Raw genomic sequence first — 72,089 nt, forward strand, 5'->3', positions numbered from 1 at the left:
CTTCCCTGAAATTATCTTAGTGGGACAGCAAAAACTAATGAATGGCAACTGTCATTGAAGACTTACAGCTGCTGAATATAATTAGTTTTTGTCGTTCCTTCCACTATAATATTATTCTCTTTCATTATGAGGAAAGAAATTAAAAACATTAAACATTTCTCCCAAACTAATTGCACATATCACCCTGAAATTAACATATATCATTATAGTAAATTGTTCTTTTAAAGAATTAATTTCTAGAGCTTGTTTGAAATCACTTACTTCATGATTTTTCAAATGCTACACGATTCATAAAAATTGTCAGCTGCTTTGGAAGTTCATGGAGACTGAGATTGTGAAGATACAGAATTAATAGCTATGTTTTTTAAATGCAGATATCATAAATTCTCTGAGCTATAAACTGCCTTAAGGTTCATCTTTCTAATCCCTTCATATGGCAGATGAGGAAACTGAGACCCAGAAAGATGAAATGACTTGCCTAATGTCAAATGTGCTCTAATAAACATTTTATTAGGTGCCTATTGTACAAAAAAGCACTTCACTGATGGAGATACAAAGTTAAGATCAGACTCTTACAGTATAATAGGAAAATGTGATAGAAACAACAATTTATATCAATATGTAACTATAATGTAAACTATGGAATGAAAATCTCATAGTTAAAGTAGCAGGACCAGGATTAAAACCTACACATCATCTGATTTTTAGTTCCATAATTTTCATTTTGAAATGCTGCCCTCAATCTTTAACCAATCATTTATTGTCTATATGTATTCAGCAGTATGTAGGTGCTGTGTGAAATATAAACAAATTTTAAAATGTGTTCCTGGCATTGTTGGTGAAATGGTAAATAGACTCAACCATTCTGTAAAGCAAGTTGGAATTATGTGAATGAATGAATTAAAATATTCATATTCTTTGACTTAGAACTTCCAGTCCTACAGAGATCAAAGACAGAAAGGAAGTTCTCATACACCCTAAAATATTTAGAGCAGCATATTTTTTTTAAGCAGAAAAGGACTAGAAACAAAGTAGATGTCCATCAATTAGGAAATGGCTAATCATACTGTGGTATATGAATGTAATTGAATATCACTGTGCTATAAGAAATGATGACTATGATAAATTCAGAGATACATAGGAAGATATACGTGAATTTGTATAGAATGAAGTAGACAGAACCAGGCCAACAATGTCATGATGATATACACGAAAATAAAAACAAAATGATGGAAAGTGAATGCTACTTAATCATGTGACCAAGCTTGCTCCTAAAGGATAATTTTAAAATACACTTTCCTTTATTCTTTGTAGAGGTAGGTGGAGACAGGAGTCTAACACTAAATGTAATTTGGATTTGGTGGAAGTATTGCTTAGCTTTGCTGAGTTGTTTTTTTTCCTCTGTTTTTCTATTCCATGTTGTAAAGGATGATTCTCAGGTAGGGGAGGGGGAAATGATATATTGGGAAATTCAGGTAATATAAAGTCAAGAGATAACAATTTTTCAATTAAGAAGAGAAAAAAGCATTGTTTCTGACATCAGGAATTTGAGGATGGCTTCCTAATGATCTAGGATGTTTTTTTTTCTAGACTCTCCTTCTTTCATATATCAAAAGAAATTGTAAATCCAAAAAGCAATGTCCAAGACTCTTCACTATTTAAGCTATTTCTATATAGGGTCACCCAACCTACTTGTAAAGGAACAATTATATAATTAAGTTTAAACATTTTTCATGTTTTCTATGTTCAAAATATTCTTAAAGGAAGTCAGAATTTTTTAATGTATATTTCAAGCAGAGGACTACAGAAATTTAAACAAGATAGGTTCTTCAAATTTCACTGCATTTAATATTAGAAAATGAGAGGAGCAAGAAATAAAGGGAAAAAAATAACAGAAAATCTCTACATTTACAAGTTAGTGACCCAGATAGACATGTCTTAATTGGAAAAAAGATACCACAAAGGTTAAAGCAGATGGAGATTTAAAAGTCAAATGATTATTTGGTTCCTTTTGTAGTTTGGTTCTAAGTTAGGAAAGACTGAGTAAGGGGGAAAGACACATTTTGAGACATGACTTGAAACAGGATATTTCTTAAGTGATGAGAATTAACTAATAGATCATGACTCTATGACATCAATGGCTGTCTATTGCCACAAGACAAAGTAGATAGTAGCTGAGAAATTGGAAGTAAAAATAAAAAGCCAAACAGTTTTCCTTCCTTGTGAGATAATTATAATATCTGAAAGCAATTTAAGTGAAAAAATTTATATTATTTTTAAAAAGTGAAATTGTGATATAAGCCAAAATCTCATTAGGTAAAGTTGATAACACATTATAAAGGTGTCAACATTTTTTGACATTAAATTTCTTCATACATATATTGTCAAATAGAACTTTCTCTTAATATTGGTATTTAAATGTAGGCAATCAATTTTAAGTCAATGTGTATATCAGTATTTTAAAAGAAAAAACAAAATCAATTCATACATCAATAGCTAGAAGTTAGATGAAAGGCAGAGAAATACATGTTGGGTCACACACTATGAATGAGTTTCACAGGTGAAATAATATTTGCAAAGTGTTTATTACTGTGTCTAGAACATAGTGGGTACATGATGAGGATGATGATGATTGTCACTATTGTTGTTATTATTCAAAGTATTTACCCATATCTCATGAGGAGAAGATGCAGTATTTAAGACAAGTTCAGACTGTATTCAACACTAATATAAAATTATCAGATAACTAATCTTTCATGAGTATATATATATATATATATATATATATATATATATATATGTATGTATATGTAGGTGTGTGTGTCTGTGTGTCTGTGTATAAAACAGAATGTGGGAGTATAATCCAGGTAAGGTCCTAGGAAGTGTAAAGCAGCTCCATCATGGTGACTTGGTATATTTTCCCACTTCCCTCTCTTTGTTTTGTTTGCCCCTGGATATTAACCCTCTGGGAGATTATTCAGAAGATGGTGTTGTACATCTCTGCAATTACCCCCACCTCTATCATCACTTTAAATCTGAAATTTCAGTCTGGGCTGCTCTGGAACCGGGACACAGACTAGGCCAAAGAGAATACATGACCAATAATGACAATATGTTCTGCAGATTCGGGAACCACAAATCAAATCCTTTGTGATGAATTCATTCTCCATTATTTAGGAATGATGCTCTCAGAGTAAGTACTGTATATGATAAATCCCTAGGGAATGAGCTAACCATTGAGGAAGAGTCCCCCTAAACTTACTATCAATTTCCTCTTGCCACAGTTACTTGGATTTCAGGCAAAGTGTTTCCGAGGAATTTACCAGTTTCTTGAGGGGAGAAGGGAATTGGGAGTTCATCTCATAAATCAATCCCATTTCATTGATGACAAATATCAGGCAACCAGAGAGCACTCTGAATTTTACTTCTGCACTTCTATTCAACACCTACCATTACAAAATTCAATTCCATTGAATAAGAATTTATTAAGCCATGTGCAAATCAATTGAATCTATCAGACAACATATTCTAATCTGCTGCTCTTGCCTCAAATGATTGGCCTAGTCATTTTTTTTTTTGGAGGGGAAGGGTATTGTATGTATACATCCTTTGAATGTGTCCAAAGAACAAAATATTTTTCAATTCTCTGTCATATTTGCTCCATTAGCAGAAAAGAGAAGATATTACATCTACTATTTCTTTTTGTATCTCCCATTAGATACTAATAGGGTGAACATAATGAATATCCAATCAATGTCATTAATCGATTTGAGTCATCTTGACCACTGAGCCCCAATTTTTTCTCTGCATGTGTTTGTTCATCCATCCTCCTAACTCCAACAAATCAATCAACAAGCATGTATTAAATACCTACTGTGTGCTAGGCAATGAGACTACAAATACAGTGAATGAAATAAGTGCTTATATTCTAAAAAGGCAGACAAACAGATATAGTTACAATAAACCTATAGCTATATTATATTCTAAGGTTCTGATTCCACTATGGCTCCATATTAATAGGCAGACACATACATGTAATGCTTCTCTAGCTTTCTAATATAATAGTTTACAACCTTTGAATTGCAAAATTGAGATAAGAAATTCTTGGATGTGTTTAAAATCCTCTGAAATGTCTCAGCCTACTAATTGGAATAGAAACCTGGACTTAAATATTCATTCCAGAGTTTTTGCAATACCCTACAAATGCATCATTCACTATCTTGAAAATCAAGCCATTTTCTTAATTCCATCTTAGAAAAAAAAAACTAACACCATAAAAATATAGGACATTTTCAAGGTACTATTTACAGTGGGACAAGTGTGGCAGCAAAGAATATTTGAATAGCAGAGGACCTTGATGAGATGATATATATATATATATGTATATATATATATATATATATACATATATATGTATATATATATATGTATATATACATACATATATATATACATATATATGTATATATATACATATATATACACACACATATATATATGTATATATATACATGTATATATGTGTGCATGTATGTATGTATATATAAAGCACTATATAAATATCAGCTGTTATTGCTATGGCTATAAGTCTGACTAGGCAGGAGGTGTTAGACCCCAGAGCTTCTAGTATGAGTGAAAAAGACTGTGCTCAAGACCTCAGGAACAGGCAAACCACTAACAGTTATCAGTTATTCCCTTAGCTATTAAGGAAGTGTTACATTAGTGTACATTAGCTACATTAGCACTCTTAGTGATATTGTCAGATGACATGGTGGTGAAGACTACCCCACTCCTGTGGTGAAGGGGCAAGGATGAATGGAAAAGGAGTGTGATTGGAGCTAGCATTATGTGAAGTGAGTTAGCAGTTATTCAGCATGATTAAAGAGTTAGGGAATAAGGAAGCTAGTCCGGTTGGGTAGTTCAATTTGTCTACAGGAGACGAAAGAAGAGGGAAGAGAAAAATTCAGTAGTGTCTATTGAAGACTGCAAGATCTTAGATTTAGAACTAAATGGATGAAAAAGCATTTATTAAAAGTGTACTCAGTACAAAATGCTTTATTAAAGTACAGGGGACACAAACAGAAGGATAAGACAGTCCGTGCTCACAATGAATTCACATTCTAATGCAGGAGACAGTGCATAAAAACTTTCAGATGCGAGTCAAATGGAAAGTTCACATAGTCCTTAGAGTACAGCAGCAAAGCAGATGGTAATGCATCTTTTAAAATGTCATTTCCTCTGATAAAATCATACCAGTGAATGAATGAATGAAAAAGGATTTATGAAGTGTTTACTATATGCCAATGACTAGACCAAATGCTGGAAATACAAATACAGCAATACAGATGTTCCCCTTCAAGGATCTTATATTCTAATGGAGGTGATAATACATATCAAGGCGTGATGGTGAGGAAAGGGAATTTGGGCCTGGGAAGTCATAGTTGGTGAATAGAACGATAGCGCTGTCCACTGATGCACTGTGTCCAGAGGCAGTGCTGGTTTTATCATCAATACATTTCTCAGAGTAAGGTGCGGAACACAGTGGAAGGGGCACTGAGGCACGACATAGTGTGGCAGGGTGGCAAGGTATACATGCTGAAGCAGAGAAATAAATGGTTGGGGGGAAGATGAGTTCACATGATCTTGGTCAAGTGCCTTAGCTCCTCTCGGGCATGAACTGACTGGTCACTTAGTGGCCATCAAATACAACCCCTTATTTTACAAACAGAGAAGTGAAATCCCTACAAAGTTAAGGAACTTGCCCATGGTCACTATGTGGCAGACAAAGGATTCAGACCTTGGTTCCCCTGAGGTTCTATGTCTTGCATTCATTAAGTGAATGGATGTCAGGTCAAGTGTGAAGTTAGTTCGCTTGGCTCTTCATTGCTCCCTGAGCTGAAAAGGATGCTTGTAATTTAGAGCTTAAGGAAGCCTCAGAAGACAGCTGGTCTTCATTTTACAGGTGAGGCATCTGAGGCCTAGAGAGGTTCACTTGTCCAAGCCCATAATAGTTCCCTAAAAGGAAGATTCTAGTTCATACCATGGATTTAAAAATACAAAAACAATTGTTTGAATTTCAAAGGAGATCACATGCCTGAGTGAATTTTGGTGGGTACTATTGGTTTAGGTAAACAAGAGGCTTTATGTAAAGCAGCCCACTTAGGAGCAGGTACAAGTAGGTGGAGGCAGTCAGGATTCAGAGTTTGAGAAGTGAGAGTTAACAATACTGCCGCCCAACAAATAAGAGACTGCAAAGTGAGTTCTGACACCGGAACTTCTCTTTTCCTTCTTCATGCAGGCTGACAGGCAAGGATTCCCAAATGGTTATTTGCAGCCAGAGATGAAAACCTGAAAAAGCAGCTGGCACCTTACAATTTCATACATTAAAGTACCAGTTGCATATATGACCAAATTGCAAAAAAGCCTGATATGCTCATTTCTACATCCTTTTCTATATTCATATATTCAATGTTTTCCTAACTGATTTAATACTCCCTATTCACATCAGTCATGGCTGCTGTTCAGGCTTTGGAGACTCAATTTTAGAATTGAAATCAGCTCTGGTATTAGGAATATGTGATCACAAGCCTTCATAACAAGGTTTGAGCTCTTTAGAAAAGTCATGGTTCTTCCATCTTTTTCTACTTTATATAATACTTCTAAAGAAAAAGTATTCAAGAGAAAGAAAATAAACTTACCTTCACTGTGGTTGAATGATCTCTCTCCTTTATCCATGCCCTTATGTTATAAAAGCAAAGGTAACAAAAAGTAGAGGAGGATAAAGGAAATTTCCTTCCTTCCTTCCTTCCTGCCTCCCTCCCTTGCTCCCTGTCTCTATCGCTTCCTCCCTCTCTCCCGTCCTTCTTTCCTTCCTTTCTTTGTTCCTTCCTCTCTCCTTTCCTTCCTTCTTTCTTTCTTATTTGTTCTTTTTGTCTTATTTCCTCATGTACAAAGTTTATGTATTTAAATAATATTGATATCCAGCTACATATTGCTTTCTTTTGTCAAACATAGTCTTTCCCTTTGCAACTACATGAATCTGTTAACATAATAGTTATCAAAGTTTGATCATTTATCTCTATCATTTTGTACTCCCAGTTCTTTCTCTTCTTTCCTATAGTATCATTGTTTCCATGCCTCTGAATCTAAGCCAATGCCCTTTTGAAGTTCAGTGATTTTTGTATCATGGAGGCTATTATTGCTGTCTATTCAGTTTTCTTCTAGCTTACAATGAGTTCCCTTTTCCTTTAAAGAATGAGATTGGAATTTGGGGAAAGAATCTTCCATTGACAGAAACAGTGTAACTCCATGGCTAGATATGAGATTAAAAATTAGTAACCATTTCTTTGAATTGGTTTTGGCTAGCTCTAAGTGGACCGTTTGGTTTGTTGCTGTTGTTTTGTGAGCTCCTTGAGGGCAATCTGTATTTTGCCTTTCTTTATATGCCATATGTGCTTCACATATAGTAAGTATCTAATAAATGCTTATAGACTTGGCTACCTTTGGAGGAAAGACATGAGCTTGGTTAATTCTTGTTTTGGCATTTTTTTGTAGTCATACCTTTTAGAGGATATAGGCTTATATTTAGCAATTCTCCCTACTTTCCCAAAATGGCAGTTCAAGTGATTGATCCTAAGATACAACTAGAGCAAGTGGTGATGGTGATGGGAAGCTGAAGAGGCCAGTTTTATGAATAGCTATTAGCTAATGATTATTAGAAGGTTAAGCTCCCATTGAAGAATGGAGCACATGGGTAGTGTTGATGTGATGCCAATGTTGTGATCCAGTTGTTACACCTCACTTTTGTGGGGAGTAGGTAGTAGCAGGAAGAAACACCACATTCGAAGGATGAGAGTAAGTACTGATGCTAAACAGAAGCAATTCCCTTTTGGAGAAGAGCAATCTGATCCAAATCAAGATCACAGATCACATATACGCACACCACACAATACAGCACGTATCCTCAGACAAAAAAAATTCCAATATTTCTCATTACTTGCAGAGATCAATGTAACTAAACAATCATTTATCATAAGTAATAACACTTGAAGGGAATTATTAATAAGACAGGACCTTTCTAGGGCTGCTATATATGCTCAATGATATCCATTTCTTTTTCCCTTTTATACCTCTTTTCCCTAGAGGCCTAGGGCCCCCAAGATACCTTCTGGAGAGTTAATGTCTTTCCTTGTTATGTTCCACCAGGCTCTGCCCCATCAGGACAGTGCTCAGTGCCCTCCAGACCTTTCCCTTCTGCCTGCTCCCAACCAGACTTGCCTGCCTGGAGTTCCTTCTATCTAATCTGATTAATGTCTCGATTCTGACCAAGCTGTTAATTCTTGATAATGACATTAACCAAGCTAACCAAGTTTCATGCTAACAAGTAGCTCCAAAAGCACCAATGTCTCTAATAAAGAGGAATAAACCATTTGCTAATGTGGAAATTTCATATGCCCAGGACAAGTTACAGAGAAATTGATTTAGATCCAGTGCAGAAATGAGCAGAACCAGGAAAGCATTGTATACAATAACACCAACATTGTGAGGACAAACAACTTAGAATGCTCTAAAAACTATGAGCAATATAATGATCACTCATAATGCCAGAGTACTGATGAGAAAACATATTATTCACCTCCTGGCAGAGAGTTAAGGAATTTTCAGAGTAAGAAATTTCAGACTGTATCTACATAGAGACAGATTAGATAGATAGTGTGTGTGTCTGTGTGTGTGTGTGTGTGTGTGTATCTCCATTGAGGGAAGGTGTATGGCTTGACTGTGAGTATTTATTACAAGGACTTTGTTTTTCTTTTCTCTTTTTTTATCAGTGGGGTGGGGCAAGGGTGGGAGGGGTAGAAAATACATTTATTTTCATTTTTAAAACCACTTAAAAATAGAGATGTGGGGAGGCACTACAGATGTGGAATGCCATATACACTTTCAGATGAGGTCATCATTTTGTTTAGTTTTGCCTAACTGTGTTATTGTGTTACAAGAAAACTCTCACGGAGTGAAGTAATCTGTAAATGTTTATAATGTAAAAAACAACATACATAAATAATTTTTTTAATCCAATACATTCTTAGATGTCATTTAGTTCAAACACCTTATTTTACAGATGAAGAAACTGAGATCCATAGAGGACAAGTGACATCCTCAATGTCATGTGGGTAGTAAGTGGCAGAGCACGAATTTAAACTCAGACCCCTGAGCCAAGTCTATGGTGTGTGGAGTAGGAGAGGGGGGAAGGGGGAGCAAAGCTACATTGCACTGCCATTAGACAGTCTGTACGCCTCTTCAACTGTCTCCACCTCCAGTAGGGTTAGTGGTGGAGGGGAGGGGAGGCTTATCCCCGCCTCCTAGGAGCTCCAAGGGGAGGATCAAACTGACCACATTTTTCCTCTCTGCAGGGTTCAGACTCTCACATTTCTTTGAGTCATGATTTGGGCCTAGTTTCTTTTTTGCTGTTGTGGTTTTGGCACATTCCCTTACCATGCCCTATTTATTCGATCCATATGGTAGTTCTCATTGTGTTTGATGCCACACAGTTAGCAATCTTGGGGAACAGCTGATGTTTGCTTTCGGCTTCTCCCTGAAAGTTGAGGTGGGGTCTCTGATGTTTGCTGCACAGCTCTCTGGGCTTGGGAATAGTCTCGCAATGGGGCATAGGAGAAACAGAGGTTTCACTGATGGCTTCTGTGGACTTGGCTAAGTGACAGCCAGCAGCTTTGAGAAGATGGAGCCTGAGCCGGATAAGAAAGAGCCTTCTTTGTGTCCTGTCATTATTTATGCCACATCTGCCTCTCAGCAATTGTGTCAATGAGTCACCATAATTACAGCCCCTTGGATAATTTCCTTGGTTTTACAACACATATTCAACTGTCTAAGTGCCTCATTGGGGAAGTACAACATTCAAATCTTCACAGAGCTGTTAGGCACCAGGTTCCAGCTTTCTTTAGACATGGTTATTAGGAAAGTCAAGAAAAACCAGGCCCCTTGGCTTCCTGTTTCCCCTAAAGATTAGCAGAATATCTCTTCCCTATGGAAGGGCAGCATATTCCTCCATGATGATAATGTGTCTTTTTCTTTTTTAAAATACATAAAATCTATGTAAAAATCAACTATCTAGGCATTACCCACCTTGGAAAGGATACAGGCACAGTGTTTCCCATAAAGATTAGCAGAATATCTCTCCCCTATGGAAGGGCAACATATTCCTCCATGATGATAATTTTTTTTCTTTTTCAAAATACATAAAATCTACGTAAAAATCAACTATCTAGGCATTACCCACCTTGGAAAGGATACAAGGCACAGGACTAATCCTAGAGAGAGCTGACTGGATCAAATTGCCTGGTATACTTATCTCTGACTTTTTTTTTCTAATATATAATAGAAATGAGTTTAAAATGCACATCAAGGGCAGCCTAAAAGTGAAAAGAAGATACAAAGGTCAGTTGGTTGTATAGAAAGGGGAAAGGGCATTTGGGGGCTGCTTTGCCTTTAGGAATCCAGATAAAAAGATGTCTACATAAGCCTGTATGCCTGTGCAAAAGTCTGAAGTGCTTTTTTAATGATCAGCTTAGTGGGGTCACTGTGACTTCCTTCTCCCTTAATAATTGCCCAGCTGCCTCTTTTCCCCCAACTTCTGCTCTCAAACATATATATTTTGGTCCTAGGTCAACTGACCAGATTTGCAATACCTTAGAGACAATTTTAATCACAGTGAAGGAAAGGAGAGAAGTTTTTGCATTTCAGAAGACGACTTGGTTAGGCCTATGGAAGTTCATGGGCTGAGGTGCTATATACAGGTTAACAACTTCTTACCCAGAAGAGGTCTGAGCTTTTGCTTGAATAAGTTTTTTAGTTCATGGAGGACAACGAAGGGCTTGTTGGATTGTTTGAGGGTGTTGTCTTGACTTGCCAGCGAATTGGATTTAAGTGAGGCAGAGCTGCACAAAGTCATCAGCCTCACTCTCTTGGTATTTGAATGCTGAGGGCTCCAAATTTAAATGCAGCGACTATGTGGTACCCAAAATTTAGTCCTAAACACTAGAGGAGATAAAATTTAGAGCTTATCTGTCTGTCTATCTATCTATCGTCTATTTATCTATCTAGCTATGTTAAGGAAAGATTTGTACGGGTTCCTAAGTCCCAGGCTGACAACTCCCAGGCAGAGTAAGAGGCAGTGGCAGAATTTGATGTGTGTTGAAAGGACAGCCTGCCCTATAATCCCTCTCTCACAATCTTGTGTAAATATATTGCTTGGGACAGGTACTACTTTTGTTCACCATTAATCCATTCTCATAATTTTCTCAGATTAAAGAACAGAGACAGGTTAATTAATTTCTCAGATTAAAGAACAGCGCCATGTTCTAAAAACTAGGAATTAAGAACTAGGGAACAAGGCTGGTGACTTGAATGAGAGTAAGTGACAGAAAAATCTCAAGCATGGGTAAATGCCAGAGAAGATAAGCAGCATAAAACGTAACTGGAAAACCACAAAGCAGCAAGATGGGGCTGAATATTTGGTGGGATGAGAATAGGGATAGGACCTACAGAAAGGTTCACAGTATCATAGATTTATAGTTGGAAAGGACCTAAGAGGCCACTGAGTGTGTGTTTGTGTGTGTGTGTGTGTGTGTGTGTGTGTGTGTGTGTGTGTGTGTGTATATGTGTGTGTTGGAGGGGAGGGGATGCCACACACCTAGTGCCACACAGCCAGATATTTGGGGAGCTATGCCATACCTCATTTTATAGTTGAGGAAATGGAGGCACAGAAAAGTAAAGTGATTTGCCTAAGGTCACAGCTAGTAAGTATCTGAGGTGAGATTTGAACCCATGTCTTTCTGACTCCAAGACCATTGTTCTTTCTGCTAAGCCATTCATCCCCTCAGTTCCTTTAAATAATTTCATTGCTGAGGAAATGATAAATGCCTAGGAACTTTTCTTTGCAGTCGCAAATGTGAAACTGAGCTCCATGCACAAAACTAATACCATAGAATGCCCTCCCTAAATAACCCAAATTCTTAATAATAAATAAGTCAAGTATAAGTAGAGCTTCAACTTGTTCAGTGTAAGAGTACCAGCTTAGAGTATATTAATGTGGCTTAAGTATGTAATGTGGCTCAGCCTTATTGCCTACAATCTGTTGAAATTTGTCTCAGGAGAAGTGTTTTAAGTAGTTTTACTTGGTATCCTTCTGTTGTCAAGAGAGCAAAAGCAGGATTCCTAGTGTGTGGGCGGATCCCCAGAATATATGCAGGGAGGACATAGACCAGAGCAAGATGGGCTTTAGACACACATCTTTGGAGGAAATTCACACATTGATAAGATCAAAGGTCAACTGGAGTATTGGATTATGCATTTAATCATCAAAAACTGTCTTTAATAGGGATACCCGCAGGGGGGAATAATACAGCCCAGAGTAATTATACACAAGAGAGTTCCAGAGAAGAAAGTTAACTACAAATCCTTGATCCAGTCTATTATGTTTCCCAATATTATAGTTCCATTATTGGAAAGGAAGATTGGAAAGGAAGGTTTGCTATTCAAGAATGCAAAAATGCATTTCAGAATCCAGACTTCTTTTCATCCCTCATGGGATAGTTTTCTTTATCAGAGTGTTCTTGGAGGATAGATATGTAAATTTTTATGCAAAACAGGGTACAGTAATTCAAATTGACAGTTGCCCTATTTGAAAAAAAATACAGAATGTGAAAACCATGAAAATGTGTGTGCTGAAAACAAAGAGAGTCCTTGTTAAGAGCAGAATTATTTGGTATAATTTCATTTTTTTCTCCATGCATATAATTTTTCTTTGCTTTATTTATCCATTGTGTGATTGAGTTTTTTCAACTAGGGTCTTAGGTGGAGACAGTTGTCCCTTTCAAAGGGAAAATGTAAATCCAGCTAATATACACATCACAGAAATACAGATGATTCCTTTTATTATTCTGCTGATTCCTGCAAAGCTCCAATATTACACCTTCCATCCTGACTATTCTGTAGCTGGTAATTATTTTCCCTGGAACTAATCACTGCAGTTGAGAGAGCACACCATTACCACTCTGGAATAAATCTTATCATTCAGCCCAGATGCTGTCTCTGTTGTTGCATCTGTGTGAGGGAGTGAAGTTTAAGAAGTTTGGTTTAATTAAAGATGGTCATCAACTGTTCTTCATTTTCATTCAAGAGAGGGTTAGAAAAAGGGATTTAAGATGATACCAAGAGGGCTTTAGGGACAATGTAAGGACATCTTTGTATCATACCTAGGTTCTTTGAATGAGAGGGAAGGATAAGGCTAATGAATGAAGGTGAAATGAATGAATCAATCAATGGGTGATTGAATTATTTCCCATCAGTCTTGAGCAGTGAGAAGTCTAGAAGATAACTAGACCAGTTTCCTTTTATAATGTATATTTTTGTCACCTGCATCAGATCTTATTAGGTTGTAAGCTTCTTGTTGTCAGGTATACTATCTTAATTCTTAGTACACATAGTAGGTGATTAATCAGTATTAAATGTATGACAATTATTGATTAATAGATTTCAATGTGTAGCACATAAGAGGTACTTGAAGAATACATTTGATTGATGTATGCCAATGGTCTCTTTTCCCTGAACAAATTGCCTCACCCCAGACCCCAGAAGGTACTTACTGTACCTTCCCCTGACTCAATGACTCACTTTTTTTCCAGAATGTGTCTGTGTGGGAGGGTGGAGATTTTCCCTAGGTGTCACTCCTAAAGGGTGCCAGCCATACAATTGCAGCTCAATAGTGCTACAGTCCCATCCCTTAATGTACTGGGAGAGCTTCATGCCCTCTAATCAGGCCCCCTAAAGCACAGTTATTTAATGTTTGCAGCTACAAAAAGATAGGCTCGTTCTTTGCCTTAGACTGTTCAGCTTCACTTCCTAGAACATGATAATGGAGTGGGCTGCCTGCCTATCATAGTGATCTGTGAGGTTTATATTTATTTATTTTTTGATGTCCTTTTTTTTTAAAATCAAAACAGGCTCCCCTGTGGCACCATTGACAGTAGACAAATCTTACAAGGTGTTTACTATTTCCAGAAGAAACAAAGTGTTTTAGAGAGTGAAGAATGGATTTCCAATGTTACTTGAGCCAGGATTCAGGGATAAAATTGAAACCATTTGTCCACATTAAGTACAGATACCAACTTCTGTTAGATTTTTCTTTTAGCATTTATCTTTTTGCTCTCTCTTCTGTCAATACTGCTGACTAATCCTCTCTTTTTTATGGAACAAGTTTCTAATTGAAATGGGGGAACATGTAGAAAAAAATAAAGCAGCCTTAGGAAATCTGATTGAGGACTCAATCTCATTAAACACAAGAAAAGTGTTAAAATTCACATGATTATTTTTATGAGTCAGCAGAAGAAAAAATCAAGCATGGATTGTACACCTAAGCAAATAATTACTGTCATTTAATATCCATTAGACAGTGTAATCTGAATAAATCTTCATCATTCTAAAATGATTCTTTCTTCAACATTTTCCATATGGGGAAACTAAGTCAGAGAAAGGAGTACCTCCTGGAATATCAGAATTGATTCCTAGGATGCCTCTGAGCCTGCTTGCCAGAATCATCTGTTAGAGGATGACAATAGTATATGGTAATTTGAATGACTGAGAGGGAAATGCTGTAAATGTATTCATTTAAAAATAATATTGGCTAATACGTATACTGTGCTCTAAAGTTTACAGAATTTTTTTCATTATTTCTCCATTTAATCCTGGAAATAAGGAAACAAATGACCCTGTTAGCTAGGCAAGATGTGTATCATCAACCTCATTTTACAGATGTAAAAATTAAGCCTCAGAATATTTAAGGGACTTGCCCCTGGTCACAGCTAATAAGAGTCAGCAGAGGGAAATAAACCTAGATCTCTCCTGACTCCAAAATAGAGCCCTTTCCACTATGCCAGAGTGCTGCAATTATATATAATATGAGTAAACAGTATTATAAAGTTGCCAAAGAGACATGATTGGTGCAATCTGAGAAACTAAGCTCAGATTCTCAGGTCCTTCAGGCTAATCAATGAGTTTAGTTGTGTCCACTTTATTTTAAGAAGGACATTAACAAAATACAATATATCCAGAGGAAAATTATCAGGATATGGAAAGGTCAAAAATAGGGAAGCAAATTTTTTCAACAATGGGATAAATTGATCTTTAGCTACTGGAAATATTCAAAGCAGAGAGGCTATATGACTTTCATGTGTTTTGGAGGTGGGATTCCTGCATTGAGTATCACCTGGCTAACTAACAGCACAACTTCACAGTCCCCCCCCCCAGCCTCCTCCCATACACAAAGTAGGCCTAACTTATTCCTAAAAAGCAGAGGTCACAGCCATTTATATGAGCAACTTAACAAGAACATTTAAGATATATTTGGTATTTGGCCATAACTGAGTCGCTAAATTCCAGTTTTCAGGTCTTTCCTCCTCTAGCTCTTCTCAACCCCATTACCACAATGATTAGAACTCCCAGTTAGAATCTGGCTTGCTGGAATCACTCCATGCTCACCCTGGTTCTAGGTATCATTTGTCTATGCCATTGTATCTCTGGATCATACTTTCCAGCAGCTTCTTCAAGAGAAACTTATACTTGGCTACCATATTTACTACTGTATACTAAAAATTATATCTTTTACCTGTCTATGTAAGAAGGACTTCCAATTTGCTGCCATCTTGTCAGCTTAGACTACATCTCCTAAAAACCCATTTGGGATAGATTTCTGGTCATCTTGTCCCAATGATAAGGATGTAGCTTTTTGGACTAAGAGGTCCCTTCCAATTCTAAGAATCTAGATGCTACCCTCTTAGAGAAAAGAAAAGGAAAGATTCCATTATAATATGGAATCTCAATGGACCTACCAAGTATTTTCTCTTTCTAAAATCAATTTTGTTTTATTTCTAGGCTTGCATTCTCTATTTCCAACCTTCCTTTTTTCTATTAGGAAAGCAAGAAAAACAAAACCTGCTACAAACATGTATGACCAAGCAAAAAAAAATTATTGTATTGGCCAACATATGTATACATATGTATGTATATCCTATCTTTAGGATTAAGTTATTTAGTATCAAATTAATTTTAATCTTTAATTCAAAGGCTCTTTTTTGAATGTAACTTAATTTCAATATGGTCCATAAAAAAATAAGGATAAGTTTAATATTTCTGCTTTTCTGAATTTATTAGTAAGCTTTAGCCCTAATAAAAAGTTAACTGTTGTGAAGGTGCCATGCATAACACAGATACAAACATACAACTTTATCTTCCATTTCAATATTCTCCAGAATTCTATCACATCTAACTTTCCTAAAATTCTGTTCAGATCCTTCATTTCTTTTTTGTTAGATTTTTCTAGGTCCAATGAGGTTCTCACTATTGTAGTTTTTTTGCTTTGTTTTGTTTTGTTTTAGTTATTTTTCTCTGTACATTGTTTAACTCATAAGAATTTAGATGCTAGCATTTCAGACATGTTTAGTAATTTAGTAATTCAGTGTCAATGGTACCTTTCTGAGAAATGTAGTTCATCTCTTTTATTAGGTCTATTTTTGCTGTTGCTTTTCATGATTGCTGCCCCTGCCTTACATCATTGGATTCTGATTTCTAGTCCATTCTGCTATCTTTCTTCATCGTATGAGTTCATCCCATTCATATTCATAAGTATGATCATTAAATGCGTATTTCCTCCATCTTCTTCTCTTATACTTTTCCTTCTCTTTTACCCTCTCTTAAAGTTTTTGTTTTGCTTCTGACTAATTCCTTCCTTAATCTACTCTCCTTTTTATTTCTCTCCTTTCCTTTAATTCCTTTCCTTTCTATTTACTTGTTGGGTGAAATGTATTTCTGCACCCAACTCTATTTTTCCCTGTGTTTTCCTTCTTTCTTTGACCAGTTCAGTTGACAGTGAGGTTCAATTGTCTCCTGGACTCTCCCAGCCCCTCATCCTTGTTCCATAGACTTCTACTTGTGTTTGCGCAAACCAACTATGTGAGATAATTTTACTCATTCTTCACATTCTCCCAGTTCCTCTCTGGTATATTCCTTTTTTCCAATTCCATTTGTCTTAATAATAATAAAACTTAGGGGCAGCTAGGTGACATAGTGGATAGAGCACTGGCCCTGGACCTGAGTTCAAATCCAGCCTCAGACATATAACACTTACTAACTGTGTGACCCTGGCAAGTCACTTAACCCCATTGCCTAGCAAAAAAAAAAAACCAACAAAAAACATAATGAAATTACCCCCATATCTTCTGTTTAATTAAACTCTCTCTATTATCTCTGATGTTAGTAGAGTTCAGAAGAGATACATGTATACCTGTCCCATATAGGAATGTAAACAGTTTATCCTTATTTATTTCCTTGATTGCTTGCCCATGTTTTTATGCTTCTCTTGATATTTGTGTTTGTATGTAAAGGTTTCTACACAGCTCTAGTTTTTTCCATCAAGAAATGTCTAGAAGTCTTCTACTTCATTAAAAATTAATTTTTCCCCCTGTAGGACTATACTCAGTTTTGCTGGGTAAGTTACTCTTGGTCATAAGTTTAGATCTCTTGCTTTCTGGAATATCATATTTCAAGTTCTCTACTCATTTGTCTCCCCAGTACTTGGATTATTTCTTTCTGGCTGCTTGTATTATCTTTTCTTCGACCTTTAGGAACTCTGGATTTTGGCTATATTACACCTAGGAGTTTTCATTTTGGTGTTTGTTTTACAAGATGACTGACTAGTCAATTCTTTCTCTTCTTAACCCTCTGGTTCTAATAATTCTGGAAATTTTTCTTGTATGATATCTTGAAATATGATGTTTAAGCTCTTTTATTATTACTATTATCATGGCTTTCAGGTAGCACAATAATATTTGAATTGTCTCTTCTTGATATGTTTTCTGGATCAGTTGTTTTGTCATAAAATACCTTCCATTTTCTTCTATTTTTGAAAACTCCTTTGACTTTGTTTTAACATTTCTTGATGTCTTTTGGAATCACTAGCTTTCATTTGGTCAATTCTAATAATCAAGGAGTTTGGTTTTTTTTTTGGAGGGGGCAGTTAAGATTTTGTACTTCTTGTTCCAGGATGTGCATTCTCTTTCTACGTCTTTCTTCTATAGGTCTCATTTCTTTTCCATTTTTCCTCTAGTGCTCTTATTTTATTTTTAAAATAATTTTTATTTCTTAATAAAAAATCTTGGTTTATCTCTTCTAAAAATTGCTTATTCATGTGTCCAAGATGGATTTTCTTTGAGTCTTTGCATGTTGATGTTTTTAATTCATTTTTTCTCTGGGTTTATGATTTGAGCTTCCATCTTGCCGTAATAGCTCTATATGGCAAGATTCTTTTATTGCTTGCTCATCCTTCTAACCTATTTTTTGAATTTGAACTTTATGTTAGGGTTGGGGTTTGTGCGCTTCTTGGGGGGAATATTCAGGATGAATTTTTGTCCTCTTGAGTCATTCTTCTGCATTCTTGGTGATATTGAATGGTATGCTACCACAGAATCTCTTAAGGATACCTTGGGATGGGCTCCCAAAGTGATGGGGTCTGGAGTGAAGTCAGCTCACTCTCCTGATTCGACTCCATTGGAGTGGTTTTCGATTTCCTTCTCCAGCTCATTTTACAGATGAGGAAACTGAAGCACATAGGGTTAAGTAACTTACCCAGAGTCACACAGTTACTCGGAGTCTGAGGCCAGATTTGAGCCCAGGAAGATAAGTCTTCCTGACTCCTAGTGCAGAACTCAATCCACTGTACCACCTAGCTGCCATGATGGTGCTTAGATAGATTTAAAAAACTTAGTTCAGGCTAAGTAGCCAATGAGGAGATGGGGGATGGGGCCAGGGAAAGGCTGCTTTCCACCCTGTGGTTGGCCAGTGAAGAATGTTAACCCGAGTGCAATTTTCCTGTCTCCCAGAAGCAGATCCCCAGTATCTCCCATGTGGGTGATGCCATTATAGGTGGTATGGCCATATGTCAAACACTATTACACAAAGAAATTCCAAACCATGGTTCTAGCTGCAGCATTTAAAAATTTTGAGAGACACAGTTCCTGGGTAATTAATCATTTTATTAATTGTTGCCAGCAGATAATTAACAAAATGGGTCAGTGGCACTCTGAAATGCTGAAGACTCCTCATGGAACCCACTCAACAATGGTTATATGCCACTAGAAGAGTGTGTGTTCCTGAGAGTACAATCAATTCTGATTGGTTAACTATTAATGAGAAGAATTAATATTATAATGACAGGTGCGCTTATTATAATGAGGGGCTGGGGGACATAACTGATCACTCAGTCTTGGAATAAGAGACCTATCTCTTATCCAGACTACATCCAACCAGGGCAATCTAGACAAAAGGGGGTCCACCTCTACTCAGACCTGGCTTACTAAAACACAATGGGCCAGATTTCACCTTAGATTAAATTCTTTGCAAAGTTCTCTGGTTGAGAACTCCCACCCCAAATAAAAAAGCATGTACTCTGGGGATTTGGTAAATCTCATCCATCAACAATGTCCTTCAGAAACTGAATGACCTACAAGTTTCTGAAAAAAATTCACTCCTAATTCAATAATTGATTATTAATATCAGAGAGAAATAAATATTTCTTTTACAGCACTCAAAGATCTGACATTACAGTGGGGAAGACAACATATATAAATCAGAACACATAAGGCAGGCCTGTACAATATCATGGACCACTTAGAGCCTGCGCACCACGTGCAGCCTGCCAAAGGATTTCAGGGGGCTGGCAAAAATGCAAATCCCTCAGCCAAACTGACTATGCAAAGTTCCCTTAGGGCAGACCTGCACAACATGGAGACACTTGTGCCCACCAAAGGATTTAGGGCAGCCCCTAGAAAAATACAGAGAATGTAAAATAGGCCTGGCCCATGGGCCTTATGTTGTGCAGGCCTGATACAAGGCAACATGCAAATAAATATGTACATACAAGATATATAGAGAACAAACAGAAAATAATCTCACTAGTATTTTGGGGAGACCAGGAAAAGCCTCCTACAAATGGTAGGATTTGACTAGAGTCTTAAAAAAAGCCAGCAATGCTAGAGACTTTTGCCTTGAGGTGAGGAATGAAAGTGGGCTAAGCATGGTGCACAGCCACTGACAAGACACAGTCAGAAAATTCAGTGTTGTATTCAAGGAACTATCAGTAGACCGAGGGAGCTGGATCATAGAGGGTATAAAGGGAAATAAAGTACAACAAAACAACAATAAGAAAAGGAGGTATTAGTTTCTTTTGTTCATAAAAATTGTGATATTGTGTTCATTTAAAATTTTTTTAAATTTTAATTTATTTTCAGTCTTTAACATTCACCTTCACAAGATATTGAGTTCCAAATTTTCTCCCCACCTGCCTCTCCCCCATCCCAAGACAGCATGCATTCTGAATACCCCTTCCCCTAATCTGCCCTCCCTTCTATCTCTCCCTCCCTTCTCTTATCCCCTTCCCCTTCTATTTTCCTATAGGGCAGGATAGATTTCTATACCCCATTTCCCGTATTTCTTATTTCCCAATTGCATGTGAAAACAATTTTTTTAAACATGTGTTTTTAAAACTTTGGGTTCCACATTTTCTCCCTTCCTCCCTCCCCACCCACCCTCATTGAAAAGGCAAGCTACTTGATACAGGTTATACATGTGTAGTTATGCAAAACACTTCCATAGTAGTCATGTTGTGAAAAACTAACTATATTTCCCTTAATCCTATCCCACCCCCCATTTATTTTATTCTCTCTTTTGACCCTGTCCCTCTTCAGAGGTGTTTGCTTTTGATTACCTCCTCCCCCAATCTGCCCTCCCCTCTATCATCCTCCTGCTCTCTTGTCTCCCCCCCCCATTTTCCTGTAAGGTAAGATAGATTTCCATACCCAATTGAATGTGTATGTTATTCCCTCCTTAAGCCAAATATGATGAGAATAAGATTCACTCATTCCCTCTCACCTTCCCCCACTTCCCCTCCACTGTAAAAAGCCTTTTCTTGTCTGTTTTATGTGAGATAATTTACCCCATTCTACCTCTCCCTTTCTCTTTCTCCCAGTATAATCCTCTCACCCCTTAATTTTATTCTCCAGACAGCACTCCTTCATCTTCAACTCACCCTGTGCCCTCTATCTATCTATCCATCTATCTATCTATCTATCTATATACATACATATAAGTTTTTTCCCTCCAACTACCCCCAATATTGAAAAAGGTCTCATGAGTTACAAATATTATCTTTCCATACAGGAATGTAAACAGTTCCACCTTAATAAGTCTCTTATGATTTCTCTTTCCTGTTTACCTCTTCATGTTTCACTTGAATCTTGTATTTGAAAGTCAAATTTTCTATTCAGCTCTGGTCTTTTCATCAAGAATGCTTGAAAATCCTCTATTTTGCTGAATATCCATTTTTTTCTCCTGAAGGATTATACTCAGTTTTGCTGGATAGGTGATTCTTGGTTGTAATCCTATCTCCTTTGCCCTCCAGAATATTAGATTCCATGCCCTGCAGTCCCTTAATGTAGAAGCTGCTAAATCTTGTGCTATCTTGATTGTGTTTCCACAATATTTGAATTGTTTCTTTCTGGCTGCTTGCAATATTTTCTCCTTGACTTGGGAACTCTGGAATTTGGCTGCAATATTCCTAGGAATTTTCCTTTGGGGATCTCTTTCAGGAGGTAATTGGTGTATTCTTTCAATTTTTATTTTGCCCTCTGGTTCTAAAATATCAAAGCAGTTTTCCTTGATAATTTCTTGAAAGATGATGTCTAGGCTCTTTTTTTGATCATAGCTTTCAGATAGTCCAATAATGTTTAAATTCTCTCTCCTGGATGTATTTTCCAGGTCAGTTGTTTTTCCAAGTATTTTCTTCAGTAAGCTTTTGGGATTCCTTTTCCATTTGGCCAATTTTGCTTTTGAAGGTATTCTTCTCCTCATTGGTCTTTTGGACTTCTTTTGTCACTTGCGCTAGGCTATTTTTTAAGGTGTTATTTTCTTCAGTATATTTTTGAGTCTCTTTAGCAAGCTGTTAACTTGTTTTTCATGATTTTCTTGCATCACTCTCATTTCTCTTCTCAATTTTTCCTCTACTTCTCTTACTTGTTCCTCAAAATCTTTTTTGAGCCCTTCCATGGCCTGGGACTGATTCATATTTTTCTTGGAGGCTTTGGATGTAGGAGCTTTGATTTTGTTGTCTTCTTCTGCTTGTTGTCTTCTTCTGCTTGTATGTTTTGATCTTCTTTGTCATCAAAGAAAGATTCTATGGTCTGACTTTTTAGTGAAGTTTGCTCATGATCCCAGCCAATTACTTGAGTCATAAACTCTTTGTTAATGTAGGGGTCTGCTTCTAGTGTGGACAATGTACTGTCCCAAGCTTTGGGGGTTTTATGCAGCTGTTTTCAGAGACACTTGCAAGGACCTGTAAATTTTCAGTTCTTCCAAGGTGATATGATGAGGGGCGAGGTGTTTACTCCTTTCTTGGCTTGTTCTCTGGTCTATGAGTGACCACAAGCACTCTTTTCTTTTTTCTTTTTTTTGATAAGCACTCTTTTCTGCCTTGTAAGTGTGAGGAGGATTTTCTCTTCACTACCACTACAAGCTCCACCATGCCAGTACTCCTCCTCGCCCTAGGATCACCACCTAGAACTGTGATCTAGATCCAAACACAGGCAAAGCAAGAGAATCCTGCACCAGCAGAGAGATCCCTGCAATCCTCCTCTGATCAGCCACTTGATTCCCCCTTAGTCCGTAGGCCAGAAGCTCAGGAGGCAGCCACCACCCCAAGGCCAAGCGCGGGTACTGGGGCTGGGACAACGCTTCTCTCTCTCTAACTGTGGTCATCGACTTTTCCCACTGACCTTCTAAGTTGTCTTTGGTGTTTGAGGGCTGAAAGGTCTGGAAACTTCCACAGCTGCTCTGAAGCCTGCTCCAGGTTCATTGAGGCCTGCCTTGCCTGCACGCCCTAGCCAAATTGTGCTCCTTTCCCCACCCAGTGAGATACACCTTTCTGATCAACCATCCAGGCTGTCTTGGGCTGGAAATTTGTTTCACTCTGTCTTTTTGTGGCTTCTGCTGCTTTAGAATTTGTTTAGAGCCATTTTTTACAGGTATTTGGAGGGGTTTGGGGGAGAGCTCCAGCAAGTCACTGCTTTCACTCCGCCATCCGCCATCTTGGCTCTGCCCCACCCCCATTTAAAAAATTTTCAAAAGAAATGTAATGTTAGACAAATACTCTTGGAATCTGAAAAGATAGATCTTTGGGGTGAATCTATATGTGTGAGTATGTGAACATACTCACACATGCAAAAGTATACGCATATACACATGCATGCATGTTTTACATTTATTCATAATACCCTTCTGTATGTGTATACACACACATATATATATGCATGTATGTGTATATCTGTGACTTGACCCTTGCATAGATGAAATATAGATGACTAAATCTGTGATTCTGTCTCTAGAGTTTCTCCTTCCTGTGCTGTAGATCACACTTCCTACAAACCTTCCCATCTTAAGGGGTTTTCTTCTATGGACTTGCGTAAATCTTTTGTAGAAGGACCTAGCCAACCTGCTGGAAGCCTCCCTTGGAGCTTTTTAATTTTTAGGAATGCCAATGTAACACTGAAACTATATATCTATCATTATTCGTTCTTACCACATAACTCAGCTATTTCCTTTTCTATCCATAAATGTCCTTTAGGATGTCTTATATACCTTTTCTTGCACAAAAGTTATTTTTAGTAACATACATTAATATTTTAACAATATACAACTTTTTAAATATGAACACATGTTTGTATTATATGACTTGCTAGTGAATGCATTCATGCATGTAGGCATGAATATGAGTAGCACTATGGAAAATACAACCAAGTGTAGGAATTTATTCTTCTCCTAAGTCTATCCACATCAAACATCCTTTTCTCATGCCATGAGTCCCAGGTCTAGAGTTCCTCTATAGCAATGATTCTCAAAGTATAGCTTGATGACTTCCAGATCCCCACAAGATCCTATTAGTGGGATCTGTGATGTCAAATTATGTTCATAATAATACTGAGTCATTTTAATTTCTAATATGGTAAATATCCAATATGGTAAATAACACATACAAACAAAGGCTCTTTAGTATCCTCAACAACTTTTAAGAGTGTAAAACGGTCCTGGAAACAGACAAAAAAAAATTGAGTTTCTGTCTCTTCATCAAAAGAGCAGCCCTATTAGAAATGTGAGTAGAAGGGGCAGCTAGCTGGCACAGTGGATAGAGCTCCAGTCTTGGAGTCAGGAGGACCTGAGTTCAAATCCGGACTCAGACACATGATACTTACTAGCTGTGTGACTCTGGGCAATCACTTAACCTCAACTAACTAAGCAAAAAAAAAATTTGAGTAGAGTAGTGAGTAGCTTCTCCTTTGCCTCTTCAAAGCAGAGAAGCCCCATGGAACTAAATGAACTCAGACATTACATTTCCTAGAATTCCTGAGTTTAAATCTATCCTAAATGTGTGAAGATTTCTGCGGTTGAGGACAGTGGTGTGTATCAAATTCAAATAGAAATGGGGACCACTGTGTGGCATTTAAAAAGTTCAACAGACATAATTTCTAGACAATTTAGTCATTTTATTAATAATGCCAGCATTTTTAATACCAAGGTTAGTGACAGTCTCGAATGCCAAAGACCTTCATGGAGATGGGCCCATGGCTTATATGCCTTTAGAAGAAGAGTGTTACTGAGGTTGGCAATCAACTCGGATTGGTTAACCATTAATGAGAAGTTGACTTTGCAAAGTGAGCTCACTCCAATGAGGGGCTGAGAGTGACACCGTTTCACTCTTGGACAAAGAGATTCTCCCTATACTCAGACCACCTCTAGCCTTGGGCAATCTAGACAAAGAATTTAGCTTCCCCCACCCAAGCCTCAGCTAGTTGAGTGGAGTAGCAATACCCAGAATGAGGAGAATGTTAATCCTATCTTCTATCAGCCCTGTCCTTGAGAGATTGGCGAAAAGAAATAGGCCAGGGGAAAAAAAAAAAGCTAAGGTCTCCCCAATTTTAATAATTGGCTATTAATATGAAAGAGAAATAATCATTTCTCTCAACTAAATTATACATGAAGAGCCTAATGTGTCAAATATTTGACTTAGTTTTAAAATCTAATATTATCATGTTTTATTGTATTTTTATTTATTTCATTAAATATATCCCAGTTCATTTTAATCTAGCTTGGGACATATTCAACAATGCTGTGAGCCACATGTGGCATGCTGCGTGTTTGACACCTCTGGTCTAGAAGAGCAGCAAGGTTGTAACTTCTTTGGAAATGTTTATTTTACATTGTTCTCTTGGTATCATATATTGTTTATTTGCTTATCAGTTTTATTCTGAGTAAAAAATCCTTTAATTATGTAAAAAAACTAATTTCATTCTGTTTGCTTCAGAGAAGAGTAGTCTCTATTTTGCAAAGGCATATGATGAGGGCTGACAGAATTACAGTGGGATCAAGAAGTCTTTGCAGGTTGGGCCTCAAAGGGTTAAACCTGCAAATTCATATTCCCCTTGACCATGAGTCTTCACTGCCCTGCAGAGAGAAATGAAACTATGGGATAGAAAGTGTCACTCTGAGAATCACAGAGAACCTGGCACTTACTGAATCTTTTTGACCAGTGCAACATGTAAAAGCTTCCAGGGTGAACATGGGAATGCACTATCACTTGGATTTTCTCCAGTGTTTCTGATCTCTTCTTCTACATCTCCTTTCCTGGTTTCTCCTACAAATCACATCCTCTAACTATAGGTGTTTCTCAGGATTCTAACTTGGGCCTTCTTCTTTTCCACTTCTATACTATTTCATTTTTTAGTCTCATCAACTCCCATGGATTTAATTATCATCACTGTGCTGCTGGTTCTCAAATCTACCTTTCCTACCCCAATCTCTCAGCTGACCTCCAATCTAGATTCAGACGTCTTGAATTATCTAGACATTTTAAACTCACTCTGTACCAAACAACACTAATTATCTTTCCTCCTAAGCTTTCCCCTCTTCCTACCTTCTCTCTTACTAGAGAGCAACACCATCCTCCCAGTCCCTAGGCTCACAACCTAGGAGTCATCCTGGGTAGTATCCAACTCTTCATGACCCCTTAGGGATCTTCTTGGCAAAGGTACTCAAGTGACATTTCCTTCTCCAGTGGATTAAGGCAAATAGAGTGTGAGTGACTTGTCCAGGGTCACACAGCTAGTAAGTGTCTGAGGCTGGATTTGAACCTGGGTCTTCCTAATTCCAGGCTCAGTACTCCATCCACTGAGCCACCTAGCTGCCTAAACTTGGCACATAGTAAGTGCTCCATAAATGCGTATTGACTGACCAACTGATTATCAAGAGCCTATGAACTATAGGAATCAGTTTAGTTACCACACAAAACAACAAAAAATCTTGTGGTGTTTCTCATCACCTGCCTCTGTCATTCTGCTGAAATGTTTGTGCTTTTTCTTTCTGACAAAGCAAAAGTTCAGATCAGTCAACCCAGGAAGAAAAAAATCAATCAGAGCTGTTGTCCTGCCATTATACAGGCAGAACCTAACAGTGAAACTTAACATAAAATTGAACATACATAAAATTAACAGTATCCATAGTAAAGAAGGGCAAAGTACAGGGATAAATTGAGTCCAAAGCTAATGTAAAATATTGTGGCTGGTAATTTCACTATCCTACCATTTAAATTGTGTTTTTGCAGAGGTACTAACAAATAAAGAGGTAAGGTAGAATAGTGGATGGAAAGGGCTAGCCTTGGAGCCAGGAAGACCAAGGTTCAAGTCTTGTGTCTGAAATATAATGTCTGTGTGACTGTGGCCAATTTACTTAACCCAGCAATTCCCTCAATAGCTCATGAATTACAGAAGAGCTACTGATCTTCAACAGTGGAGAGAGTTTCTCTGTCATGACTTTTACATGTGAAAGAAACTAACATAAATCGAGTTTTTATAATATGACTTTTACACAAATCCAGATATCCCTGCCCCCCCCACTTACAAATAAAATAACAAAATTGAGTTCCAGCTTTTATTTCTTCTTTTTTTTTTCCATCTCATGGAGATACCAGTGAGCACTGCAGTAATCAAATATAGTCAGCAAGAGAAGCAAATGAAATTTAAAATTCACCAGATGAGTGATGGACAGCTTAAAACATCACAAATTATTGCTTTTTTTTTAAGAGTTCTGTATGTATAGAGGTAAACTGTAGTACTGCACAGTGCATGCATGTGTGTGTGTGTGTGTGTGTGTGTGTGTATACTCATATATGTGTGTCACCTTTCTATCTGTTTTTCTATCTGCCTATTTACCTATGTCTATATGTGTATCTATCTAAATATCTATCAATCTATAAAATCTTTCTACACTTCTGATTTCTTCAGTTTGGGAACTTCTAGGGGTATGATGGAGCCACTTCAAACCAGCTCTTGAGATCTGTTTGTTAAATGGTTAACATTAGCATTTATGCCTTGAAAATTGGAAAAGCTACAAATCAGGGCTTGATTGTTTTATTGCTTGCCTAGACTTAAGGAAGTGATGAAAAATGTCAGTGATGCATATTAAAATTAAAAGTATGTCGTGTACATTTTTCTTCAGAGCCAGTTGTTAAACATTGACTAGTATCCCAGCACATTCCTTGGAAACTTACCTTTGTTGTAACTTTGCCCATTTATATAGATCAAAATTTATCTATAATTTGTAATCATAAAGAATTAATTACCTGGGATAATAAGAGGTGAAGTGACTTGCTCTTGGTCACATACCTAACACATATAAAGGACATTACTTGAACCCAGGTCTTCTTCAATCCAAGACCATCATTCTTGGCTCTGTTTCTCTTGTGTATAGGCACTGATATTTTACAGGTAAGTGATGAAACCTGAAATTATAATCCTATAATTCATGCAAATATGAAGTCTGTCCCATTTATTATCAAAATAATAGTTTATTTGTAAGGACAAATAAATGCTAAGTGTTATGCCATGAAATGGACTGGCTTTCTCAGTCATGTGGGTATTCCCTTAGACGATCACAACCTATCTAGGCCTACTCACATTGCCTGATTCTTCTCCATTGTTGTCATTCAGTTGTTTCAGTCATGTCTGACTCTTTCTGATCCCATCTATGGTTTTTTTGGTAAAGATGCTAGAGTAAGTTTGCCATTTCCTTCATTAGTTCATTTTGCAGATGAGAAAACTAAGGCAAACAAGGTTAATAGACTTGCTTAGGGTCACACATCTAGTAAGTGTGTGAGGCCAGATTTGAACTTAGAAAGATGAGACTTCCTGATTTCAAGTCTGGCACTCTATCCATTGCACTCACTATCTAGCTGCCCTGTCTATTCCATACTTTTTATAAGTTCTTCTCAGGGGATATACCGAATATGCTAGGAGACTTACTAGCTTTATCTTAACACTGAGAGGATACCAATAGAACCTATAGGCTGTCCATAGGTTTCAGTCTTGCCATATGACCAGCCTTTCTCCATCATCCAGTTCTTTGATGATATCCTTTAAACCAGTGGCATCAACCTCAAATAGGAACATGTGGCCACTAAATTGTATCTATTTGAAGGCCTCATATTGATTTAGAAAGCCATATATTAATATTATCTTTGTTTTATTGTAGTTTTATTTGTTTTGTTAAATATTTCACAGTAACATTTTAATCTGGTTCAGGTTGAACTCGAAGCAGTGTGTTTGTCATCTGTGCTTTTAACTAATTTTACTTTGTAATTCTTTGTTTATAATGTGTTAAAGCCTGCTCACATCTCCACTCACTGCTCCCTTTCCCTCTGTGTGATATTAATTTTCAGTTATTCAGACACTCTAGTTTTCCATGACTTTCAACCATATAATAGCACCAAAAGAAAGTTGGTATTATGTATTGGTAGAATAAATATTAGTCATGGGGGGAGAGTTATAGCCACAGATGTATTACAGAGAGTATTAGTCGTGCAACAATGACTTATTTATTTATTTGGAGCTGGTTGAAGGGGGATGAAGAAAATTTACAGTTTAAAATTAGTGAAATTATAAAAATGTCTTGGGATTAGTAGAAAAATAATGAAGCTTTTGAATCTCACTCAAGGGTTCATTTTGTAACAGTCAAAAGGAATCTACTCTTCTCATCAAACTAAGTTTTTCTATTACCTTGTACTTCTATAATACACCAAGCCTTTCTACTATCTATTATGTCATCTCATTACTAATTAACAAACTTCAGATGTACTATAAGACTTCTAAAGTATTTCCTATCACATCTGGCATATTTTAAGTCAAAGAAGTTCTATGACTAAACTCTGTACAGTTTATGGAAGAAGAATGTAGCTCCAGCTCCCCAGGAATTTCAGGCATCCATTATAATCACAGCACTCAGGAACCCTCCATTCTAGGTCAATAAATTTTCACTTTTTTTAATACTGGGAGTAAGGATGACCAAACTCCTTGAGTACTTCTTCCTTTCCTATAATTTCTAATCTCCCAGTACAGAGGTTATTCAAATTTTACTGTTTGAGGACTCAAAGACTAGATAATCTTGAAAAATGTGATAATTCATGAATAGATCTGACCAAAGCCCTCTTAGGATGATGGCTACATTGCCTATTCTATTCACTGTAAAATCGGCTGTTCTTTTAGAAATTATGGCAAACTATTGATTGGGAAAACAAAAAAACAAAACAAAACAAAAAAATATTCTCAATGCCCCTGACAGAATGATAAAGCATGTATTGGAGAGACTAGACAAGATTAGGGAATAGTAGAAAGCAGTATAGCCCAGTTCCTCTCATAACTACTACAACAAAAATCTAAGAAAATTGCCAGACTGAGTAATGATTGGGAAATAGGAGAAGAAACCACAGTGGGTCATCTTTCCAGCACAAGATCACAAATTTGACCATAGACAAATGATCAGGGAAGGAACTATGAAGAAGGTTGGTCTGGGATTACAGAGCCAGACCCCAGAAGCAGAACAGCCACGTGTCCCCAAGGAGGAGAGAACAGGGTCACTGACCCTATGATTCAGAGAAGGGAGAACAGACTCAGTAGAAACTACAGGGTTATTGCTCTGGCTCCAGGGAGATAATCACAGACCTAGCACAGGGCACAAAATAGAAGCTTATGCATTTTCCCTCAGATGCAGAAAGGTGATCTCAGACATCCCACAGCAGGAAGAAAGGGAGAAAAAAGAAAGCACTGTTGCTCTGAACTTGAAGAAATTTCCAGGGGCTGGGGCTTTCTATTTTTTTTTCTTGCTTTCAAAGAGGACCAATAGCATCACGACAAGATAACTTGCATGTAAATTGGATTGAAGTGAGGCAGAGTTGCACAAAGTTGTCAGCCTCACTCTCTCTTCCAGAAATCCAGTGGCAAGACAAAAGTCTAGGTGAGTAGTGATGGCTCAGGATACAGGGATGACCTTGGTGTCTTCAAGGCCTGGCCAAGCTCTAAGCCCTCCACAGCCCCCACTTCAGGCATCTTCACGGCTGTTGGAACAATTTGTTCTCATCTGCCCATTGCACTGGGGGGAAATCTTCCCATGCTTGTGGTAGACACTCCCCTAACTGAACAATTGGTTTGAGACCTGTTGGTTACCCTTAACCTGGTTTAGCCTGTCTGCTAAAATGATTTTGCCAGGTTGTTGCTGCTGTGTATGCTACAGCTTCTTCCAGCCACAGGTGAGAGAAGCAACTGGGGCCTATGACTCCCTATTGCAGTTCCATCCAGGGCCAAGTGTGCAGCTCTGTTGACCAGACCTAAATCAGGGTAGGACAGCTCCCAGATCATTCCACTGACTGGACTACTTAGGCCCATTGAGAGCTGGAAGCCTGTTTACCTGCGACACCCCTAGGATCCCTGAAGAGCACATAATGAACATAGGGGCAGGATACCAAAGAAGGCAGAGCAGAACATTGCAAGGCCATGTTAGACCCACCAGAAGTGCACTGACCCTAATACAACATCTCAATCCAGGAAGTGAAGCTGGAAAAATGAGTGAACAAACAAACAGAAAGATAAAGAGCCGTTGTGATTTCAAGATGCCTAAGGCAAAACCCCAAAAGAAAATAATTACAAAACACCGATAAGCAAAGCATGGAAGGGAAACACAGCTTACTCACAAGATCAATTAGAATTCCAAGAAACAATGAAGCAAGAGGTACTTGGTTATTTTTTAAGAGACAAAAATAATATGACAAATGAAATAAGAGTGTTAGAGAAAACCAAACAAAACAAAACAAAAAAACTGCTCAGACACATTAGAACGAGAAGACAATGAAATAGAAAAAAAAAAAACACTGATCACATTGTGATAGAACCTCTGAAATGAAAATCTTGCAGAAACATTATAAGCAAAATCTAGAACATCTAGGTTAAAGCAGCCAGAATGAAAGAGTTTAAATGCCGAGAAACTCAGTCTGGATCACACAAAATTTGGCAGCTACTACTCTAAAGTAGTGGAGAGTATGAAATATGACATCTCCAAAGGCAAAAGATAGAGTCTATAGTGTGGTAGTGGGATCTCTGGGTCAGAAGGTATGCGTGTTTTAGTTATTTTCTTAGTGTAATTTCAAATTGTTTTCCAGAATGATTGGATCAAATCGTAGATCTACTATCTTCTCACAACTCCTCCAATATTTGTCATTCCCATCTTTGTCATCTTTGCCAATTTGCTGTATATGAGGTGAAACTTCAGTGTTGTTTTAATTTACATTCTTTTTATTATTAGTGAAATGGACATTTTTTCATATAGTCATTAATAGCTTTTAATTCCTCTTGAAAAGTGTTTGTTCTTATCTTTTGGTTGCTTATCTATTACTGAATAAATAGAACCCATTATTATTTCAAATGGCTTTCAAAAAATTTATAGAATTTAGAAAAGTGGCCAATATGAGATGACCTCAAATTCAAGCTAGGGAGACCATTCTTTTCAAAGAAAATAGAGCCCATAATGACTACTGTGGGCTGCTTAATGTGTGTGTTATCTGTATGTATGTCAGATTAGAATTTTTAAAAAATTCTTTGGAAATCTTATTATACCACATCTAAAGCTCCTTACTCAATGAAGTTCTATTCTTAAGGTGCTATACCCAATATCAAGAACTTTGTACCCTAGTAAAATCCTCTTTTTTTTTTTCTCTTTTCTTTTTAAGCTAGGCAATAGAGTTAAGTGAGTTGCTTAGGGTCACACAGCTAGTGAGCTTTATGTGTCTGAGGCCAGATTTGAACTCAGGTCTTCCTGACCCCAGGGCCAGTGCTCTATCCATTGAGCCATTTAGCTGCCCCCAGTAAAATCCTCTTCTGAAGGTACTCTGTTTTCAGGTGACTGACCTTGGATTCAAAACAGATATGTCAACATGGTATGATCTCTGCCATATTCTAACAGTCTAGAAAGGTTTGGAATATGTCTTAGGGAAAAACAAAAACACTATTATGTGAGAACCAGGCTAAGTGAGTGTAGAGAGGTTCATCTTTATGAGTTAACTATCAGCTGTTGATTTTTTTTTTTTGCAGGGAGCTGGAGGCAGGTGTCACTGCAGTTAATGAAAGCTGTTACTAAGGCATAGAGGGACTTGGGACATGTGTCAGTGGAAAGAACTCCTACATTGCCGATCAATCTAAGATCCTCAAAATATTCTAGTAAATATAATAAATATGCAATAAAGCTAATAGGTGTTTATGAAACGCTTACTATGTGCCATGCACTGTTCTGAGAACACAAATTCAAGCAGAAAGACTGTCCCTACCCTCCAGGAACCTATAGTCTAATGGAGGAAGAAAACACGTAAAAGGATACTGCAAAAGGCAGGGGGAAGGGGTAGGAAGGGAGAGGTACTCCACATGGGGCATGATGGAAAAGTCAGTAGTGCAGTCTGGTGAGAAATAAGGAGACAGCTGGCCTGGAAGCCCTCCCTAAATGTAAGTTCTGAGAAGAACCATCCAGTCAACCAATCCCAATTTCCAGGGACCTCAGAAAAGACCTGATATATAAACAGGAGTTGAAGTTGGTGAAAGTTGATCTGATCTCACCTGGCCTCCTGCAGATCTTGTTCTGTCAATCATCTTCCCTCTCTTGCACCTACCATCTCTTGCTCTTCATAGATCCCCTCCCCTTCCCTAGAAAGGTTCTGAGTCATCCCTCATCCAAAAATAACACGTCCTGCTGCAGGCTTGACTCATCACATTTCTCTCCTCTTAATTACTGCTAAAACTCTAGAAAGTGAATTTTATATTTGATATGCCCATGTTTCTTCACCATTCACTTCTTAAACCCTTGCAATCTTGTTTGCATTATTACCACATTATTGCAAGTGATCTCTCAGAGAAGACCAGTGATTTAACTGCCAAATCAAATGATCTTTGTCTTTGTCCTCACCTACCTGAATATTTCATACTGGTGGCTCTTCGATTCTTTCCACTCTCTCCTCCCTGATTTCCATAACATCTTCTTTCATTGACTTGTTCTATCTCTCTGACCTTTCCTCTGTCTCCTTCACTGGCACCACTTTTTTCCTCCCATCCTGTCACTGTAAACATTAACAAAGGCTCTGTCCTCAGCCCTCAACAAGCCTGGAGTTCGTCAGTCAATCAACAAGCATTTTAAGCACTTATTATGCATAAGGCACTGTCCTAAAGCACTGTAGATTCAAAGGAAAAAATAAAGTACTTTCTCTTATGGAATATGCTTTCTGATAGAGGAGACAAAATATAAATAACTACATATATACATAGATGAAGATGTAGGTATGTACTACATATATATGAATGCTGCTCAGTTGTTTCTGACTGATCCCATTTGAGAGTGGTTTGTCATTTTCTTCTCCAGCTCGTTTTACAGATGAGGCAACTGAGGCAAACAGGATTAAGTGACTTTCCCAGGTTCACAAAAGTAGTCTGAGGCTAGATTTGAACTCAGGTCTTCCTGAAACTAGACCTGGTTCACTGTACCTTTCAACTACCCATATACCAGAGTAGATGAAGGTCACCTGAAAAGGGAAGACATTAACAAATGGAAGGACTGGGAAAGGTCTCCTGGAAATGGAGGAATTTTAGAAAAATCCTAAAGGAAGCCAGGGAAACCAAAAGACAGAGGGGAGGGGGAAAACACTCCAGACATTGGAGACAACCATTACAAAAACATAGATGGGAGATGGAGTGTCATATGTGAGTACCTGTAAGTAGGCCATTGTGTATGAGCAAGGAGTATAAGGAGGGAGTAAAAATACAAGAAGGGGACACATTTTGAACAGCTTTAAATGGCAAACAGAGGACTTCATTTTTGATCTGGATATAACAGGGTGCCACTGGAGATTCTTCTGCATGGGTGAGAGGGGGATTGGGGAAACATATTCAGGCCTTTGCTTCAGAAAAAAAAATCACCTTAGCAGCTAAGTGGAGGATGGAATGGAGGGGGTAGAGACTGCAGGTATGGAACCCTGTTCAGAGGTTGTTGGGGAATTCTAAGTGATAAAGGGCCTGAACTAAGGTTACAGGGAGAAGGGGATGTATGCAAGTACAAAGGTGGGATGATTGTTGTCCTTAACCCCATCCCACTTGAAGTGAGAAAGACTTGGCCTAGATATATAGATCTGGGAATCCTATCCATAGAGGTGATAATTGAACTCATGGCTGCTGCTAAGGTCACCAAGTGAGATAGTAAGAAGAAAAAAGAAAAAAAGAAAAAAAATGAAGGGAACCCAGAACAGAGCATGGGGGGAGGGTTTTTCAAGTAACTGTAATGGGGAAAAAAATACAGAATGTTATTTATGTTGGGATCAAGAGAAAGAGAAAAGAAAGGAGCACTTTAGGGAGTAGATAGAATGATGACAGTATGTACCTAGTTTATGACTGAGATCAACAGCACAATCAATGCTGAATTTTGTTTTCATATAATATCCTCTACTAAAAATAATCTTCAGCTTTGCAAGTATGGAACAAAATAATGAATAGGGAAATGAAGCCTAAAACAAATGGGATGATATGAAGCTAATGGACTTGTTCTCACACATAACACCAAGCCAAGATACACTACATCCTGGGGACTGAAAGAAAATGCAAATACAATTGCCGAACTGCAAACAGCAATCTGCGAACATTCATGAACCACAGAAGAGGCCTTGCAGAATGGGAGTCAAGTGTACAGGTGTGGTAAATAGTTGCATGAAAGGGAAGAAGATCAATGAACTGGGTATAAGTTGATCAAGAGCAAGCCATGCCAGAGTCACATGTTTTTTGGTTTTGACAGTGTTATTAGACTGGTGACACATCAGAAGAATGCTTTAACACGCTGTACCTGAATTTTAGCACTTCCTACTCAGTTTTTCATGACATACATGTGGACAAGACCTAGATTAAATCAGTGGTGTCAAACATATGGAAACAGGAGCCGCTCGACCACGTGTAAGGATCCCAGCAGGCCACATATTGACCTGGAAAACCACATTATTAACATTATATATGTTCTATAGCAGTTTCATTTCATTTGTTAAATATTTCTCAGTTACATTTTAATCTGGTTTGGGCCTCCGGAAGTTGGTGAGCCATGTGTGGCCCATGACACCTTTGGATTAAATAACAGGAGGAATTCAAGTTAGTTGAGTGGTGACACTCAAAGATTTGTGATTAATGGATCAAAGTCAATCTGGAGGGATAGATTGCGTCACAGATCCTAGGCACTGGTCCTATATTGTTCACTGTGTTCATTCATGACTTGGGTCAAGGAAGAGATAATATGTTTATCCAGTTTGTAGAGAATATGAAGTTGGGAGGACCAGCTAGTATGTTTTATATGTGTATATATGTATATGTATATATATACATATATGTGTGTGTGTGCTTTGTGTGTTTATGTATGCATGTATGTGTATATATGTATGTGTGTGTATATATGTATATTATATATGTATATACATATACATATATATATATATATATTATATATTTATAAATAAAAAGCAGGCTGCAAAAAAAACTCTAGTATAGTACTTTGGAGTGAATCTAAGAAGGTTACATTTATTAGAGACAAACACAATACCCTGCATTATTGGAGTAAAAACAAATGAGTACAGAGAGGGAATGGAGTGTCTAGAGAACAAAGAAGATAATATTTAGTCCCATAGTACTCTACCCTAGAAAGACCTATGTGTCTGGAATTTTGAGCTCAGTTCTAGGCATCACATTTTACAGCATCTAGAACCAAGTTCTGGTTCTCTTGAAGAACTGGAGCAGATGCAGAGAAGTACAACCAGAGTGATTAAGTGATTTGTGGCCATGACATATGGGGATTGATTGAAGAAATTGAGAATACTCAGTCCGAAGGAACAAAACCTTAAAACATGTTAGTTGACTTCAAGTATGTTAAAGAAAATCAAGTGCAAGATTCTAATTGCTTGGCCTGGTCCCAGAAAGCAACACTAGCAATTGGCAGAATGGGAAATATGTGGAGAAGTATATTTCAGGCATCTAGATGGCTGGGACAGTGTGTAGAGATCTGGGCCTGGAATAAGGAAGATGTGTGTTTAAATCTGACCTCAGAAGATTATTAGCTGACCTGGTCAGTTTATCAGTCACTGGTCAGCAAGTCACTTACTTCTGTTTGCCTCAAACAACAACATGGATATAATAATTGTACCTCCCCTCAAGGGTTATATTGTAAGGATCAAATGATATAATATTTGTAAAGTGCTTAGCACATAGTAGGTGCTTAATAAATGCTCATTTGCTTCTTTTCTACTACAAGGGTGGAAAAAAACTTCCTAATAGCTGTTCAGAAATGTAACAGGCAATCTGGGGATACAGAAAATTCTTCATTAAATCATCAACAACAGCAAGCATTTATTAAGCACCTGCCGTGTCCAAAGATTGAGAAGGGTATTAAATACTAAACAGAAATATTTACATTTTATCCTATTGATCACTGTTTGTCTTTTCATCATTGGCCACCTCCAAGAAGGTGCAAAATAACCATTTATCAGCGATATTATAGAGGAGATTGTTGCTCATATACAGTTTGGCCTGAGATTCTCTGATACTATGCAAATTCAAAGTGCTCTGAGAATGATAGGCCAGGGCAGAGCATGGTGGGTCACAAAGTGATCCTCTGAAGCCAGAGGATCTGGATTCATATCCTGCCTCTGATGATTATGATCTGGGTGACCTTGGGTAAATCTTTTAACCTCAGACCCTATTTCCTCATCTATAAAATGGAAGTGTTGGACTTGATGGCCCCTGTGGTCCACCAAAATATATGATATTTCTTGTATAGGCGTGGGGGGGGGTCTTCAGGGTAAGTTTTATCAAGGTAGAGTTTGTAGGAATCTAAATGATATCACCTGGACCATCTCCCTCATTTTACGCATGAAGAGACAGAGACCCCAGAAAAATACAGCGACTTTTCCAAAGTCTCAGTGGTATTGACTGGCAGTGTCTAGATTTGAACCCAGGTCCTTTGACTCTAAATATCCAGTGCTCTTTCCCCTGCCCCATGCAGCCTTCTAAGTTTCATGTTGTAAAGTGCTGAGCGCAGTGCCTAGCACATAGTATGTGCTTCATAAATGCTTATTTGCTTCCTTTATAATATAAGGGGAAAATCTTCCTAATAACTATCTAAACGTGTAATATAAGGCAAATAAATTTTTAATTCAATCTTCAAATAATAACTTAATCTTCAGCAATAAGGCTTGGATTATAAGCAGACCCACTATCCTCTGGTTAAATAACGCTCTACTTAGGCAGTTAGAGGAGGAGGCTTTACCTCAATCTCTGGATACCTTCTCGAAGCACAAGTCACCATGCAAATGTTAGTATTCTTTTGTCCCGAGGAGACACCTTGCCTCTGAGTAGCTCAAAGCATCCTCTGAACCTAACACGTTGTTATTCCAAGTTTCTGTTTGCGTTGAGGAGGCTCCCTGTACTCCTTTGCCATCGCCCATTATTAGCTCGCTGGAGGAGGTGTGCCTGATGGTGTGCAGGAGGCAGCCTTCTAGCAGGGGAGCTCTGGGAGGATCCCCGCCACTGAAAGAGATGCTTTGTGCTTTTCCCTTTGTTCCACATCCTAATAAAAAAAAAAAACTAGAAAAAAAAGCCCTTCAGTCATTCCCCAAGACATTCTCATCACATGTGTTTGAAGCTTGTGTTCAAGCATTAATTTACCGAGACAATAAACTGTCATTTTCCTCGTAGCGATTCTGAAGCACTATTCACTTTTAATAATCCAAACAGGGTTAAATATGCTGGGAATCTTTTGTCCTCTGCAACAAATGATTTGTGTTTCAGGGGGTAGTGTGTGTGCAGTGCCAAATGAGCAGGTAAATTGGTTCCTGCTTTCTTGTAAAAGCCTCCCCCACCTTTTATGGGTGTGAATCTCAGTAACAGGTAACAACCAGCCTTCCCTAGCCCCCTTCTTTATGAAGCAGCACATATCAGAAGCTATTTCACACATTTTGAACTTGGTATACTTGCAGGCATAGTTTAGGGTGCTGTGCAAATAAAACCCAAGCACATATTAGGGAAAACCATTTGACGCTTTCAGAATTTCTTATTCTCTCTGGAAGTTCCCTGATAGTGGATAGGGAGGAACAGGTTAATACTTGCATAATTGATTGAAAATTGCTGCTAATTGGCTTGAGGTTTAAATGAGCAAGTGAAGCCTGACAGCTGGGATAGTCTAAGATGCCGCGTAGGAACTTAATATATGGAAATATAATTTACCTTTATGTGATGATGTTTATTCTCTGAAAATTAGTTTGAAATTGAAGAAATCATTTATCTCATCCTCAACTAAAACAAACAGTGGTGCTTAAGCTCATCACTTGAGTGTGTAGGCCTTGTGGGACAATGTTTGTCTATTTTATGCGGAGCTTCTGCCAGCCTTCCTCAGGGATGGCTGGTCTGGAGAAACTGACCTAGGGCCCTAAGAGAGGTTAGAATAAATTGTCTGATATCTAGGAAGGCGGCTACTTTTCATACATCAAGGTTTTTTGAGCTGAATTTGTGTAATGAGTGCAGTGGAAATTGGAAGATGAGATTAAAGTGCTGTTTGTCATGTACCGAGATCTCAGAAATGCTTATCAGCCCTTAGCAGCTGAACACAGCTTAGATTAAAAATGATCTGACAGAAAGGGAGGCTGACTGCAAATGTGGGGCTTTACATCCAAGCTAATTACAAAGTGCATATTAAACATGAGGCCTGTGATGAGAGCAGCTGCAAAGGTCTTTATCTATATTAAGAGACTGTCCACCTACATAATAAGAATAATTATCAAGGAGTGAATTCTTAAAAGAAATGACATACAATAGCACATTATACAATTTCCTCTAATTTTATAGGTCTATTTCACAAGTCCCAATAAGGTGTGACTGTCTTCTGTCTGGAGCCAGGTGACACATCTGATTTAAAAAAAGGCTCATTCATTTAAGCATCTTTTGTGCTCACTCCTATTTGGTGGCCTTGAAAAGTGTCAGACACCAAACCCTGGGGGGACCCAAATCTGTGCTGTGAACTGATAGGAAAGCAACATAATTGTATGTTTTAATTCAGCAGAATTCAATTCATCATTCATTTATGATATACCTACTGTATACAAGGCACTGTTCCCATCTGGAGATAAAAAAATCTCTTTAAAGAGCTCACAATCTAATAGCAGAGGCAGAAATATGTACACATAAATAAGTATGATATATAAGATTATAATGAGAGTAATGAGGGAGGTCCAGATAATACACTATATGAAATTCAAAAAGAGGGAAATCACCTTCAGCAGGGGTGAAGTTCAGAAGAGATTTTCATGAGGAAGATGTTACTGAGTTAGACCTTGAAGGCAAATGGTCTTAATTGGAATTTAATTTTAATAGAGATATAGAGGGAATGCATTGAAAGTATGTAAAATGATCTGTGTGTAAATGTGGAACGAACAGAAGATAAAATGTCAAGTTCAAGGAGCAGCTACTGGTTTAATCTGGTAAGAATAGCAAATAGCTAGCTAGCATTTATATAACACCTGCTATGTGCCAGGCTTTGTGCTAAATGATTTACAGATTCTACCTCATTTGATCCTCCCCACAACTAAAGGAGAAAGGTGCTATTGTTACCATTTTATGGTAGAGAAAACTGAGATTAAAGAACCTGCCCATGATCAGAAAGCTAGCAATGTTGGATTTGTACTCACATCTTTCTGACTCCAGGCCCAGTCCTCTATCTGCTGAACCACCTGACTACCTGAACTAGAAAGAATGCTGAGTAAAATAAGGTTGCAGAGATAAGTTGTAGCCCTGTTAGAGTTGCTTGAAATGCTAGGCTGAAAATTTTGCTTTTTATTCTATAAATGACGGGGCCCACAGAAGTTCTTTGGGAGCAGGAAAGTAACATGATCTTACCTGTGTAAAAGGAAGATTATTTTGGCAGTTGTGTGAAGAATGAGATGTGGTTGGGAAATCAGTTAGAAAGAAATCTATTATATTAATCCAAGCAAGAGATAATGAGGACCTGAATAAGGTGGTGTCAGCATAAATAGAAAAGAAGAATGGATACAATAGATATTGCCAAGGTAGAATAGACAGGATCTGGCAACTAATTAAATGTGTGGGGTAAGGAAGAAGGAGTCAAACATTATACCCAGATTTCGAGTTTGGGCAACTGCCAGGATGGTGGTGCCATTGATAGAAACAGGAAATTTGGGAGGAGATGTCAGTTTTGAGGATAAGCTGATGAGCCTTTTTTGGCATCTGTTGAATTTCAGACGCTGGCAGGATATCCATGTTTCTAATGTAGGACTAGAATGGGTGAATGAAAGATTAGAGAGAGGTGGGAAAGAAAAAAAAAACTACTGTCCAGTGCTAAAAGCTACTTCCAGGAGTCTCATGGTCTACCCCTCTCAATGGGAGCTAAAGAAGCCATGGTAAATGATTGCCTGTACTGCTCTCTAAGGATGAAGAATGGAAGTTAGACAATGTCCTTTAAATCTTTTAACTTTTTAATCATTTAAAAATAAACCTTGCCATTTACTTCTTTCTATTAAATTCATTTTAGATATCATACAAAATCTAGCAAAAAAAATTGCACAAATTCAATAATTTATACAATCTTTCACCTCTTCTCTACATCAATAATCCCAATTTTTTAACCTCTGCCCATAGGTTTTGCTTGTTCTTCTCTAAATCCTCTCAAGTTTTGCCTCAGACCCAATCTATTAGACCATTTTCCAGTTTTATTTGTTCATTCCCTTTCATTTAGTATTAGAAGAAAAAAGAACAAAAGACAGTCAGAAAGTTGCAGCATGTAGACAATCTTCTATCAATAGAAGCAAAAAGTTCCCAGACAAGTCTTTATAGAATTCTTCCAGAGCTTTAAGAACAGACCAAATTATCCAAATTAGGTTGCCCTTGACTCAAGGGTATTGATATGATCTCCTCCATGAATTCTGGCTTCTTTCACCCCCCTCATCCCTACTTAACTTTATTGAAGCTACTTTCTCAAAGGTCACATCAGTGATCAATGCCAATATCCTCTTCTTTGTCTTCATTCCCTAAGAATTTTTGTAGCATTTCGCACTGTTAACTACCTTTTTACACTTTCAGCTTCTGAGACACCACCTGGCTTCTCACTGCCCTGTTATCTTTCTTTCTATGCCTTCTCACTTTCTTCCTTAGTCCTTTTGTTGTGATACTCCCCAAGACTATATTCTCAGCCCTATTCTCTTACCTGTCCTAGTCTTTTTTTTTCCCCCTTTGGCAATCTAATCCACTCTCAGGGCTTCAACTATCTATCACCTTTTCTCTGAGGAAGCAACATGATATACTGGAAAGATTGCCAGAGTGGGGAGTCAGAGGACCCTCCTACTTTAAAATCAGGCTCTATTATTTACTATATAATATTGGGCGAGTTCCTTAATTTCTTTGGGTGGTAGTTTCCTCAACCTGCAAAACTATGGGGTGGTTCTAAATGATCTCTAAAGTCCCTTTCAGCAATTTTGAAGCTTTGAAATCCAGATTTCAACAATTGGCCTCTGTCCTGAGCCCTAGAAACCTATTTCCAGCTGCCTCCTACACATCACCTCCTATACTTCTTAGTGGCACTCAGATTCATTACATCTAAAACAAGTCTTCTCACCTTTGCCCCAAATCCAACTCCTGATTGCTGTTTTTGTCAGTGGTGTTTTCCATGACTTTTCCCTTTCCCTCATTTCCTGTTAATTTTCCCTTTTCATTCTACCACCAACTCATCACTACCTACCTTAACTACTGCCACAGCCTTCTTAATGAACTCCCCATGTCTATCTTCTTCTTCCTTCAATCTATCTTTCACACTGCAACAAGATAAATCATCCATATTTATAAATCTGTTTCATTTTTTTCCTGTTAAAATATGGTATTGATGTTTCCCCCTGCTTTTTTAATATATAACTGGCACTTGCTAATGATTTTTGCCACCAAAGAGAAGCTTCTATTTAACAAAGAATTTCGGTAAAATGAAACAAATTGACCCATTAGTAATATCTGAAAACATATGCCTCATTCTGCACATAGGATGCACAACTTCTCTGCCAGGTGATACAAAGCATACTTCACCATAGAGTCTTCTTAAATCTCAACTGGCAACTGCACTGAGTAGAATTTTAAAGAATTTCAGAGTTGTTTTCCTTTATATTATGTAAGCAACTTGTTACTTCATATCCTGCTTATTTTTCCCTTGCTCTGCATTCATTCATAAAGTCTTCTAAAGTTTCTCTGAATTTTTTATTTTCTTAATTATGGCACAATTATTCTATAATACTGATATACCATTCTTTGTTTATGGACAATCTAGGTGGTATAGAATGCCAGGCCTGGAGTCAGGAAGATCTGAGTTCAAATCTAGCCATAGGCATTTTTTAGCTATGTGACCTAGGGCAATTCATTTAACCTGTTTGCTTCAGTTTCCTCATCTGTAAAATGGGAATAATAATAGCACCTACCTCCCAAGTTGCTGTGAAGATCAAATGAAATAATTGACAAGCACGTAGCTTAGTTTCTGGCACATAATAAGTGCTACATAAATGTTATATCCTATTATTATTTATATTAATATTTCTCAAATGATCAGTATCCACTTTCTTTCCAGTTCTTTCCTATCAAAATTATTGCTGTAAGTATTTTCTGTACATGTGGCTTTTCCCTCATCTTCTACCTTCAGCTAAGTGAAGATCAGACAGTCATCTATCTCATCAAAATATTTTAATATTTCAATAAAGAAAGGCAATAAATGTTCTCCAAAATCTGGTGCCATTCCAGGGCTTCCCTTTATGTACTCTATGCTCCTTCCAAATAGAACTACTTAACATTCTTTCCTATATTCCCCCCCATACTTTTCTATCTCCTCACCTTTACTCATACTATTTTGTGTGCCTGAAATATTATCACCATCCACCTCTACCAACAGAATAAAATCCAACCCAATTATGCTTCCTTCAGGAAGTATGCTCTGATTCCTTCAGTTGATAATGAACTTTTTCCTCCAAGGACTTCATAAAGCACTTTACTTGCATCTCTGATACATTTATCTCTTTCCTAGAAATAGCATGGAATAATAGATAGAAAGCTGTCCTCAACATCAGGAAGAATGCCTCTGACGTATACTGGCTGTATGATCTTGGGCAGGTCACAACTTAATATTCGGGGCAATTATCTGACCAAAAGTTGCAGGGAAGATTCTTCTCTGCATTGGTAGAGGGAGTTTCCACATACAAGAGTTCTTGGTACCAATGAAATTTCAGATACAGCCACTGTGCCCTCTTTTTGTCCTAGAGTTGTTTGTGTATGTCATACCACACTCCCTACCCCCAAACACTAGACTTTAAATTCCTGTGGACATGAACTATGCATTATTGAAATGCTGTATGTTGCCCTTTGCTGAACATAATGTTTTACACATAATATGTATTTGATACATATTATGTGTAATATGTATTTGACACATATTTGTTGAATTCAATTGGATTTCTCTACAAAAAAAATCATATAAATTGGTAGGAAACATTTTTCATTTTCTTGAAAACTGTAATTTAAAGGTTTTAAGTCTTGTTTTAAAGAATAATTTGATAAAAATAAGTTATGGTGAACCTATGATACCTCATTGTCCTTAAGATTGAAATCATGACAATTGCAAAGGACTCATAATGAAAAATGCTATGCACATTTAGAGAGAGGAGTGATGAACTCCGAGTGTGGATTAAAGCATATTTTTAACTTTCTTTTTTCCTTTTTTTAAAAACATGGCTAATATGGAAATAAGTACTACATGACTTCACATGTATAATGGATATAATATTGCCTGCCTTCTCAATGAGTAGAGGAGGTGCTGGGGGGAGGGAGAGAATTTAGAACTCCAAATAAAAAAATAAAACGTAAACAAAAAGGATTGAAGTCATGAAGAAAATTTGAAATGAGAACATTCCCTAACAGAAGGAAAGGCCCAATAGTGGTTGGATAAAAATAAAATAATGATGATGATGATGATGATGATAATATTTATATAGTACTTGTTATGTGTCAGGAACTGTGCCAAGTGCTTTACAAATATTATCTCCTTTCATCTTCACAGCAATGCTGGTAAATAAGTGCTATCATATCCCCATTTTACAGTTATAGAAATTGAGGCGTTAAATGATTTGCCCAAGGCCAGCCAGCTTTTAAGTGTCTGAGACCAAATTTGAACTCAGGGTCTTCTTGACTCCAGGGTCAGTGTTCTTATTCACTGTGCCACTCAGATGCCCATACAATACACAAGCTAAGGGATAAAGTGATTTACTCAAGGTCACAAATTAATGGTGAAGCCACTAAAACTAGCTCTTTTGTCTCTCAAGCCAGTGCTTTGCCCATTCATGTCACGCTCCTTGCCTTTTGAAAACATGGAGATCTCTATTGTCTTTAGAGGAACCAGGCTGGTATGTGCTCCTTATAACAGTGTTGACCACTTCAGAGCTTTCCTTTCAACTGTGGTGTATGTTGGTATCATTTTTCATTCAACATGCTTCATTACAAGTAGTCTTCACAGAGGCAGAAAGGGATCTACTGGAATTCTGAGCTGTTTGAAATCACAGCTGCCCATTTACTTTGTGCTACTCCAACACCCAACAATATTTTGTCTCCTTTGATTTCATGAAAGTATGGAACTCCCAATGAGGATACTTCCTTTACCAACTCAGACCACTACGTTCTGTAACTTACCATCTTAAAGGGTCATTTGGGATACTGAAAGGCTGAAGGACTTTCCAGGAACTCGCACCCTGGTTTTTGTGTCTCTAAGGCCAGTTCTCTATCCTTTGCAACATACTGCCTTTCTGCCCTACCCTTAACCCCAACCATAAATTTGACAATAAACTGTTCTAGATTCCCCTGGAATGGTAGTCATGACCTCAATGACTAGACTTGTGCTCAGAGTCACGTGTTCAAGTGTCAAGCCCCTCCATATACATACTGGCAAGAGCTTAGCACAGTGCCTAGCACATAGTGGATGCTCGACAAATGTTATTTAACTGGCTGGCTGTGTGACTCAGGGAATGTTACTTGACCTCTCAGTGCTCTAGGAAGCTCTCCAAGACATTAAGTTGCAGAGGGGTGCTGACTTGCCCCTAATCTGGTGAGTTTCCTCACTGAGAGTTGCCAATCAGGACAAAATCACAGATACAACCTTCCTTAGAAAAGATATCTTGACTACTCTCTTTATGCAAAAAAAAAAAAATTCCCAGTTGTCCAGAAGAATTGATAATGGGGTCTTCTATGACAGTTGTGGTCAACTGGTAATTATCTTGCTTGGAATATTGATTTTCTAAGAATTACTGAATGTTAAAGGCATATTGAAATTAATTTCACAGGTTATAGCTGGTTCAGAATTTGCTTCAAGGTTTCGTGATTCTTCAGAGTTGTTGTCATGTTTCTCAGTATTCATTGAAAAGAAAATATCCTATGAGGAAAGGAAGGAAACAAACAAGCTTTTGTTATAGTGCTTACTATGTGTAAGGCACACTGTGTGCTATGCAATTTACAAATATTATATCTCATTTGATCCTCACAACAACCCTTGGAGGTAGGTGCTATAACCATTCGCATTTTATAGTTGAGAAAACTAAGGTAGGCAGAGGTTAAAGTGACTTATCCAGGATCATAGAGCTAGTAAGTGACTGAGGCTGGACTTAAACTTAGATCTTCTTGATTCCAGAACCATCACTCTATCCACTGTGCCACCAAGTTGTCTCCATGGGAAGGAAAAAATCTTTCCACATTTCTAATCGTGTTTTGGATTAATGGAAGTTTACCTTAATAGAATCCCTAAAATGGAATTTTATGTTGATTTAATTGTGGGATTTAATTCCATAATTAAGTGGGGAATGTTGAAAAGGAGTAAGGAGGTATGATGTAAAAAGTCTTGGATTCAGCATCAAGAGATCTAATTTATAGCCCTAATTCTGCCACTAATTTGGACAAGCCACTTAATTTCCTTGCACTTCAGTTTCCTTTTGTGTAAAATAAGGGCATTGGGCTAGAACCCCATGCCCTTTCTAGTCAACAATCCTATGGTTCTATTTCATAGAATCATAGCACTTCAGAGTTAGAAGGGACCATAGTTCTAAACTTCTCTACTCCAACACCTATTCCTTCCACACTTCTGCCTATAGCCTTCTGGGATCCTGAGTCAATCCATTTTACTTTTGGATTGTTCTTATTGTGCAGAAATCTTTCCTCATACCAAGCCTGAATTTGCATCTCTGGAACTTCTACCCATTATTCCTACTTCTGGGGTCTAGCAGAGTAAATGTTAAAATTTTTCCACAAGATAGCTATTTGTCTGAAGTGGGATATCTGGAATTAAATTCAATACATCAAACATGGCCTGACTAAGGAATGTACCAGAGAATGACAAGCACCTTTATTTCATATACCGTTTTTATTAATGCAGCCTAAGATTACATTAGCATTTTTGACCGCCATATCATACTATTGATTCACGGAGCTTGGACTACTATTAACGCCCCCCCCCCAAGTCTTTTTCACGTGATACTATTGTCTAGCCTTGCCGAAACACAGTTTACAGTTGTAAAACCAGCAAAGGAAATCATACTCAATCATCACAGCTTCACAGTGGACATTCAATATTTAAAATATTTTGCTAAGGGACTGACAATTTAGTCTTAGATAATCTGTATTACTAAATACATAGAATGGATCTTCTAGTCACAGAAAAAGCTAAAAAGTCTGCTGCTTCCCAGTTTATTTCCTGCACATAATTCAAAATAATCTCAGGACAGTCATCAGAGCAGTGTTTGTTTTTATGTAACAATTCTTAAAACTCGTATTGTGGCTTTGTAGTGGTGAATGTTAATGAGACCTTGTGACTAACAAATGGGATCTGGGGAAGAGTATTTTGTAAAATAACAATTTAAAGATTTCTTCTGTAATGAAAGGTCCCAAGCTGTGAAGAGTTCCCTTCATGTTTGCAGAAGGAGCTGTTAGAAATGTCACGTAATATGAAACAAAGACCAGCTACGAGGAAGGATATATGGTAATTAGGGCATTAGTCAGTATAAAGTGTGAGCTGGAATGCCCCCATGCCTTTAAAATAATTCCAAACCTTTACGGAAAAATATGACACACGTGGGAACTACGGAAGAGAGGCAACTGACCATAGAAAATGTCTTCTTTTGGGTTCTACCAGGTCCTCCCATTGCACTCCTGAAATTAATCCTATTGCTTTGTAAGACCAATTTAATGCATCATTGCTTCTAATTGTGTGGTTAAAATACACTCCTCTGAACATTTAGCCTAAGATGTAAATAAATGTTACCATTCACACATCTAATTAATTTCCACCAGAAAATTCATTGCAATATTATACCATATGGACTTATCTTCATTATTTGTAATGGAGCCCTTTAAAAGAAAATGATTCTAGAAGCATAGTACATTGCGCAATGTGTGGTATTACAGCTGGAAAAAAATGTTGACTCATAATAGAATTTTGGGAAACATTGAATAGATTTTGTAATTCAAGCCTCACTTTAATTATAGGAAGCAACTTAGCAATATGTTGCATTTTATAAACAATCTTCTAGAAATTTTGTTATTCAGTCTAGTTCTATTGGTCATTGTAAACCTGTATTAGCTTTTATATATTTCTGGTATTTCTTTCACTGGAATAAAAATAAATTTTAAAATTTCATCTTTTTTTTTCTTTTAGCTCTTCAAAATCGTTCACTTACCACATCTTAGGAGGAGCTTGTTTCTGTATTGCAGAGTTACCCAGCAGAAAATTAAGGACCTAGAGAAAATATAAAGAATTGGGTAAAAATTTTAAAGAGACATACAATTTAGGATTTCTTTAGGCCCAAGCCTCAAACATAGAATTTGGCTATCTTCCACAGACATAATGCTGAACATTTGAAAGAAGAAATCATTCTATTGTGTACATGAACTGCAAGCAACTCATTGGAAATTGTACAGTTGTGTCTCACTGGAAAACTGGTCATTCCAAGGAAACCTGGTGCAGTCAGGTTTCTGTTGAATGGTTTAGAGGACTATTGTTTAATTCAAATTGAATTGTGAAGCACTTTCTTTAAAGGTAGCCTATTTCCTGAAAGATCTTTTCCACAGAGCACTTTGTTTCTACTTCTGTCATATACATAAGGTTTGTTTGTGGTCTTGAACTATGATTTCTCTGGTATACAGAATTCCCAGGGAGGATAATTTTTCTGCCAAGACAAATTTTAAATGGCTTGCTCTTCTACAAATAGTATTAGAGATCTGTCTAGGGTGACTTGCCTAGAGTCACACAGCCAGTATGTATCAGAGGCAGGACTTGAACCTAGGTTTTTTTGACTCTGAGGCCAGCTCTTCTGTGTCCTAATCCTCTATTAGATGCTAAGTTTCATGAAGACAATGACTGAATCTCATATAAACTTGGTATTTCTCAAAGAACCTTGGACAATGTTCTATATACAGTAGGGACTCAATAAATATTTGTTCAACAAGGTTATGTTTAATTGGCAATTTCAAGTCTACTCATACCTTTTAGAAAAGACTTGAATTTTTTCCATGATTTATTCTTCAGTTATCTATTGATTTTTACCAATACCAGTTATTTGTTCTTCAGATATTTATTGATTTTTTGCAAATAGCTGGTGTTTGTTTAGCAATTTTAACTTTCATGTGTATTTCTTTTTTTTATATATTTTCTTCTTTTTTTATTAAACATTTACTAATTTATTTATTTTTAGTTTTCAACATTCACTTCCACAAGATTTTGAGTTCAAAATTTTCTTCCTATCTCACCCCTCTCTCCACTGAAAGATGGCATGCATTCCAAATACCCCTTCCTTAATCTGCCCTCCCTTCTATCAACCCCTTCCCTTCTCTTATCCCCTTCCCCTTCTATTATCCTTTAGGGAAGGATAGATTTCTATACCCCATTTCCTGTATATCTTATTTCCCAGTTGCATGTGAAAACAATTTTTAACATATGTTTTTAAAACTTTGAGTTCCAAATTTTCTCCCTTCCTCCCTCCCTACCCAACCTCATTGAGAAGGCAAGCATGCTGAACGGCGCTCCTCTCCCAGCCCAGTGCAATAATCCTTACCAATCAAACATTCAGGTTGTCTTGGGCTGGAAATTTGTTTCACTCTATCTCTTTATGGGTTCTGCTGCTCTAGAATTTGTTTAGAGTCATTTTTTACAGGCATTTGGTGGGGTTTGGTGGAGAGCTCAAGCTAGTCACTGCTTTTACTTTGCCATTTTGGCTCCGCCCCCCCCGTATATTTCTTTAACATTTTAAAATGAAAGATTTTGTAGGTGGATACATCTGGAGCAATCTTTCCATTTATCCAGGTGACATTCCTTTATGACTCAATGATATCTCAATGTTTTTGGTCATGTGCTCATACCAGCAAAAAAAAAAAGTGACACATTTATATTCATCTCCTTAGAGATTGTGGACATATATTATTATCCTAAGATCCTGTGACCACATAGATTAGAACTGTACAGGACTTTTAAAGCTATCTAGTCCATTTCAGAGATGAGAAACTGAGGCCAATAGAGATTAAGTAATTTGCCCAGGATCACAAAGATAGTAAATATTGAGATAAGATTTGAATTCAAGTCTTTCTGCCTCCATGTCCGACACTCTACTATGCCACATTGACCATTCATTCCATCACTCCCAATTGTAGTATCTGTAGGCATTTGATTCTACTTTGAGTTTTCAATTCTTTGAGATATATGAGAAATTATCTGAAATTATCAAAGGCTGTACTGGAAGGAAGGTGCCGAGATAGATATGTTAGTAATTTGATCCTTGGATTCCTGGATGTAAAGGCCAATTGTACTTTAAAAAAAAAAAAGATTATCGTAACTTTAACATAATTCATCAGAATGAATCCATTCCAGAAAAGTTTTCATTATATTGAATTTTTTCTTTTTTAAAATAAATTAAACAACTTAAAATGAACTAGGAATCTTGCTGTTCAGAGACTTTGCTATTTATGAGTCTGCTTTTAAAGAGAATTATTTTTGTGTTTCAAATCATCATCGTCTGACTGATCTGTCTTATAACTGAAGATATTTGTACATCAGATTTTCTTAGGGTTGTTTGAAGAAATGTTGTTTAAGTAATTTGCACTGTTATTCAGAGACTGTCCATCTAACTATAATCAGAGTCTATAGAGTAGGAGTTTACTCATCCATTTATTTTTTCCTACATATATAATTAGAGTGAACTCTTTTTATGGATCTCATTTAGGAACTTCTTCAGTGTTCTGAGACTTTAGACAACTCATTTAACCTTTCTGGGGATCAGTTTCCTCATCTATGTTATGAAAGATCGGACTCAATAACCTCTAAGGTCTCCGGCCCTATAAGCTATAGAGAATCAATTCTTCTTTGATTTAGACTCTGGACATTTTCCTGGGCAATATACCAATGGACATACAAATAATAGTGTAGAAATAGTTATACCCATTGAAGAATCTGCGATTTCTTCTACCTGCCAATGTATTGAGTATATGGTTAATAAAGAAATTAATGAGTGAAAGCATTAGAGAGTGCTATGAAAATGTGGAATTCTCCTTAACTAGACCAGACCTCTGTTGCTCACCTAGTACTAAGCTTTTGCTTTCTGCAGCAAGGTAGGATTTGTCTTGCCTTCTACTTGGTCTGCTCTATTAAATATGATTATACTCTTGGTTTTAACCTGGCTTCCTCTTTGGAAGACACCCCTATTGTCTCTAATCTATTTAGATCAGCCGCTCTGGCCATTGAAATTAGCATGATTTCCAGATGTCACTACATCTGGCTTAGAGGTCTGAGACCCGAAACCCTAGCCACTTCCTTCTACCTTCTCAAGCCGTGATGCTAACTTAGTCCACTGTTGGTTCTTAGTCCACGGGCTGAGTTGAACTATCTTGGTTGTTCCCAACTTGGTACAACCAGTTCGGCTCCATGAGATTATACAGCTCCCATGCCACCCGGAAATAATGATGGGAATATAAAAATACAAATAAAAAAAAAGATTTCCGAGGATACGTGACATCCATTAAAGGGACAGTGCCTTAAAAGGACCCATCATGGTTATGGCTCTGAGTTTTTTAAAGAAGACATTTGTATGTCATCCTTATCTCAACTCAATTTTCCATCGTCAAGTCACCCAGTCAATGATCGTTTATTAAAAACTAATTATGTGCCAGACACTGTGCTAAGCACTGAGGATACAAAGAAAGGCAAAAACAGTGTCCTTGCCCTCGAGGAGTTTATGTTCTAATGAAAGAAACAAAACCCAAAAGATAATTACTCATAAATTTCAGTGCAAATGGGAAGTAATCTCAGGATATAGGCTCTGTTCTTGGGGGGGGAAGAGGACTGGGAAAGGCCTTTTGGAGAAGGCAAGTTTTGATTGAGTTTTGAAAGAAGCCAGGGAAGCCAGCAGGCAGCAGTTATCAGGGAAGGCATATAATGAAAAGGCATGGAACTGGGAGACAGAAATTCATGTGGGAGAAACATCCAAAAGGCAGTGTCACTGGATCTTAGAGTACACAGTACTCTGGGAGAAATGTGTAAAACCAGAAAAATAGTGTAAATGTAGGGGTCACTATGTTTAGGCTGGTGACCTATGAGGTTGATTTTTAAAAGGTCCCAAGTTCATAGTAATTCTGCCTTGGAAATAGAGTTATGAAGTACATGAATTCATGATTATGCCCTTAGTCAGAGCACAAAAAACTCTCTCACGATGGCCTGGGGGTTTGAGATCCCAGTCCTACACTAGAAAAGGTCACCCTCTCCTGTGAGGCTTTCACATCGTTGTGCCTGGAACAACAGGACACAAGGAATTGCAAGGACAAAGTTAACTGCAGAGGTTCATGAGAAATAAGCTTTAGATCAGGTAGTTGCAATATTTAACAGAATAAAATGACATAATTAGGGAGGGGTACTGAACGGATCATTAATTTATAAAATTATGAAATCTGGGCAGGCATGCCCAGTTCTTTAGTAAAGAAAGACCACAGCTGGCAGTGAGACACACGGTGGCAATCACACTTTAATTAGCCACAGAAGTTATGAGGGGAAAAGCCCAGAAAGGCAGAGACAAAAAATGAAAAGTGGTACAAAGGAAGATGGGGCATGAAGAGAAGAAAAAAAAAGGAGGTGACAGGGTCTTCCTTCCCTCCCCTCATCCCCCAACACAGGAAGCAGTAGCCTGACTGAAGGGACTGGTGGCAACATCCGAAGTTTTTTCCTCAAACCAGACTCCAGATAAAGGCATGGGAGGTGAAAATTAAAGGAATGAGTGGGAGGCATAAGATTATACTGCTGTTATTTGAAATTGCAGGCAACTGTACAGGTTACTGCATCACTGAGAGAAAATGTGAGGACCTGGCAGTCCTCCCCATCCCCTTCATGTCTTCCTTTCTCTTCTCCCCTCTCAAGTGATCCTACAATTACAGTGGGAAAAGCTGGCCTGATCTTGTATTAACTTCCTCTCTTCTCATGCTGAGAAGAAATGCAATCCCCACTGTTGAGTCTTTGTAGCTAACCTAAACCTTATAAAATGGCTGTTACAGCAGAAGGGGCCAGGTTGTGGAGGGTTTGAATGCCAAACAATATACTGGAGATAATAGGGACTCACTGCAGTTGAGTAAGGCAGTCAGACCTACTGTTTAGGAAAATTACTTTGAAAGCAGAATGGAAGATGGATTGAGTGAGGCAGGAAGACCAATAAAAAGCTATTATAATAGTCCAGCCATGAGGTGATGAAGACCTGTGTAATTAATAATAATACTAGTGATAATGACACTATAGCTAGCATTTATATACTGTTTTAATGTTTGTAAAGTGCTTTACAATAACTCATTTTATCCTCACAACAACCCTGGGAAGTAGTTGCTATTATTATCACAATTTTCTTCATTATAGATGAAGAAACTGAGGCAAACAGAGATTAAGTGACTTACCCAGGGTCACTCAGCTAGTAAGTGTCTAAGGTCAAATTTGAACTCAAGTCTTCTTGATTCTAGGTCCATCATTCCATCTACTGTTCAACATAGCTGCCCTATAACTCTTATATCAGGTGACACCTCTTTGAGTAGAAAGAAGGGGATGAAAGATATAGTGAAGTCAGAAATGATAAGACAAGGGAGACAGATTAAATATATGGATTGAACTCAAGTAGGAATTCAAAGATGACACTGATATTGTAAGGCTTCATGACTGGGAAAATGATGGTGCCTTTTACAGCAATATTTTTTATATTCAAAAGAGGGGAAGGTTGGCAGGAGCAAGGGGACAATAATGAGTTCTCTTTCAGACATGATGAGTTGCAGATGCCTATAAGATGTTGAATTTGATATGTCCAAAAGGAAACTGGTGAAATGAATGAACTAGTGAGTTGTTTTTGAGAGGGTTTTAAAAAGTAAATATATTTTATTTTCCCCCAATTACATGTTAAAACCATTTAAAAACATTTTTAAAAAAGTTTTTAGTTCCAAATTCTATCCCTCCCTCTCTCCACTCCTCTCTCCCTGAGGCAGTAAGCGATCTAATACAGTTTATGCATATGCAATCATGTAAAACTTTTCCATATTAGTCATTTTATACAAGAGTTTGAGAGTTTTTAAAAAGTCAGATTTACAATAGAAAGACTATAAAAGTATTTTTGCACTAAAAACAACTTTGTTTTTAAGTTTATTATTACATTCTAGGCTTCCAAAGGGTAAGGTTCCATCATACTTCTTCATATGTCTTACAATACCCAGTACTAGATGAATATTGACGGAGTTCTTTGAAATAGCTGCCTATTATGTCTTCTTTCTGTTTCCTCCCTTAATCATTTTTCTGACTCAAATCTAGTATAAAAACAATCTTTTTATTTACTTGTTTTTGTCTGAATCTGTGAATTCATTAATGTAGGGAACTACAACAGGGGAAACTTTCTTCAAAAGAATGCCCATCAGCAGCTTTTCCATAATTTTGAATCTTAGAGAATTATCTAGAGTACAGAGAGCTTTGGTGACTGGGTCATGGTCACCCAACTAGTATGCATCAGAGAAAACACTAGCTGACCCCAAAGTTACCCTCTATCCACTATGCCACACAGCCTCTCCATAAGCATCATCATGTCTTCTAAGATAGAAAAAAATTTCTAACCTGAAACACAACTTTATTTTGCCCCACTCCATAAATGCACTTACTAGAATCAAAGCAGAAATACTGAAGAAGCACAATAGTTGGAAGAATAACATAATTGTACTGTAACAGCCAAATATTCCTCACTGAGAAGAAAATTTTCATGAAATAACAGTGTATAGTACATAATTCATACTCTCTACTAAAACTGAAAAAATGTAAAATGCTTGCCAAAGAAGGCACCTTTAAGAATAATCTATGTCTGGGGGCAGCTAGGTGGCGCAGTGGATAGACTACCGGCCCTGGAGTCAGGAGGGCCTGAGTTCAAATCTGACCTCAGACACTTACTAGCTGTGTGACCCTGGGCAAGTCACTTAACCCCATTGCCTAGCCAAAAAAAAAAAAAAGAAAGAAAGAAAGAAAGAAGAAAGAAAGAAAGAAAGAAAGAGGAAAAAAAAGAAAAAGAATAATCTACGTCTGAACTCAATTGTCTTATCTACCATTATGTAAATTGTTTAATAGATAAGAAAATAATGAAGACACTATTTGTCCAGATGGCATGAAAAGTACCCATGATGTTAACTCCATTTTTGTTTCTTGTCTTTTTTTGTTTGTTTGTTTTCCTTAAAGATTAGGTGCTGCTTTACAGGGGTCAAGATCTCTTGCAATTTCAGTTATGAAACAAAAAAGAGCAAATAAATCCCTAATCTTGCCTTTGTATGTACTCTCCACTCCTTTTAACAACTTTCCCGGGTTGGAAAAAAAAAAGCCTCATTATTGTTTACCAACAGCAGACCAGGCTAAGTTCCTAGCTCTTTCCGGAGGTCTACCTAGAATGCATCAGTGAGGTTATGAGTTGGGATTGGAGGTGGTGTCATAAGTGAGTGATAGAGCTTTCCTTAACATAGAACACAGCATCAGTGCTCTTTTGGAACAGTTTAAATGGAATCTAAGAGTATTAAAGAACAAGACATAGACAAGACATAGACCGTCCCCCCTTAAAAAACAAACAAATCTTTTCTGAGAGTGAAGAGGGATGGGCGAAAGCAAAATGGGAATAGAGGCAGAGAAAGCTAGAACACAGAAGCTCAAGATTTTTTCTTCCAATTATGAACAACGAAAAGTGAATATTAATTTCAAATTTAGAACATCAGAAGGAATTGACTGAAGCTCAACCAGCAGCACCAGAAAGTGGAACACATGGGTGATGGCAAGATCAAGGGAATGATCCTCTCTGTGTAGCTAAGGTAGAGAGCAGTAGGTCATAGGAATTTTCACAGTCTTTATAATTGTCCTCCTAACACTACAGAAACTAGTTTCCATCTGTTCCCTCTGAGGGACATTGGAGAATTCTCCCTACCATAATAGATGGGAAGAGAGATGTCTGTATCTTTTCACACAAGCCTCTATAGCTACCCTGAAAATCATGAGATTATAGAGAATAGATTTATATAGCGAAAGGGCAAATCCTATCATTTAATTCATTTCTTTTATTTGCCTACCATAGAACTTACCTTCCACCCTAAATAAGTGAATAATGGAGGAATATTTAGCCTAAATTATGCCTGGGGAAAATTAAATGTTAGGGGAGTACTTGTGGCCCATTTCAAGGACTGGAAGTGCTACAAAGTGAATGAGGGACCTATTAGTAGCACTGGAAAGGGTTCTAAAAGTGTATGTGTGTGGTGGGGGTAATAAGAAGGGAGAAGCCAATCCTCCAGAGAATCTCCATCAAGGTCCCTCGATATTGGGGTCAGTGGTGGGAGAAGGAAAGGTGCACTATGGAGGCATATACTTTCACTCACCGACAACACGGTGGCACTCTAAGACAATGCCCTCTTTGCCCTATGCAGGTTCTCTCAAGGTTATTCTAACTTCATTCAGCTAAAATTAATAAAATTTTATTTCTAGTAGTAGCTGACATTTATATAGCTGATGGAACAGCAGAAATGGAGCACAAAAATGCTATTGGCTCAAACCCCATCCCAGTGTGTTCCCTCCCATATCAATCACTGAGTAAATTAATATCTCTATAATAACAATATAATTGATTAGTATGGAACTATCATTTTAACCAGGGGATTTCATCTTAATATCTCCTAACTTCAGTTAGGAGATGGAACACAAAAAGTTTTATATTCATTATATCATTTAAATATTTATGTATATATATGTATATGTGTGTGTGTGTGTGTGTGTGTGTATAAAATTTTCAGTTCCAAAGTCTCCCTCCTTTCATCCTTTCCCCATCCATTGGGAAGACTCATTATTTCTTTTGATCCTTATGATAATTAAGCAGGTCTCATTTATAAAGAGGGAAACAGAGGTTCATAGAGCCTGTGTGGCTTACCTAGGATTGTCCATCAGCTTGGAAGGGTGGGTTCAAATCCAAATCTTTTTTAACATCAAGTCCAGCACTCTTTCCAGCATCTCAATGTCCTTTTTAGATAAGTGATCCATATTCACTCTGCAGAAGTAGTCACCTCATGGGTTGCTAAGCACCAAAGGGCTAAAATTTCTGGGCAAGCCCATAGTACCATGACTGTAAGAAAACAATGATGCCTTCTTGATAATTACAAAGCAAGTAAGGCAATTAGTGTGATTCAATGCACAATGTTCTCCAGTATCCACATTGACTGGCAGGAATATTCAAAAACCTAAGCATCAAAAAGACTTCTGAACCACCCCCAACCCCCAACACAAAAGTCATAGCCAGATGCTCTAGCATGCCAAGCAGGACTGTCTGTGCTTCTGGCATCCAGTAACTTTATTACTAATCTTGGCAAAGAAAAATACTTCAATGGTGGTAGCCTTTGGATTTCATTGTACTAAGGATAATGATTGCTTTCTTTGAGCACTGTGACATCTATCTTTTTCATGCATAATGGTAAAGAAATGATTCTACAATGCTTTGGTTGCAAAGAGTAACATGATGCTTCAACACTTTCCAAAATCTGGACATTTTAACTGTTTTATTTCAGTTTCTAGAACGTGTGATAGCTCTGAAGTAAGAAGACCAGGCTCACCTCCTGCTTCTGGTCTTGTGCGTGATCTCATTTAGCTTCACTGGACCTCAGTCTCCTCCTCAATAAAATGAGAAGATGAACTAAGTGGCTTCTCAGGTCCTTTCCAGCTGCAAATCTACGATGTCATGAGACATAGTTAACCTTAAACTCTGTGTAGTATTTCCACACCACTGCGTCATCATCCACTAAGTGTGCTGTCATCAGCTACTTCCTCCATCAATGCAGCTCCACAATGCACCTTCGCCTTAGTGTATAGACCTAACGCGTAAGGAGCAAATGAGTTAATACATGCAAAGTACTTTGTAAACCTTTAAGCATTATAACAATTCTATTTTTTTAAGCATTAAACTAAATTAAAGCTATTTTTCTTCTCACTATTATCAACATCATTATCATTCATTATTTTATTTTTGTTGTCATTATTTTTGTCTTGTTATTGTTGTTGTTGTTGGCTCTTCATTCTTGAAGAGGACTAATGACATCAGGAGGCTGATGATACCTTAGGGAGTTGCCTGCGACACAGATCCTTTAAGTGACTTGCCCAATATCAAATAAGTGTCAGAGGTAGAATTTGAACCTCGGTCTTCCTTGATTCCAGATTCAGCACTCTATCCACTATTCCTTGGTGCCGCTACTAAAAATAATATAGGAGAAACATTTTGCAAAGGAAAATGTTATGTACATGTAAGTGTAATGGGGGAATGGCCAATGTGGATTCAGTCCTTAGAGAATTTGCTAGGGACTTACCGGGATTTTTAATAAATCTGCTTCTGAAAGTGTATGATGGCTAGAATGGAGGGGCCTATTGTCCATATCCGAGCATGCATAGGTAGTCTGTACCTATGTCTTATCTGTTTACCAAAGGGTAAAGAAAAGCCTTATGATAAACTACTAAGAAGTCATGATAGCTAGCATCCATATAATGCTTTAAGGTTTGTAAAAAGACTTTACAGATATGATTTCATTTTAACTAAGTGTCCATATAAAAGGTATTAACCCTTTAATTCAATTTCTCTTTTCCCTTCTGGTAAATTAAGCAAGTCATTCTCCTAGAAGGGGTTCCCACAGGCCCTCCTCACCAGGGTGCTTTGTGACCTGGAACACATGGCACCAATGTTTCTTCTGATCCTGCTGTGTATATGCTTTCCTATTCATAGGAAAAAGAGGATTTGAGACCGAATGACCTTGTTAGCTTTGAAAGGTTGGAAGAGCCACCAGTCATAGCTACCACAGCACTGAGGAGCAACCTGCTTGCTTCAGTCCAGTGGTGAATCTGCCCAGCAACTGACAGGCCATATTTGGCAAACAAGAAGGGAACCTGTTCATTGGTTAGGCCACATTATGTATGGCATAATATTGGTGGGGCAAATAATTTGTAGTAGCCACTTTAAGTATGAACCAATCTCTTCACAGACAGGTGGTAGAGGGCTGGTTCATGTGGATGTATATGTACTTCTCACTATAGTTTCTCAACAAATAACACTTTGTAAAAGCTAACTGAAGTTAGGAGATATTAAGATGAAATCCCCTGGTTAAAATGATAGTTCCATACTAATCAATTATATTGTTATTATAGAGATATTAATTTACTCAGTGATTGATATGGGAGGGAACACACTGGGATGGGGGTTTGAGCCAATAGCATTAGAACACCACGGCCCCTCAGGGGTTCCCCTAGAAACTTGTGTTTGAGGTGAATTGGGATAAGGACACACAGAGTTTATATGGGATATTTAACATTATTCTTTTTAGAAGTCCATTTATAACAATAAAAATCAAGATTTTGGATAAGCCATGGGAGTTCACAGTAACTAAATCTTAAATAGTTTACATTAGAAATGAAAGGCTATTAAGGGTGTATGACCATTTCTGCCTGAAAGCATTTACTACCCATTTCATTTGTAATGTTTGTTTTTTGAATTTCACACCAATGCAACTCCATACACATCAGATGCCTGTGCTTATAAGAGCAATTTCATTCACATTGCAGGCTTGGGGTATTTCTTTCAACACTTTTTTTTAAAGCTCCTTAGCCTTTTAAACTAATATCTTTGCACATCATGCTACTTCCCTCTTCATAAAAGATGCCTCAAAATAGTAATAGGAATGGTTTCCCCCAATGTTAATTGCCCATAGAAACCCCCCCACAGTTTCTGCTATTCCTCAGGCAATTTGGTGCTTATTCCCTGCCTCAAAATAATGCAAAACATCACAGATTTCTATTCTTTTCAATGAGTTCAGTCCAACTTCCTGACATGCCTGAATTAGAAGAATGCTTTAGAGAAGTATAGTCTTAATACTTTCAAGTACCTACCAAAGTACACACAAACTCTTGAGTTAATTATTCACAGGGTTGCTAAAAAGGTACCGGCAGCACAACTTTCTTTAAGAGATGTCTACCATCTGTCATAAGCAAATCAATTTTTATGGAAGTAATTATACCCAAATAAAGACTGAAATATAAATTTCTTAAATCATAGACTAGTGTTATGGCCATTAGTCAACGTTTGCTCCTTTATATGTTTAGAGAATCAAAAATAAAACAAAACAATAACAACCACATAGCAACAACAACAAGAAAAGCTATCAAAATAGTTACATGCTTTGCATATGTGGAATCATGGTCAAAATAGGTAAAAAGCAGGCATTGAGGCTAAATAAATAAAGTTATAACAGATATAACAGACATTTTGTTATAAAATTCATTTTTATGATCCCAAGAGAGGTCTGGGAAGTTCTAATCTACATTTGGGTGAGTTCAGTTAAGTATTTACTGAATAGATAATATGGGCTCAGCATTGCTAGACACAGTAGAGAATAAAAAAGAAATATATGATTTAACTCTGTGTTCTTAAGCAGTTATGTCAGTGACTTGGATTAAGGAATAGATGACATTTGCCAAATTTGACACAAATCTGGGAGGGGTGATATGTTGGTGTCAATCCTCCCTCCCCACAAAAAAGGGCCAAGTCTTTTAATATCAAATTTAGGAGGTCATTGACAAGTTCCAAACTTGGTTTTCAAAAAAATCACTTTTATATGGACAGGATGCGGAAGGTATACAGGTAGATAAAAATTCATGTGGAAAAGATCTGAGGGGCTTTAGATCAAAAGTCAACAGTGAATCAGTAGTGAAACGGCAAGCAAAGGAGTTAATTTAATCACTTAGAATGCACTTAAATATTATTTTGTATGATAGTCATCTGTTTGTGTGTGTACGTATGTGTGTATGCGTGTGTGTGTGTGATATCTCCTTCTGTCCCTACCCACCAAATTATGAACTTTAGAAGGGCAAAGACTTCTGTTTTATCTCTATTTTATATTTTCTATGGCATATAATATATTTACATTCAGTGGGTACTTAACAAATATTTATGGAAATGACTCACTAGCAGAGGTGGGGAACCTGCTGCGTCCAGACCACATGTGGCCCTCTAGGTCCTCAAGTACAGCCCTTTGACTGAATCCAAACTTCACAGAACAAATCCCTTTTCAAGGCCACATGTGGCCTCAAGGCAGCAGGTCCCCCCCCCACCCCAGGGGAATAACTAAATAGTCTAATAGGGGGATGTAATATGGGGAGAAATAGGACTATCCCACCATAGGTTTAATGCTGTGTACAGACTGACCTAAAATTGACAATGTGATAGAGCCCATGGTGAAATTTTTATTCTTGACACCCCAGCCCCTCCCACAGAGGAAGAACTACATACCATAGCCAGTTGTACATAATAGATTTGCAACTGTATGTGCAATCTTCTTTTTTTTTTATTATATTATGTCATTGAAATGCTTTGTTTTATTCCATAAGTTAAAAATAAAAGAAATGCTGGGTGGGTCTTCTGTAGAGGCTCTATGGAAAGGCTCTTGCATGGACAAGAACTGTACAAGATGAGAAGGAATAGGTGGGTTGAGATCTACTTTATTCAAGTGGACAGACACATTGCTAGATCACAGATCCACCTGATTATTGTAGTATGAGCTACATAGGTTGTACTTTCCTTCCCTCCATTTCTACAGAACAGAATTGTCTGTGGAGTTCATTCCACTGCGTTCAAAGCTCCATTGCCTTTAAAAATCCCAAAATAAAGACAGCAATAGTCTTTAACAAGATTCAACCACAGAGTCTAAACAAGAGACTTGACCTTTAATAGCTATGATGCAGAATATTGGACCATGTCTTTAACAGCACATTCATTGTCTAAGAACTATCCAAAGGCAGGGCTGTAGGTGGCCCAGAAGAAAGGAACCAGAAAAGTCTCAGTTTCCCCTCTGAGGGGTCTTCAATACAGGTAAAGAAAAAGTAAAGGAGAAACAATTACTAGGATGGGTTGGGAAGAGAGATATTATGGAGCAATTTGTACCCACTTTGAAATTAGAGAATCGGGCACTATGTCACCAACTGAAGCACTTTGAAGCTTTGTACTCCCTAACTCTAATATCTCTGGGCAAACTCATGATGACCCACTACTAAGCTGCTCAGTACATTCAGCTGGTCTGACTGTTCTTTATGCAGTTCATTTCCTACCCCAACACTCTCTTCTGCTCATAGGAATTTTTTTTAAACCTCTCAAAAAGAAAAGGGTGGAACAGCAGACCAGGTTGAAACCCACCAAGTACCAGAAGAATAATCAAAAAAAAATTTCAAGAGAGGACTTTTAAAAAAAAATCCATGTGGAAACTGAATATATCAATATTTTCACAGTTGTTTAAATTATCCCCTCATCACCATATGTGATATGCCACTATCTTGATCGCCTTGCTTCATTAGTAATGAAAATATGCCATCAATTCCTCTCACTTCCACATTTTAAAGAGTAAAGAAAAAGAAAAAGAAAAAGGTAACCAGAAGAAAACGCCCTGGTTTCTAGACTGTTGAAAAGAATGCCGGGGTAAATTTTGAAAATGTTCCTTCAAAATGGACTATGGCTGTAAGAGTCAGGAAGTTACATTAAGCTGTTTTTTTTAGAAGTCCAGGCAATGTGGAAGCTTTAATGTGTCATTGACACTTTCTAGTTAACGCTATTGAATTATCATCCATTGCATGCTCTGCAGAGCATTACTGTTTGGGTAATTTTTCAAACATTCCCATTAGTGGTATGGTTGGGGAAGTTACAAATGACCCTCTTAGAAGACAACAAACAGATGAGAATACAGAAAAGGAGCTAGTGACTGAACCTAAAATTTCATCGGTATAAAACGACTCCTATGTAAAGAAACTCCCTCTGTCAATGTATATTTGCACCTCTCTGTAATTTGTAATTTTAAAGAAGTGTCTAGAACATTGAGAGTTTAAATGATTTAACCACAGTCACATAGCCAGTATATGTCAAAAGCAGGACTTGAACACAGGCTCTCCCAGCTTTGAGGTCATCTCTATCCATTATTCTACATAAGCCCAGTTTTAATTCAATAAGGGTCAACCATTGTTTCACAGAATCCTTTCTTTGCATAACTAGACTTATCAAGCCTTTCACTGAAATTAATGAACATTTTGGGACTTGCAAAGACTTCTATAATATTGGCTATGGAATGACCCAATAACTACTTCTCACCAAAGTCAACTCACTGGAAAGTGTCTAATGCAAGTGAAGTGATTTTTATTATACTCTTCTCTTCTCCTGAAATCTCTTCCTTCAGCCCCTGGGTGCCCTGTGTGCTAACATTCTGTATACCTTAGTTCCCCAACCCGCACTTGCACCTTATTTGATCGCCACTTGACCTTATAACTACCACTGTCCTATCCGGGTATCGTGTGAACATTTTCTTGGTGTTAGAGGACCTTGGTTCAAATTCTACTTTTGCCTTTTTTGCTACCTTAATGATGTTGGTCAAGTCATTTAATGTCTCTGGGACTCAGTGGCCTCATCTGTTAAATGAGAATCCTGGACTGGATGACCCCTAAGGTCATTTTTAACTAGAAATCTATGATTCAATGATCCTCATCTCTGTCCTTTGCCTTAGACATCTGGCCAGTGGGCAAATTCTGCCCATTCTATCTCTTCAGTGTCTTTCTTATCAGTCTCACTTTTCCATTCCCAACACCATCATTCTACTCTAATTAGGGTGGCGCAGAAGCATATAATCTCTCTTTTATTCCAGCCAGCTCAGGACCTAGCTTGGTAGCACAGTCTACTATGTTTTATCTGACTCCACCTTCCTTCCACTGCCTAGCTGCACATGAGGAAAGACTCAGACACTTTCTCTTTCCTCTTCTGTTCCTTCATCCCCACTCCCTTTGCTCCCTAAAGACAGTACACTGCCTTCTTAGATGCTTTAAAAAAGGGGAATTATTGCAAGACACTTGAAAGAGAGAGAAAAGAAAGAAAGAGATAGAAATTGAGTCAGAGAGACACATTGACAGAGACAGAGAAATATAGAGACATAGAGAGAGAAAGGAGAGGGAGAGAACAAAAAAAAGAGATGAAGAGAGAGAAAGAGAAAGAGAGGAAAGGAAGGGAGAAGGGGAGAGAGAGAGAGAGAGACAGAGAGAGAGAGAGAGAGAGAGAGAGAGAGAGAATGAGAATCTATTAAGTGTTTACTGTGTGCCAAACACTGTGCTAAGTGATGGTGATATAAATAAGAACAAGAAAAATAGTCCCTGTCCTCAAGAAGCTTAGATTCTAGGCAAAAGACACAAAGTAACAAACAGTGACTAGAATATCATACAGATAAAAGATATGAAGGTTTCAGATTAAGAAAGTTCATGTAGATTAATCCTAATCTAGTCAATAAACTATGAGGAGCTAGTCCCATTCCTGTTACATCCTCTTCCTTATCTGCCTTTCTAGCGCTCTTGTGGTTGTGGTTTCAGGTGGCAAGGCTATAGTAGCTGAGTCTTCCTCAATCTACTTTCTTAATTCTTCCTTAAGGGACTGAGATTCTAGAGTATGGGGCAGGCACTTATTGCTTACAGCTCAGTGATTTTCTTTCTTTTTTTGAAAAATAATTTTGATTGACATCTTTTGTTTTTTCTCACCTACATTTCCCAATATATTCCTCCCCCTCCCTCTCTCCCAGTGAGATCTTTTGTAGCAAGGAATTTTAAAAAGGGAGAAAAAAAATCAGCAGAATTCACTAATACACAGACAATTCTTGCTTCCTGTAAATTCACATTACAAAATTCAACACTGCTGTGGGTGGGCAGCAGGACCCTTCTGGCCAGTTCTGGATTCTGGACAGTGGTAGCACCAGTGCAGCCCCGAGCCAGGGGTCTTCTGCTCCAGGCACTGAAGCTGACTTATTGCACTAATGAAACTATGATATGGCTCAGCATTATCTGCTTTTCTCTGGTATAAAGTTCTGTGTGGATAACGTCGAGGCAGTGGCAGAGGGGTAAGATGGAAATCTGAAAGGAGAATTCAAATTCAAAGTCAGTGATAATCTTATTGGAACAGAAATAAAGGCAGGACACATCTGAGAGGATTGTAACTTCATCGTAACTGAACTTCTGCAGCCACTGACAGTGACTTATTTCAGTAGCTAATGGTAAGAATACTAAAGCTTCTCTTTTTTGTATATATTTTGAAATTAGTTTCAATTCAAATTTATAGATGATTAAATCACAAATATTTCAAACAGTTGGAGTATACTACAGAGCTATGTATGGGAGCAGCTGGGTGGTGCAGTGGATAGAGTGCTGGGCCTGAAATCAGGAAGACTCATCTTCCTGAGTTCAAATGTGGCCTCAGATACTTACTAGCTTTATGACCCTGAGCAAGTGATTTAATTCTGTTTGCTTCAGTTTCCTTATATGTAAAATAAGCTATAGAAGGAAATGGCAAGGCACTTCAGTATCTTTCCCAAGCAAACCTCAAATTAGATCACAAAGAGTCAGACACAGCCGAAACAACTGAACAACAACAACAGAGCTATGTATACTACATAGAATTTGAATAGGAGATTGAAGTAAACTCATTTTCAAATTCTAAAGTATTTGGTAACTCAGATCACATTTTCTTCAAAATAAAATACTCAGCCAACACAATTCCCTATATAATTTTTGAACACTGCCAATTTTGCTGAAAACTCTTCAAGATGTTTTGCATTCTTGGAATGTCTTTTCCTTCCAACTTGATTATTAAGGTGGTAGAAAGCTTTTACATCATGGGCCAAGAAGACTAACTGCGATCCAATAACCAGGGAGGAGCTATTACCATATCAACCAAAATACCACCTCCTCCCCCTTCCATCCATCCAAAAAACCAAAAAGTGTTCACCCATAAAAATGAATTTGAGCTAAAAATTCTCAGTGGAATTAGAATTAGTCCAAAATAAATCAGGTTGAAGGTCTATTGCAACTGAAAACATACCTTAACTTTTTTAATTCCTTAATTTTTTAAATGGAAATTTGTGCTTAAATGGCCATCTGGTGTATTTGCCTCGGGCTGGTATGTACTTTCCATCAGTCCACTGAGAATTATTTACTCAGTATTATGTGTGAGCCATCATGCTAGGCATTGTGAAGTAACTACGAAAGAGAAGACACATTTTTTATTCTCAATGAGCTTTGTTGGTGAGAAAGAATGAACACCCATGAGACAATCAGAGCAATTAAGTATATGTGATATTGACTATAAAAGCAACAAGATTTTAGAAAAGGAATAATGATTACTTCAGGCTCTTATAGCCATGGAAGTCTTCATGGAAGGGGGCAGAATCTGAGAAAGTACTAGAAGGATAAGTAGGATTTCTATAAATAGAGAAAAGGAAAAGGAATAAAGTTGGACATGTTGATAGCTTTTCGAAAAGCATGGGGGTAGAAATGAGTATGGGATGTGGAAGGTAGGTGAAATGTACGATTAGAGGAGGAACCAGATTATGGAGGGCCTTGAACAAAAGTTGTTCCTATGTAGAGGGATATCTCAAGAATCAGAGGAAAGACTTGGGGACCTGAAAAAAAGGCTCTTCTCCCTAAAGCAAGATCATTTGGAGTGACAGTGGGTCAGAGAAGTCTTATTGAAAATATTTATTTCATAGCCCTGATTTCAGAGATCTGATACTTTATGTATTACTTTAGCATATTGATACAGGATAATGGATGATATCAGAGCTGGCCATATGACACAGACGGTCATCTAGATTTTGTGTAATTTTTCAATGAGCGTCCTCTATAGTCAAGACTTCAGGCATTGGACAACGTGATCTATCATAGAAAATCTCCCCAAGGACACACATTGCTGAGGTATACAAATGCAAACACATGGGAAATGCCACGTAGGAATACTAGACTCCTATAATCACCCTGTCCCACCATAGTGAACCAACTGGCTCTCTTTCGATGAATGAATGAATATATAAATGAATAAATGCTTAATAAATGCTTACTAGAAATAGTCTTGTCCTCAAGGAGCTTAGATTTCAATAAGACAGATGGCAATATATATAGGGAAGTGATGGCCAAGACAAGTATTTTGATCCAAGAAACCATCAGGATAGTGGTTGGAGTCAGAAGAAAATTGAAGGACAAATCTTTTCCAGGAATGGTAGTGTTGATTTGATTACTGTTCTTAGATATAGGGCTGAAAAACGGGAAAGCAAAATGTGCATGGGAGTAGCATGTTATGGCATAAAGATGGCTGGGGAGTAGCACTGATGGTCTAGGACAGGACTAGATTTGGTGAATACTTCCAAATCAGAAGACTACATGGCAGGGCAGGTGATGATTGAAAGGTAAAAGTACAATGCAAGGTAGCATGAAAATAACCAGAAAGTGACATGTTAGATCAGATTGAGACCTGGTGAATGCTCAGAAGTAGAATGTCCTGACCTCCCACACCAGCCCAGCCATTCTGCTTCTGTCTGTTTTTACCCACTGCCTGTAGTAAGCCTTACAATAGAAGAAATATTGAAAAATGTTGAAAATTGGGGGCTATTATATATAGCTACCATTTGCATATCCATAATTCTTCTGCCATAGGTACAGAACCCAGGGGACAGAATTTTAAAGCTGAAAAATCAGAAGTGTGCGTTGTTCTTGTGTCCACGGAACAAGGAATGTCAATTTCCCTTTCCCCAGCAGAGAGTAGAGGTACTTTGAGGAATGGTGGCCATTTGTGAAAATTTGCTTGGGAGCCTGGGGTTTAAATTTTTTTGGATAAATTCAATTAGAAAAAAACTAAATATGACGAAAAGTTCAATTAATCACATATATCAGTATGGTATGTACCACTGTACTTCCTAGAATCAATTGAATGAAAAAGTATGTTTTCACATGTTTGCATGAATGCATGAATTTAGCATTTCCTATAAGCTGTGACTAAGTTTGCAAATATTGATGACTATATACTTCTAATTCTAGAAGACGTTATACTGAGGATAATATCCTTAGGAAGAAAGTGAAGTGGCTGAATGTCAACTAAAGAATTCATAAAGAATTGAAATATGTGTTCTATTTTGTGAAAGACTGCTCTCCTTCTGCACCTCACCCCATTTTCCCCAAGTTAGATCTTGTCTGACTGTAAAGTTCATTTCTATCATACATGCAAGATGCTTGCCGACATGCACTTTTTCCGTATGATCTAGTGAATCAAACAGTTGGGATACTGAGTGAAAACCAAAATGGTATTTCATCTGCTACTTCAGGAGCAAGTTGAGAATACACTGGATGCATAGATGCCAACTGTAGAGAATGCAGAAGGCAAATATTTGAGAAAAAGGTTTGAAAGCTATATAAGTTAAACCAATGTAAGTGAAAGTATTTAGGAATTCTTCACATAAACATTGCAATAACAAAGGCATTTCATGACTGAGAGAACTTGGCTACAGAACAATGATGCCTATAGTTCAAGATATCCATTAGCGATGTCCGTCATTTCAGCCTGGTGTGAATAAAGTGAAAGTGATTCCATACTGAACTAAGTGACTATTACAAATCAAGTAAATACTCAGTGGTCCCAATAATGGTTTATTCACTAAGAGTCAGTGATGACAACGGATTTATCAGTTGCTTGTCACACATGGCACTTCTTGCACGGTCGAGGGCCTGAGATCCTGGCGTAAAATAATAGGAGAAGTGAGAGAAAGAAAGGAGAAAAGAAGTGAGGAGAAAGGTAAGGAGAGAAAGAGGGTGAAGGGAGAGGGGGGTCAGGGAAAGAGGAAAGAGGAAGAGAAGGAGAAGAGGAGAGGAAGAGGGAAAAAGAGGAGAGGCGGAGAGGGAGGGAGAGAGAAAAAGAGAGGGAGAGAGAGAGAGAAGCTTTGACCATATTCCCCCCATCTAACTTTCCATTCTTACTTTCTATTATTCCCCTCTACATATTCCAATATTATTCCTTTTCCTACAAATTCCTATTATTCCTTTTCATCTAGTCAAACTGGCCTGAGAGCTGCTGTAGGTATATTACATTTCACTTCCCAACTCCATGTCTTTTCATGAAGCCCACCTTAACTTTAGCTAATCACTATACCTTCTTTGGCCAAGTTATAATTCCTTCCAAAACCAACACTTGCCTGCTGCTCAACTTAATTCCACAAACATTTATTTAAAACCTATGATGTGCAAGGTTCTGTGCCAGGCCCTGAGAATATAAAGGCACAATTTAAATTATCTCTGCATTCAGGGGCTTATTAGTTTTGGGGGGAAGGGTGATCCTGTTTCCAGTAAGTTATTAGTCAGCTCTAAAGCCCTTTTTCATGGCATAGATTTTTGCTTTTGTAGGGGTAGTTGCAATATTTGCAATGTGCTCCCTCCTTTCTTTAATCTCTGGGAGTCCTTTCTTCTAAATACAACTCATGACTGACTGCTATATAAGACCTTTCCCAATCCATCCCTCCAAAAAACAAAAACAAACATGAAGCCAGTCTCCATGGTACCTCGATTAAAGGGATAATTAGATGACCTAGGAGGTCTCTCATTTCTAATTCATTTCAAAGGTAGCAAAGAATACACTTAGACAATTTCAACAAGATATCCTTTCTAATCTTGGATTTAAAAAAAAATAAATTCTTTGAGTATAATCTGCTATTGAGCAGCACTAGAGTTGTTCCATTCCATGAATATCTTATATTTTTTTCAAAGAAACATAGTTAAAACATTCCCAATTAATTATTCTTTTAAGGCTATTTGTACCTCCAATTATCCTAAAACATAAGGCCAATTTTTTTTTCACTTAAAATATCTACATAAGAGTGAGAAATGAATATTTTTTGGTAAAAATTACAAAATAATTTATGTTTACTTTTCTGTGGACAGAAGATCAAAGCTCTAGAATTGGAAGGGACCTCAAAGACTGTCTGGTCCAATCCCCTAATTTTACAGATAAGGAAACTGAGACGCAGTGAAGCTGAGTTGAGCTAAAGGTAAATATAGATTTTGGGAGGTGGCTGTAAACTTGGCCTAAGTAGATGCAGTGATTAACTAAAGGGTACTTAATATGGTCTTCAAAGATGTAAGATCATATAAAATTAATTAGCAATGACATTTTGCAGTGGCAGTATAAGGAGAAAGACTATCTAAGTGGGGCTGGGGTTTGGCAGTGCCTCCAACATTTAGCAAAATAAGAAAGGACAGTGAGTTGTGGGGAAGAATAGGCCTGAGCACATAAAAAAAAATCATCTTATTTTCCACAATTATACTCCCTGGAGCTGGGTAATATAAGTTGAACTATTGTTGTCTAGCTAATTGTCTTGAAAAGAGGGAGAGATAGTCAGCTAGGTGTGGTGTTTTTCATGAAGGAATAGGTGGCCACAGAGTCTGATCTAGGCAAAAGGATGATGACCTTCTGGAAGCAGTTACCATCTTTCCTTAAGTAATAGCTAACTGATGTCCCTGAATTCCTGCAACTGCAGTAAAATAAAACTACACAATTCCCCCTATTCTAGTTCTGCTGATTTTTCCTAATAATTAGGCTATCCAGTTTCTACTTTACAAGTTATCTGTGACTTATATATTCATACACACATACACACACACACACAAACATATATATGGATGTGTGGATGGATGGATGGGTATAGATACATATGTGTATGTGAATATATATGTATTTGTATACATATATATGTGTATACATATGTGTGTGTGTGTACATATGTGTGTGTGTGTGTATTTTTCTGTAAAACCACATATCCTTGAATATTCCTATTCTTAAATGGCTCCCTCCGCATCACCTTCACTTGTCATCATTCCTAAAGTGGTTTCAGATGATATAACAAAGATTCAACCATTTCCTTACGAATCTCAAATTCCCTAGAGCCTTTCTCAACATAAAAAGGAGAATTCCCCAAGTATTGTATATTGGCTCCCAACCATTAAACTATCTTCTTTCCCTCTGTCCATAATAAAGTCTAGGATGTGAATAGAAATTTACAAATAGAAAGATGAAGATTTCTTTGTCATTGGGAGGGAGTAAATTCAATTGGATTCCAGGGAATCTGGGCAAGACATAAAAGATGGTTGTCACGTGAAAGCAATGTTGGGATGATCCAAAATGAATGAGAAAGCATACAATTCAGTGACAGGTGACATAGGTCCATTTCTTTCATCTGTTTTCTGTGAAAAGACCCTTTTTACCTCATTGAGTCCTCCCAGTGGCATTAATAAGCATGGGTTTGTTGTAGCTAACATTACTTTTGTGCGGATTCATTTTCTAATTTGGTGAACATTTACACACATAGGCCCACTGATGTGCATGAATTTTAGGTGTTGAATTTCTGTTAAATGTGACATTTCCATTTACATACATGGTTAATCATGCTGTGTTCTCTATACTTGTGGATCCAGTCCCAGTACTATAAGATTTGCATTAGATTAAAAGACAAAGCAATGTAGCTAAAGGCAAAGTAAGGGATTCTCAAGAAGATCCATTGTTTAAGGAGTGAGGAAATACTTTCTAAGAAACCAAGGCAAAATACTACCTTAAAAGGTGATGGCAGATGTGTGGGGTTAGAGGGCAAAGGGAGTTGCTTTGTTTTAACTATGTTCCTTTGAAATAATATAAGATATTCATGGAATGGAACAACTCTAGTGCTGCTCAATAGCAGATTATACTCAAAGAATTTATTATTTTTTTTTAAATCCAAGATTCAGAAAAGATATCTTGTTGAAATTGTCTAAGTGTATTCTTTGCTACCGTTGAAATGAATTAGAGATGAGAGACCTCCTAGGTCATCTAACTATCCCTTTAATCGAGGTACCATGGAGACTGGCTTCAGAGAAAAATATAAATCCCACGTTTATTTTTAACCATTAAAGTTATCGAACAATTTCCTCGTATGTTTTACATGTCCCAAGAAAGCAAAAATGAAGAATTGAAGCAATCATAAAGACAATTCAATTTTAGAACATTTTTGTCTTTATTAACAGTTTCTGTTTAAAGGAGACTGTATTAGTTTAACCTGAATCATAAAGGCAAGTGCTTT

Source organism: Phascolarctos cinereus, unplaced genomic scaffold, assembly GCF_003287225.1.
Source record: "Phascolarctos cinereus isolate Bilbo 61053 unplaced genomic scaffold, phaCin_HiC Scaffold_726;HRSCAF=1367, whole genome shotgun sequence".
Classification (NCBI taxonomy): domain Eukaryota; kingdom Metazoa; phylum Chordata; class Mammalia; order Diprotodontia; family Phascolarctidae; genus Phascolarctos; species Phascolarctos cinereus.